Here is a 72,089-nt window from a genome sequence, read left to right as displayed (position 1 = left end):
GAGGCCAAGTAGTGCCACAGAAGCTGAGTTCTGGTTGAATACAGCAAACTATTCTTGTGCTTTAGAGGCTGTGTAGACTGAACTGGACTGAACAGAGCACTGCTGTGGTCATTGTCATGTGAGTTGTAGTCAGTGATCTCTGCATAAAGTCTAATAGGTTTTTCTACTTTTCCTACTTTCTTGCTAATGTACATGGAATAATAGGCAAGTATGGCCTTTCACACTCATATTTTAACAGAGCCTGCATGGCCAAAGTTATTTACCAGTGACTAATGGAAACAGGTGTGATACTCAGCTTTTTTAAAAGACAGTTTAATTTGATGATTTTTGAAATGTTTTATTTATTTATTTATTTTTACCTAATTAAAGATTTTAATTCTTGAGTTGCAGCTAAGATGAGACAGATATATAGACTGTAATCGTATAAAAAAAAAAGTCAATATCTGAATTTAGTGTCAGAAATAAAAAAAAAAAAGGTATAAGATAAATGAGGAAAGAGCCAGGGATGGAATACAGTGTGAAGTATTTTGGCCTGCTGCCTGAACGTTTTTCAACTTCTGAAGGGGGGCATGGCAGAAAAACTTTAGGAAGCAGCTAAAATTTATGCCATATCATGATGTAATGAGATCCAGTATCTAAGATATAGAGTCTTATATCACGATATCATTATAATATTGATGTATTTCCCAGCCCTGCCCTATACCTCATTATATCCCATGTCATAGGGTGTTCTATGGGGCCTCACTCTGAATACACATAAGTTGTTTTTTAGGAGATACTGACAACTTGTGTTTAATGCTTGTTAAAAGCTTCTGTGCCTTTGTTCCAGACTGTAAAAGAGAACAAGCCAATGGCAGTTAGTTATAACCTTACCTGAAAAGCATTTTCAGACTAAGGGAAGGGGGTGTTATGAATTCAACAGAAGCACAGTCAGCACTTCAGCTTCTCTGAGGCATGGGTTTAATTAGACTTATGTCCATAAGGTAATGCTGTTTTTGAGCATCTTATGGATAATATTAGACATTTTATCACAATCCTGCAAGCTAAGCAACATGCTTCAGTGTGTGTTGGAGTAGTGGACTGTTTCTTGTTTGCACATAAAATGTATGTACCATACTTACACAGATAGGAGGTGAACCTTATTCAGGGTTGGGTGGGGGGTAAAAATGTGTTGATGCCATTCCATCTTCTCTCGCATCTTGCCACACTGCACCCATCATTCTGTGCAGATGTCTCGAGAGGACAAATGTTTATTGCTATTATGAAGCAGCCTTTGTTGTGATCGCGTGTGCTCTCTGTCCCCTTCTCCTTGTTTCTGCTCTCCTTTCATTTTGTGCTGGGCTGGGGGGATTGGTGCAGCCCGCCACCTCTGCGGCTCTGTGATTAGAAAGGGAGGGAGGGAGAGTGCTTCTCAGCAGGACTCTCTGTTTTATATTCATCAAAAGAGCTGCCTTTGATTTGCTCCCTCTTTGACGTGTGACAGCATGGACTGCAGCACCACACTGCTGCTAAGGAAATCGTGCACTTACCACCCCCTCTTCCACACCACCCTAACCCCCCCTCCCCATCCTTTCTCCCCTCTCTCCTTCCTGCCATCCTCCAACCATGGCCCCCTCCCAACCTGACGATTACAGCCTGCCACTGTCCCCCCACCACCTCCACCCCCTGTAGTCTAACCCTCAGGCCAATGCACCAGCTTATTAATTTCTCCATTATTATTGATATTGCTGCTCGCCTCAAATCATCAGACTTTTGCCAAGGTCATCCTCGCTGAGAGAATGCCCCGCCTCTTTCTTGCACCTCCCATCTTGAGAAACAGACAGATAGACAGGCTGAAAAAAACAGTAAGCTCACAGGCAGACCGACTGGCTGACAGTAACAAAGTAACAAAGAGAATAAAGACAGGCGATATAGGAGAACTAAAACCTGGTATAGGGCAGGATGATGATATGATGTTACTACTAGATGATTGTTAATTGCACTATAAATTCGAATTCTGTTTTCTCTTCCTGATTGCTGTATTTGAATTTTGTTTTTTACTGATGGATGCTGTTTGTGTGTACTGTGACTGCCTCCTCAAAGTCAAAGATTTGAGTCATCAGTCGGAGACCCTTCAGTCAACTGAGATTCTTTCAGTCAAGTGAAGTTGTTTTTTCCCTTTTGTTAGGCAGTGTGCATTATAACAAGACAAACAAATAGAAACTTAGAAAAATGCACAATGAGAACATGTCAACGAGGAACTATAAATAAAGGGAACCACAAATATAATTTTATATTAGCTGTCACACTTATTAAAAAAGTCTCTGAGACAATATGTGCCTGGGGTTACCTGGTTAGTTGGTAAACAAGTTTCAGTTCTTGTTTTTAAGCTGTCATCATTCACAGAGCGATGCAAGAGTATGACAGGCTGTAAACCTTACAAACTGAGTTTTAAAATCACCAAAAGAGTAATAGAAACTGAGTACAAGTGGCGCACTGTCAGTGCACCAGAGAGCTCGCAGGGCAGGTGATGCTTGCTTGTGCTTGTTTTTGGCACTGACCGGCTCAGATTGTTATTACGTATCTGACAATATTATAGATAGGAACCCTACAGTCAGAGACTTTTAAAAAAAAAATTAAGATATGTATTGTTCAACCAGAAACAGCTGTTTTATTGCTCTCGTCAAACTCACCAGACTCCATTTGCAAAGCTGTAAGTTAACATCATTTTTGTCAGCTTCATTCAGACTTGACAGGAACATCGTAAAACTCACAAAAACCTGTTGATTTGTCTTTCCATTGTTCCCACAATCACCAACTCTGGTTAGGGCCAAATAACTTAATTGACCCTTCACTAAGCCCCGCCCTGCTTAGTTACTGCTGCTGCGTCTTTCAAGCTCTCCATTCACACACAAATCGTTACAGTGATAACGGTTTTAACAGATTTAACATTGTAACTGGGTGTAATTGTTGAAACCCTAGGCCATCAATTCCACAGTGAAACAAACAAAAGCAGCTTCTCATTCCTGGCTGATGACCGAGGATTGTGTCATCTAAAATGAAAACTCTTTCTAGCAGTTTTTATCAAGTTAGTGCGTGCAAGTGTTCAAGTGTAGCTAGCTAATGTAAGCTGATGCTAATGCTTAAACTGAGTCAACTGAGAAGGCAGTCTCCAGCTGACTTTTTAATATTTCCATTTGACACATTGTTTAAACTTGAACTGTGAAATTGTCTTAAATATGTATAGTTACTTAATGGCTGTGTACATGACATCTCAGCTATGCTAGAAGACTGAGGCTAAAGCTAGCTTACATCCAGCAAACATTGGTCCAATAGTGAAATACAACACATATATGTATATCATAGATGACAGAAATATGTTCAAACTCATTCATTTTGATGTTAACATAGAAAAATTAAGTGCAGGGATTATAACAGCAGCAGAGAGAATCGTGTTAGGAACTAAATTAACCTGTCTTAGAACTAGGAGGTGAGCTCCACAATCCCTCCACATAACTAATTCCAATGTGACCCCTGGGAATTAAGCCATGACTTTGGCAAATAGTATCTAACACAAGTTTGGCTGGAGCTAATGATACTGCAGTTAGTAAGTTAACATTAGTTAGCCAGACATGCTAACATTTGTAGCATACATGAGTATATAAAAACAAAGTTTAATCCGTTCTCCACGTGTGCTCTTGTGTGTCACAACGAAAAAAAGATGCCACCGTACAGACTGATGAAACACTGAGTATCGCTCCTTTTAGAACAACACGTCGCATCATCACCTAAAGCAATGCAATACTTGATGGGCCTGTGATGCCTTAGTTACAATTGCAGTTATGCCTGGACAGTTGCTGTTTGCAGGAGGGGCTTAGCTAAGGGTCAATTCTCGGTGTAAAGAAGTGTGGTGTGTACAGGGCAGGTGACGCACAACAGCAGCTGCTGCCCTGCCTGGGGACAAATGCTCCTCAGTGCACTGGGATTTTATAACTGATCTATAGAAGGACACACACTTTGACTTTCTCTGACTGTTTTAAAAATGTGTATTCACATAACAGATGATGAAGAAAGGCAGTAAAACACAACTTTACTAATAAAACATACTCATGTAGGCTGATAGAGGAATTTAGTGTGGTGCACTGAAATGTGGGGAAAAAAGATGATTGGATGAGTTGGCACAGGCCTAATGTGTAGATTGTTAGTCGGGATGTGTGAGTGTACAGTACTACACAGTAGATATTGTAGTGCTACAAAACTAAGCTTTAACACAGCATTCAGCTACAATATGCTTCAGTGTTCCCTTTAACTTCTGCTGACAGGAATACTTCAGTGTGTGACCTTCAGCTCCTACGCTGTGGGAAGAAATTTGTGGTTTCTCCAGTGTTGACACAGGAGCCCATCCTATAACAACCCTCAACTATCACACCAGTCAATTCTGCCTAGTCTGTGATAACTCACACTGCAATCACATACACATTCATACGTACACCTTCACCTCACTGTTCAAACACTGTCCCTTTTTCACTATGCTGTGCAGATGCACACACAGAGAGAGAGACACGCATGGCTGTGTTTGAACAGGACTGCTCTGTACCACAGGGACAGAGCTGGTTATTAACAGCATAAATTATTTAAGAAATTTCCAACTCTGCAAACACTGCTAGGAAGAGACAAGATGCAGGACGTTTTGTGTGTGTGTGTGTGTGTGTGTGTGTGTAAATGCACGTGTGTGTGTGTGTGTGTGTGTGTGTGTGTGTGTGTGTGTGTGTGTGTGTGTGTGTGTGTGTGTGTGTGTGTGTGCACGTGCATACATGTGTGTTTGACCCATGAGGGACAAACTAAGGCCATTTGCTGGCTGATTCTTTATCTCTGCACTGGTGCAGCTAACAAGGTTACACACTGCCAAGGTTAGCTTCCTGAGAAGGACAATATTTCACCTCACTCACATTTATTCCAGAAGCTATAGACAAACATGTTCACATACAGTACAGCTGACATTAAATGTATACACACAAGTAGTCGCATTTAGTGGTGTAGGGGTGCAGAAGCGAAGTGAAACACCTCTTTGAGCAACAGTTGTCTCTGTGTTAATACAATTCAAGTTGTATTTTCTAATTCTGTAGTACATACACTTACAGTATGTAAACACACAGCTTACATATTGTACATAGCTTATTATTTGTATAAAGATAAATGTCTTTCAGTAGTCTAGGCTTTGGTATACACGGCAACCACTAATCTATATACAAATACTGATATGGCATTTTTGGGGCTGATACTGATATTAGGGAGTAAAAAATATCAATATATTGGTCAATATTTTTTATTCTATATACTGACCATCAATATGTTGATATTCTAATATAATTTTCAGAATATAGAATATATATATAATATAAACTTTCACCAGTATTTTTAATAAATCTGATGAATAATTATAAATAAAAAAAAAACACAAATGGAGAAAAATAGATGTATATGTTAAACTTTAATTAAGAAAAAGCATCAAATATGCATAAAATGCTGCTTATAAAGCATACAGATTTAAAAAAATAAATAATAATCTGCATCGTGTTCTGTAAAAATGTTTTCTTATAGGCACATATATGTTTGGGTGGTACGCAGAGTTTGAAATGAGCAGTATCTATTTTCTCATACCCTCGTACCTTCCTGACATTGTACTGTGGTACAGTATTATGATGGTATTTGTCTGAAATGGCTCAACTTGACTCTACCCTACTGCAGATAGTACTCCCTCAATGTAAGCAGAACTGTTCCAGCAATTGGGAAACAACACACACATTCAGGAGCTTTGCTTCTAAAGGCTGTAGTCTTTATTCACTGACAAAGTCAAACCTAGTCTGTACATTTACAGTGCTGTCACTATGCATACACTGCCAAACCAACAACTTGACAGTTCACCTTTCGCTCTCTTCAATTAGCATTCACCACTACTTTTTGCCACATAGACAATAATTAGCTACACAATTCTGACCAATCAGTCTTTGCTAGTTTACCTTAAATTACTGAGACTGAATCCAGAATACTCTCCAACAAGGGCAGAGGAATTTTTGTTTTTTACTCAGTCCTTTAACTTTATCCCTCGATGCCATGTTTCTCTACCTTGTCCATCAGCACAGAGACTGACCTCTGGTGGCGCTTGCTGTGTACAACAATACATCATGTTAATACAGCATCTTCACATCTGATACAAAAAGGACTGCCTGTATTTATGATGGAATTAAGTTCAAATACCTTTAATACTGTCCAAGTCTTATATATGCTTATAAGTCAATATAGCTGTGATTTGCCAATATTGATAATATCAGTCGACCAATATATCGGACAGGTTGTGTGTACAAGACATACTGTACATACATGCATACATAGACACAGTTTTTATTTGATTATTTTTTCTGACTTTTACTTTAATAGTATAGTAGGCTGTATCGCATACCTGAACACTAAAATTATAAAAAAAATAAATAAATCCATGTTTAAGTGGCTCTGTCATCTAGTAAGAGACAGGTAACTATCAAGCAGTGCACCTGAGTTGTGAAGCTATGATGTTTTTGTTAGCTCATCACTATACGCCTCATCTCTCATGCTGTATCTTTACCTAAAGTGTCTGTCTTGACAAGAAGCCTTCAGTTCATCAGTGTTACTGTAGCTCTTGAAAGCTTTTTGCTTAGTTGACCAATACAAGAATGCCAGCCGAAGTGAGAAGGCATCAAAGTAATAGCCAGTCACTGCGCATGAATAATAACGGGGTGTGGAGGTCACAACACCTTTCGGCGTGTGTGTAGGCATCAGTTTGATTTTGCTGTCACCTGCTATGGAGTTTGATTGGAGTTTGATGCGGTGCTCTCACTGTGTGATAGCCCTCCGCAGCAGATGACACCAGACTGTTCAAGGTGAACACTCTGTAGCCCTGTCTACATGCATGCATCTTATCACCGTCTCCCTAATGGTCCTTCACTTAGCTCTGAGGCATCTTCTCCAGCACTCAAGCCAATGTCACCCTCTGTCATTTCAAATGTTCACTTGCCCCAGTAAGCAGACACAGACGTTCGGCTCTTTCTCCTCTGTGCCACTTGACAGAAAGGGACTGCAAAGGAGACAAGAGTAGATGAGAGGAAAAGAAATGAAGAGAAAGAGGGGTGTTAAAGTCTGCAACATTGCACTTTGTGTCAGAAATGGCACATCTAGCCCTCTGTAATCTCTGAAGCCATGGTGTGGTATGTCAGTGTTAAGTTGATACCGAGCTTTGGGCCTCTGTCTGTGGACTCGCACATCTGCAGCTCCACAGTAGCACCTAAACCCCGTAATCCTTCTCAAAAGGACAGCTAAGTGTGTATGTGCTAAAGATTCACTGTTCTTTTCTCTGAACAAAATATTCTTGCTTCTTTCTTATTCCCTTGTGTTGCCAGTCTGCTCCTTGGCCCCACAGGAACCCCTAAAGCCTATGGGTGATTCCAACATTTATCCTTTCCTTCAGAATGACTCTCGCTGGGAAGGAAGTACAGAGCTCGTTCTCTAAACTTGGCAGACTGCCTGTTCTGGAGGCCTGATGTCATACTGGCGACCTGTTAGTAATGCTGATTAGAAACCTATACTTTCAGTTGACCTTTGTGTGCCCGGCAGACACAATATTAATGAATGGACAAATGCTTTATACAGTAGCTCAAACCCTGTTTTTAGTGGCAAAGATCTGGTTGGAGAAACAGTTCCAGTGTTATCTTATGTCTCATTGATATGTAATCCATCTGCAATAGTGCCAAACTCCTAACACCCTACACAAACCTCCCACAAGATGTCTGTGTTTTTAACTGGGTTGACTTTTCTGCACTATCTGACACATCCACTTATCAGTATAACTACAGCAATGTAAATCATGTCGAGAGGAAGAGGCAGAGGGTGCATTTGTTTGCTTTCTTTTTTTAAGGGCATACTGTATTCTGTTTTATTTATGGAGTTTCTGTATTATAAAGTCAAGTTTGTTGTGCATCACTATCATGTCATCGGTTTATCTTTAGTGTGCTTCTCCATTGTCTGCTCTCCTGCAGCTGAAGTCAAGAGTATTTGATAGGGCTCTTGACACAGCTGAGCCTCGGCAACTCCCTTCCTTTGTTCTCTCAGGAAAGGGTGCCAAATTCAATGGAAGGTAGTAAATAGGAAAATGCTTCAAAGTCAGTACTTCTTCCCCAATGAAGCCGACATATTTGTGCACTTGGCACACAGTAAGATTCTTTGGCTCCTAGATAGAATGGAAAAATAAACATTCAATATTCGTGTTAAAGCTGGAGCATTATCACAAATACTGCACCAACCATAACAGACCTAATCTTATCAGTGACATCTACCCAAGAGAATCTCTTAGTTTAGCAGAACTGAACAAATCACAAGAGGGAAAAACACTCTTTTTACATTCAGACACCTGTTCCCACATTAGAGTGGCTTTGGCAGAGCCACCTGCAAGCAATTATTTGCTAGTGGTCAGCATTTGGCCTATCTGTGTGGATTAATGCTGAGAATGCTGACCTGGGAGCTGGTCAGCCGTGATGCCGTCACACCTGAGTGAGTGTACTCTGGGCGCGACTCGGGCTGCAGATAGACCGTCCAGGGGGCCGGGGCATTAGGGAGGAAGGGCTAAACTCAGTCAGAGAAGCATTTGAGCTGATCCCTATATGCAACCACAGTTCCTGTCTATGTCTTCCATACCAATAACCTCCAACAGAGGTGAAGCTTTTGAAATGTACCGCTGCATAATGGAGATAAACTCAAGTCACGGGTCATAGCAAGAGATAAGAGTCTGTATTTAACTGGGCAGTTTTATACATCATCTCTCCGCCTTGGAGCACTGGATAGTTTGAAATAGGCCGAAGTGTGATTGCATGGGACAGAATGTGTTTGCCCATGTGTGACTGCAAGTTAATGTTTTTCTGTGAGTGTGTACATGATTATGTGTACATTTGTTTAACAGTGTTTGTGTGAAAAAGAGAGGGAGCAACGATGAGTTTGCTTGGGTGTGAATGTGCGTGGAGAGAATGAGTGTATGGGTGCGGGCCCGTGTGCGTCTGTTCTGGCAGTGAACGTGATTGTGTTTTGATTAGGTCTCAGTGGTGCGCCAAGTTCAGGCCTTGTTGAGATTCTTGCCACTCTCACATCCCCATCGCTTTCCCAATTTGACAGCTGATGGGATCTCAGATGGAATGTGCGTGTTTGAATTGCCAGCAATATACATAACAACCTAATTTCTCTTCTCCATCCCTCACCCATTTTCCCTCCCTCTCGCTTTCATTCCACTCCTCTACCTCCTCTCTATTTATCTGCAGTCACTGCTCTGTCTCTTTACTTTCTTCCTGTCTCTCCATACACCCCTCATACAATTCACAGGGTTCAGGAGCAGTGCCAACCCCTGCCTTTTGGGCTGTAGTTTTTCATCTTGATGGTTCCATGCTGGCTCTTTGCTACAGGTCCCTTGATCCAAAGTAATTCAGGGATAGTAGGTTAGCTAGTGAGCAATGCCAATAGCACAACATTCTCTCATTACACAGTTCCTTATTGCTGTAAATGGCCACTTAGTTGCCATTTTCAGCTTAACTCCAGCACCAATTGCTGATCTCCTTACATACACTTGTTTTCACAATTAGATTTTTGCTATGAATCTTATTACTGACTAAAGTTACTACTGTGTTAAAAGACTTGCTGTCTGAAAGACAATTAAAATCAGCGTTATCATTATAACCTTTTTGGAACTAAACTCAATAATAGTTCCAAAAGTCTTGCAATAACACTTAATGCTTATTGTTGATGTGATCTTAATGTAACATGTAGCGATCAGAACAGTGGCTCTGTAGCCAGCACTGACTAAATTCCTCTGATTACACTGGATTTGGTTCTTGCAGACAAAGTATGCAGTTCAGCTTTAGTCCAGACTTAATAGATGTAAGTGTTCACAGCTTGCACTAAGGGGAATTTTGTGATGACACATTTATCTAGAAGTGTTTTGAACCAAACTAACTCAGTCTACTGTTGAAGGTAGATCCATCATATGCAGCTACTTCTGCCAGTCAGCTGTTTAACCCAGAAGTGTTTTGGATAAACTGTAATTCCAGTATGCTTGCATGCTCTGGACTTTGACTTTGAATTTTATCTGAGATTTTAAATGTGGCAGCAATTTAGGGACGGTCAAGAGGATCATGTGACCATTAAATGTTAAGAGTAGTGGGTGGATGTGGGACATTGTGGGACTTCATGCTGCAGCAGCTCAGCTGGTTTTGTTGTTAAATTAAAGCCCACTCTCTTGTGCAGATTGTGTGTGTATGCTGCTGCTGTGTGTACTGATAGACCTGCCCTGTGGCACACTGACATATATTTCTATACTTTGGGTTTTCTACCAAATAAATGCAGTTGACATGCCTAATCCAGCCCTTGTCTAACTCTGAGAATAAATCGCATTACATGTACTATTTAACCTATATTATGGTGCAGACTACTCCTCACAAAAGGACTAGACGTCATTTTCATCCCTAATTTGAGCCAGTAAACATTTTTTTATTAGGTAGAGTCATGTTTTTAGCATGTATCCTTTATTGTTTTGTAATACCATGATATAATGCCCTCACCGTGAAAAACAAAAGAAATACTGTGATATAAATTTTAGGTCATTTTTCCTACCCCTAAAAGGCACAACAGCTGTTAAGTATTGCTGTGTGGACAGAGCTCAAGGAATACTTTATCCTGTTTTCAGGAGCGCTTGATATTAGTCAAGTGACATGCAGTTAATTTTTAAGTGATTAGAATGTATTATTTGTGGTTCCCTTTTTGCGCATGTGTATGTTTGCAGATCATGTAGGCTACTGGGTTAGTCTGTGTACATATGATAACATGGGATGTAAAGGGCCATCTAAAGAGTGTGTTTGTGGTGTGGCGATGCGTTGGGACAGGGCTGTGGTAATGAGCCTTGGCAGCCTCTTGCTTTAGTATTAAATGCACATCTCCCTCCCTTTAAAGGCAGTAAAGCATGTTGGAATGCAGTGAAATGTTTACAGTGCTGTGGTTGGCTCCTGCAGCATGCCCGGCCACGGAGGATATTATTGCAGCTCACAGCTCTAATCACTTATCCTTGGCTATCAATCAAGGCCTCGCTTCCTCTTTTCCTCACACCCCCACAGAACTTCTCGAGTCTGCATTACAAGGACACTTTTAATGGCCTCCCAGAATGCTTATAATCATCAACCCCAGTTAAGTAGTTTTCTCATTATTCTTGTTGTGTGTTAGGAGGAATTCTATAAACATGCAGGTTCTGTTGTTTTGTGGCTGTCTGTAACCTCAAGGTTGCTGAGAAGTGTATAAGGTTAGAGATTTTACTGCAGGCTTTTGAGAGTCAAGCTCTTGGTATGGAAGTACAGCTATAAAGATGAGCTCAAAGAAAGATGGGGGATAATGGCAGAATAAGAACCCAGTTTTTTTTTATACTGCTGAAGGTCCATCATATAGTGAGTGACTTTTTGTGTCATCCTGCTTGTAATCCTGTATACTCCAAGTATTTAATATTTAACTCCAGCTTTATGTATATTTAAATATACTTAATATTGATTTGATTTTAAAATATTTAAATATCAGACAGTTGACCGTGTAGAGTGATGAGAATATTGGATTAAAAATAGACAGAACACATACAACAAGCGTCTTTTGGCTAATTCAAGGATGTCACAATCTCATTATATATTCCTGAACCAACTGAGCCACCAGGATGCCCCTTTATGCCCCCCTTTACTTTTACTTGCAGTATGTTAGGCGTCTCTCTCTGGTATGTGGCACTGTTATATACAGTTAGGAACAGCTGTTATCCAAATCATTTTAATGCTGTTGAGATTTTAAGTGCAGTCCTCAACTCCTTTTCCAGATTTAAATCAGGCAATAGTTATGGCCACTGCTGCATTCTTGCAACAAGGGATGTCCTGATCGAGTTTGACAGTCTTCAATATTGATATCTGAAGCTGATTTTTAATCACAGCATTGTAAAACATAATTAGTTTGTACAAGGTGCACAATGAAGAAAGAAATCAAAACTTGTGAGAGTTTTTTTTTCTTTTTAAAGATTATGTTTTGGGCATTTTTGCTTTTACCTGATGGGGACAACTGGAGATATAACAGGAAAGTGGGTAGAGAGAGAGGGGGGACGACACGCACCAAAGGCTGCAGGCGGGAGTCAAACTGGCGGCCACTGCAGAGGACTGATAGCCTAGGAACTTTGGACACCCACTCTACCAACTGAGCCACAGGGATGCCCCAAAATCTTGTAAGAATTTAGCAAATCTAGGGTTCCCTTCTAGATCAGCCATCTTTATACTAATTTTTTTAAGATTATGTTTATAAGCTTAAATCTCTGATATGAATAAAAGTTAAATGGGGACAAATTAGGCACAAACTGACATGACACAATCTGCTCGTAAAATGCATTACTCTGTTGGAATTGTGGGAACTACAATGCTTGGTGGAGTCACAGTGGTGTTACAGAGTGGATTAAACTGCTACATGAATATTTTCAGCACTGCTCTTTGATTTATAAGAAAGAGAGAGGAGAATTAACAGATTTGTTAGCTTTGGAATTTAGCAAATCCATCCAAACTCTGAGTCTGTCACCAGTGCACCCAAATAAATTTTCACATTTTCACAATCCAACTTTCACTTCATGTGCAACGAAATAGTGACACTAGGCTGTTGTAAAGGAGAGCAGTGCTGCAACCGTATAGACTTTGTTTTGTCTGATACAGATTAAATAAATAGGCTACCTGGATTGTCCACTGACACTGATCCCAACGATTGCCTTGGCTCTGCTTGCTACCCATTCTGCACTTGTCTGTGGCGTTGATCTCAGTAATGTTTGGTTAGGATGAAAAAATTAAAAATTAAAAAATAAATTCCAGATAGTTAGTATTACCCTTTAAAACTGTAATCATTAAAACAGTGTTTGATTAGCACTGCAAAAAAAGACTCACAGTAAATACTGTCCAGCTTCAACCAAAGTTAGTAAAAATCTCCCATCATTGTTGTACATGGTAGCTACACCTCACCTACTATTGTATGCAGTGCTGCATATCAAATCATGTTAATAACATGCATGAAACACCAAGTATGAAAAATAAATATTTTCTTCTTAATAGGAAGATCAATATTGTTACAGTCAGTAAAAGTAATAGTATTACTGAAAGTGTCAAGTCAGTCTTACCTATATAATCTCACAACAGGGACGTCCTGTTGAATTCACTGACTGGAACTACTATGCCACATTTTGGTGTAAACTCTACCTTCTTCAAATATTGGGCAGATTTTTTTTTTCAGACCCACTCTCGAAATCTGTCACAGATTTAATTTCCGCTTCTCTACAACATTTCTTTTATCATGCCATGCGAAACAAGATGCAGCAGATGAAACTAAGCAGAGAAAGAGTAGTTCTTCTTATCAGCATGAGCTGTGTGTGTTTAGTTCATGATGAAAAGAAGTCTGTCTTTGTTTATTTATTAGTAAGAAAGAAGTAGGTTGCTATGCTGTTGACTGAGCAGCACTAATTAAAATCCCTCTAGAGCTAGGACTTTTCTAGCTGCTGCTAAACTTTGCTGGTGCTTTTGAAATGCATTTCTATTTTTAGATGATCCAATTTGTGTCATCCCTGGCAAACTGTGTGTGTGTGAGTGTGTGTGTGTGTGTGTGTAATGGTTGTGTTGTAGATTTTTACAACTGTTTCCTGCAAAGCACTTGGAGAGAAAAATTTGATTAGTTTGTCTGAAATCAACATTTATTACGTTATTATTTGCTCACTTCCTCATGCATGGCGGAACAGTGATAGTACACATCCATCTGTATTGGTTCTAATAATATGGATTATTGTTGTATATTATGCTATTTGGGACTGTTGCTGTTATTTTCTACCTCAGGGGCATTGAAGGGAAAAGCCCATGTTTTGGTGATGCTTGCTGCATTGCTCTGTCAGTGCAGGCAAGCAACTACACATACATACACATGCACATGCACTCACTCACACACACACACACACACACACACACACACACACACACACACACACACACACACACGCACACACACACACACACACACACACACACACACACACACACACCTCATATACCACATGTGCGGATGTGGAGGAAGAAATAATCGGTGGTACTGCACAAGACAGGTGTCAGCGTGTCCTCTTCGCCGGCCATAAAAGTTAATTAAAGAAAAGGAATTTTTATTGTGCTCGGTTGCTCAAGCACAGGCACTGGGCTGCTGCTTAATAATAGCCTCTCCTGGAGCCCTCAGAGCAGCCTCTCCTGAAGCTGCTGTCAAGAGAGGTGTACAGCTGAATAATGGCTGACTGCAGATGTGTGTACAGCATGTAGGTGTGTACAGTACCTGGGTCTAATTGTTTGCATGTTTATTAGAATTCCAGTATAGATACTCATCCTTATTCTGTATCTACTACCATGTTTAGTGTTTGTTGTTCCCCATTAGTCCTCTGTTAATGACTCATCCATATATGGCATAAATTATTTGACAGTCACTGAGTTTTTTTAGCATTGTGAGGAAGATGAAATCCAGTATGGGCCTGTCCAGAAAACCACAAAACTGCTATTGGGATCATGTGACTACTGGCTTCGTTTTGAACGTGTAGAGTGTTTCACTCTTAAGATTTTGAAGATTGGCGGATCTGGATCAGTTTAGACAATTTTATTTTTTACAAGGAAGAGTTTTTGGCAGGTACTGTGGCAACACAAACCTACATGATAATTTGCTCATATACCAATGAATCTATATCAGGCAAACGTGAAAGGAACTTTTTCTGTTCACTTAACCAGACTGCACACTGATTTAGCACTTTAAGTGAATTAACAATATGGAGTAGCTTGCAGGCAGGATACACTGTTTAGTGACATGCATAAATTAAAGAAATATATTTATTGGTTTAAAGTGGACATCTCCTTCAGACTTGCCAGGTCTGAGTTACAAAACCAGCCCAGTGACAGATTGAAAACTGGATGTTGTATATATCTATAGCATCAAAACCTGTATGAACCTAATTCTAATTGATAAATGAAAGATGAAGCCCCATTTTTCTTAGAACTGTAATGATTTGGCTTGTTAGATATGTCAGTAGTAATAATCATATTACTTCATTTCATTTCATGTTTTACTTTAAATGGTTAATAAGTTAACATGACTAACCACCATGTTCCATCAGTGAATATATGTTGAAGATTTAAGTTTTGACAGGTTTAAGTTTTGTGGAAAGTTGGATCAAACTTGTTCTTATAATTTTGTCTGAATATTTTTGGAGGGAGCCTGAGAACAAAGAATTTCATTAACAATGACGCCTCCTATTGTAACTATTGTGCATATGACAATAAAGAACTTTACCTGATAAAGAACATGTATTTGTCATGCAGGTTAGTGACAACTGGCATTTTTTTTTCAGCCAGTGATTTTAAGATATTGCAGGGAGTAATGGAACAAGAAGAACCTGCCACAGTGAGCTGCAGGTGACTGGCCGGCTGCACACCTGCAACTCCACAGCAAGCTAGCTGACTTAATTGTGCCCTGCTGTTGTGTGTAAAACTACTTGTGTTATGCACAGCATGAAATCCATTTGTGGCATAATTGAAAAAGGCTGATTGACTTCTTTTCTTTTTTAGTTATATAAAGCTGGACTTTATATCACCAGGAACCATGGGTGTTGCTAAATTGAGCTGTACTGAAATTGTGGATATGATACAGTACATATCACAATGCAAGGATTACAACTCAGTATTGCAATTTTGTAAGCAAGGTGATATACTGATACCTTTTATACTTTTAAATCTAATTTTATGAAAACTGTAAATAACATATCCACCATATGCATATAATCTGAGAGTTAAGATGTACTTTTTTATGCAGTCAGAACAGTGAATATAGATAGCACAACATGAATCACTCCCATGAATCTTGGCATGTATCATGATAGTGTTTTTGAGAATCTTTACAGTATCACAGCATAATATTCCAATACTCATGTAACAATATTTTCTTACACCTCTAATGTACTTTAAGACATTTATTTTTGTCAGAGTACACTGGAATATTGTGGTGGCAGTGGTTTGAAATATTTAAAATAATAGTAGAAGTGGATCAGTCTTAAAGTCATGATCACCTAGACCAGTGTTAAGTTCTTCATGTTCTTTATGAATTACTCAAAACTAGTAGCAATGAGTTACATTACATATTACATTACATAGTGTGCACATCCCAACACTGCTCATGGCATCCTTCATAATGAATGTAGTACGTGTTGCAATTCATTCAGCAGTAATTTTACTCTACTTGGTGGTGTTTCTTATATGCTGTCTGTACAGTATATTACAGTAGTAGTGTAGTATAGAGACTGTTTATTTGTACAATATTTATATGCTGTCTTCCTGCCAGCTCTTTATTTTTTTGTCACCTCATTTTGTGTTAGCCATGTCCACAGGTTCTCAGGAAAGAGGAGGATATTTGCTTGCAATGTCAATGTGGCAGTCAAAATGTTCACAGAATATCTACAACACACCCACGTCAGCGCCAATGGTCATGCCATAGTGTTTGGGACTCCAGTCTCACACAGGTAATAACGGGATATCTTGTTAGAGTTAGCTAATGTGTAAAACTTAAAGAAAACACAGCGCCGGGAAGTTATTGGCTGATTGTGCCAATTTGCCACCCTCAGACTAGAGGCCTACATGTAGTTCAACTTTAATTACCGGGAAGAACTTGGTAGTAAATGAGGTGGCAGTGGAAGAGATGGGAAAGGGAGGAGGGGTGGGGAGGAATGATGAGATGGTGGGGGAAACCAAGATGAGTGGAGCGGTGCAGCAGTAAAGGATGCATTAAGCAATTAAAGTTGGGGAGCAGCAGAATGAAGTGATGCGATGATTTTTCCTGTAATTGTCATAGCTATCACGGATGATTACAAGGCAGAGAGGAGCAAACGGCAACAGTATGCTGTACATCAGCATGCTGCTTTGACAGTTTTTCATACATAATCACAGTCAACCGAATACACGCAAATAGTGTCGATATAACACACGTCACACGTTCCATGCTGTATTATGACAAGATAATTGTATGTATCCCCTAGGTAATTAAGTCTAATAAGATCCACCAGAATCAAATTTGCTTTCATAAAGCCTATACTAAAAATGGCTCTGCCACTGAAATGTATCTACATATTCTCACCATCTGCGCACTTTTGCTTAAATAATTATGTATGCATCAATATTTGATGAACAACAAAGACGTTAGCGCCCTGCAGTATTTTTGAGCTTGAGCCATGGGATTATGTTAACAGTGTTCACACAACCTCATCTATGATTCATTTATTGCCAGAACCCAAGCCACCACTGTTTTACTCCTCAGAGCTTTGTCGAGCCTGTCTGTGGGAGAGAGCCAGTGGAAAGAGCCAGGCTAGGCTGCAGAATGGAAAGATAGGTATAAAAAGGAAGACGGTGAGACGACTGAGAAATGTAACCTTTTGTGGGTGTTCAGTTTGAAGCTATAACTGCAGTTCTCTCTCCCCCATTCTCTGTTTTTTTGCTCCTTTCAGTCCTTCTCTCCCTCCTTTACTGCAGGTCTTTCCAGCCCTCATTAATGCTAATTTATGCAGCCTGGCTGGCACAAAACCAGCAGGGAGGGGTCCTCTCCCTTGATTACCAGCAGTGAGAGAGGGAGGGGGGGGGTGTGGGAGGCTGGGGCGAGGGTGACCTGGACAGACACCTCATTTAATTTAATACATTGGAGCATGCAGCAGCGGGGGAGTTGAGGCGAGGGAGGGAGATAATCAAGAGGCTGGGCCCTTATAAATGTGCTCTGAGATGACATGGAAGAGATTGGATTTGGAAACGAAGAGCAAAGAAGAGCAAAGCCAAGCGGAACACAATTGATTGATTCCATTCAAGTGATCGTAGTCACTGATGAGGAATGAGTTATTTTAATGTTTTCTGAGGGAGGAGGATCTGATGAGGTTTTTTAAAATTCAACATAAGTGTTTTCATTCCCTCTTCCTTATTCAGCAAAGTCTCCTCTTTACAGTCCCAGTTGGAGAAATAGATAGTCACCATAAATTCCTGTTATACAGCAAAATAATCTACAAACAGCTAACTCACTGCATGAAATATGGCTACCTGGTGGAATTCATAAATACAGTAAAATATAGAAACACGTCAAACTTTAGGTTGGGCTACATAATTAAATAGCATCAACATCATCTAAAATAATTAAATTCTGAATATGAATTCCTCCTTGTTAATTCAGGAAAAGCTACACCAAGGCTAAGTAGTCTATGCAGAGTATTTGGTAATATATATCAACAAGCAACTGTCATGCAGAATTCCAATTAGGTTCCAATCCGGGAAATGCACATTAATATTTTTTCTGTGTAATTACTTTAAACCAACTTAACGTTATGACTGGAAAAGCGGAAACTATGACTGCACTATTAATCGAAATGTTATCAAAATCGCAATGTGGCCAAGTGCAATACTCAAGTTGCAGAAAGTGCATTTTTTTATTGAAGGTAAAATATGTGACAAAACAGCATTTATATGAAGTACTGTAGTGCAGCAGAGATGCCCTGGCCCAGTGTAAATGAAAATTGTGATGCAAAAATGATCATTTCCACTAATTTTGAATTATATTACAATCGCAATATCTGTCAAAATATTTGCAATATTAAAGTCATGTACAATATAATATAATCCAGCAGAACAGCTATCAGTGTTAAATGAAACGTGTGTGTTTTTGTTGAGACTGCATTATAGAAGAAAACATACTCAGCTCTGCACTTGAATAAATATGGAGGAACAAATTATTAAAAAATACTTCTCAATATATCCATCCATTACCTATAAACATTTATCCTTCAGAGTGTTGCAGGATGGCTAGCGATGATCCCAACTGACATTTGGCGAGAGACAGGGTGCACCTTAGACAAGGCTGACAAATAAAGACAAACAACCATTCACGCTCACATTCACACCTATGGGGCATTTGGAGTAGTAGCCATGTTGCCTGATCTGCAGGTCTTTGGACTGGGAGGAGGCTGGAGCACCCGGAGGAAAGGTGCCAGCTGGCCGGCGGGTTTGAGTCCTGCACAGTTTAACAAACCCATATTTGCAAAGCCAAAACCGACCTGTTGCCTGCAATTGTCTCCAAGTCAAATCTGGACCCACCTGGAACTGTTGATATAAGTTCCAAGGCCCGACCCATGATTAAACACACATACACAGTCACTCACTAGTCACTTACTTGTGGTCTTGGAAAAGTATCTGTCAAGTGGTGCAGCACCTGTGCTCCTCCAGCTGTCAGTGTTATTCTTGCAGCTATCAAAAGCTAATAGCTTTGGCACTTTTTTTAAGCAGTTAAACCATTAATAATGTTATTCTGACAGTCTTTGACGACACCAAATTTCTTTCAAACATCCAACTTGGCCTTTGACAATGTGTTGTCCACAATGAGGTATTCTTCATTGTCTTTTTTGCCTTCATGTCATCCATTTTAACTATTGTATAAGTTGTTTACATGGTTGCCAGACTAAACACTGACATGCCATTGTTTAGACAGATGTGGGGTCAGCGGTTGTGTTGTAGGTTTTCACAATAAAAAAAAAAATCCTGGCAGATGACTTGATAGTATTAGCTGACTTAAATGTTAAAAATACTGGCCAACCATTTTCGTATCTGCTTTCTCCAGTAAGGAAAAAATATGTTGTATTGTATGTGTTATAATAGTGTTCCCACCTGCTGCCCACCTGCACTTTACTAGCCTGTGCCTATACTCATGAATTTACAGCATATAACTATATATAAGAATATGTATTATAATAAAAAATATCTTTTTTACTCATAACACAACTTGTTTGCAGGTTACCCAGTGGGTACCTGTGAGAACCCAGACTGATCTAGGACTCTAGAACCCTCTTGCTGTAAGAGAATAGTACTAACCACTGCACCGCCATGCCACTCTCTCAATATAATATTTCCAGTACAAACACAACCCTTGATTCAGCAACTCTCTGATGCAGGATCAACAATAAATAGAAACAAGTTCCACACAGATCGTGTTTAAACAGGCTGGTTCTACTGGATAGCATTACTGTATATTGGAATGGTTGTATATATTTTTGGGGTCAGTCGGTGTAGGATTTCACTGTCAACGGAAGATGGGAAACTGACATGACAGAACTTAACATTATACAGATGTTCCCTGATCTCTGGCACTGCCCCAAACTCTAAGAAGATTATTCTTTTAGCATCCAGGTCCCAGAATTCAGAGCTAATAGCCGTGTCTGTCAGTGGCCCGGGTTCAGCACTGCAACTCTTTAAGAAAGGTGATACCTGAACCCCCTCTTCGCCTCTCTTCTGAAGATGAGCAGTCCCATCCTGGGGCTAGTGTACCTCTCAAGACGTCAGCTGAGGGTTGACACACCACCCGCCTGTCCCTCCATCCGTACTGTGACGAATGGCAGGAAATCAGATGGTGTCCATGACAGGCAGATTATGAGATCCCTCTGTCTACATGACTTAGCCCCGTCTCTGCTTCTTAATCGTTAAATGTGATTAAAGCAAACAAACGAAGCATTATTAGATTAGTCAGAAGGACATGGAGTCTTTGTTGCTGATTATCTTTTCCTTTTTAATGAAATGCTGCTTGAAATTAACATTGCTTTCACTAATTTGATTTAGCATTGCCCCGAGAAGTACCAGACAGCTCTCATTTGCCTGCAGACAGTTTGAGATCCTTGTCAGGGGCTTGAGATCAAATGTTGGAGCAAGGCAAACATTTCTGTTCTTCTGCAAAGTTCACAGGAGCTGATTGAGTTACTGGTGCCGCACTATGTGTGTGTTACAGATACTTTTAGGTGAGACCAAAAAGAAATGGGCTACAGAAAAAGTCTGAGGCACTGAAAATGGTTTATTGTGTGGTTAAGACACAAAATATATAGACGTAGATAAACAGGAAACTTAATTAAATGTAAAAGTCATTGTCAGAGTGAAATGAATATTGCACAGGTCACTTCAATGGACACTCGACTATGCTTGTGCTGATAGGGTTCGTTAGAAAGCTGTTGTGTGCTTGAATTAAAGAGGGTTAGCGTTTGTATGAATAGCATGTGTGTGTGTCTGTAATTGGCTGCGGGTGCTGCATTGTTGTTGAAAATAATCCTGTCAGCATAATCCCCCTTTGTGAGGTTCATTAATTGCATTTAAGATGGGATGCAATGTAGCTGATTCAGGCCCTGCTTTTGAGCCTTCCTCGGCTTTTGCTGCACAAAGCCCCTGTCGCTTCAAAGGCTAAAGGTTTGGGTAAAGGGTGTTTTCAGATTTTCATTTAAATGTAGGCTACACTGCTTTTTCATCCCTTTAACTCATAATCGTGTGGCTGTGTTGTGGATGCAGTGGCAAAATGAATTTTCATCTTCAGAGTGCAGCTGCTACCTGTCACTGCTGCTTATGTTGTTGAGCTGAGGGCAAAAGATGATTATTTTAATGTTTGAACAACAAATATAATGAAATCATGTAATGTAGTATAGGGCTGGGTGATATGGGTGATCGCAGTACATGTAATTCTATATTGTAGTAATGGTATACATTTTACGATACAGTAATTGTTCTGCAGATTTACTTAAGAAAATTACTATGTACTTAATCACACTGGACTATTGTCTTTTTTAAAATGCTCATCACAGTTTCCCCAGAGTCCAAAGTGACTTCTTCAAATTGCGATCTAAAACCCAAAGACACTTTGTTAACTATCATAAATGATTGAAAAAAACCCAGCAAATCTTAACATTTAAGAAGCTGGAACCAGTATTTTTTAATATTTCTTCTTGAATTGACTGAAACAATTAATTGATAGTTAAGAAGAAGATAGTGTAGCATTTTACACTGTATATGAAAAACGTAGATTTTAAAATTTCTGACATGTTCAACGTATATACAGGACATGTTTTTCCATGCTTATTGTATTCCAAGTGCTGCAGGTAGTGCTGGAATATTTTCAGCGTTACTGTATGGCTGCAGTTAACAGTTATTTTCATTGCTGATTAATCTGTTGATTATTTTCTATATTAATTGATCACTCATTTACGATACGTTATGGTTACTCACACACATCGTGTACAGAATAAATCATTCCAGCTATGAAAGCTGCAATGATTAATTGATTATGAATCAATTATTAAATTGACCATCAACAATTTTGATAGATTATTTTTTTTAAAGAAAGAAAGCAAAAACAATCTCTAATTCCACCTCCTCAAATGTGAATATGTTCCATTTTCTTTACCCCTCTGACATTTTTCTCACCATCTTCTGGCATTTTATGGTCAAAACAACTAATTGATTAATAGAGAAAATATTCAACAGATTAATTGATAATGACAATAATTGTTAGCTACTGTAAATACATCAGTGCAATCAAAGCTGTAATATGTTTTTCTCAAATATATTTCCTAATTTTCTTTGGCTAAGGCTTGGTTTTGAGACATGTACACCAGCCAGCTCCTCCATAGAGAGAGAGTAGGAATTTGGAAGCACTCAAGCAGCCCAGTGTATGATCGAAAAACAGCTTTCTCTCACACAGCCTTGCCTCTGAATTACTTTCCATTTTTATTTTCCTGAATGAAACTTTAGGAAATCCATTTAGGATGGCCTTTGCAGCTTTGGCTGTCAGAGATACAGCCGCTTAAAACCAGAGGTCACCTCCACACTTGTTTAATAGCTACTCAGAGCACCTTAGTGAGTGTGTTTTTGCCCTGACTGGCAATAAATACTCACGGACGGTGCTGGGGTTTATCTTTTCTCAGTGTTTTAAAGGGATTCATTCTTTGTAAAGGAATATAACACATAAAAACACAAACACTCACCCTCTGTCAACTTGAATAGTGGCCTCAACGATGACAGGTACTGCATAGCCTAATTAGTTTGGATTAATAACAGTCAAAGTGGACTCCAACAGTCCAATGTCCCTGCAAACGCCTCAACCCACTCCTGCAGTATAATGCACTTCACTACTATTCCACCCATATTTATAACTATATGTTTCAAACACTGGTTAAATACACAGATTGTATTTGTTGCTATCACTGTTAGGTGTTATTCTTGTCAAAGGCAGCTATTTTATTTAATTTTCCCTTTGGTTTGTATATATTGGTTTTGAGTCACAAAAGCTCACTGTGCAACTGGAAGTATTTTTATCCTTATTTTGTCATATTTTGTTTGGACAATACAGCAAACATATTAATCTGCAGTAGTGGTTAAATAACTTGGAATCCAAGCTGACAGCAGTTACTGTCCTCTACAAACGCAGAGTGAGCAGATGCACCAAAAGAAGTCAACATGACTCTTCCCTCAAGTCTTTGACCAGCAGGGGCCTTGTTCCATGTGGCGTCTACCGAAGACCACCCGCATTCAACTAAAGAAAGTTCTTTTGAATTCACCATATGGACTGAAAAAACAGATGTGGATGTACCCAGGTTTCTGTGAGGATCTTTCCAAAGGGATCAGTAAAGTAGCACAGGACGTCAATATGGACTGATGGACCTGGAATCACTACATCTGCTGCTGTCCACTGTACATAAGGGTCTTATGTGGAACTGTTGATACTTTAAGACGTACATACGTACATACATACATAGATTCATCATGCAGTGTACGGTTAGCAGACACTGTTTTCCCTAATAGTTACCCTCAGCATTTATAAATAATTTTGTGAGATAATTAATTAAGGCACTGTTAGAGTCAGATGTCATTGATCTAAAAAGGAAAGCATCTCTCTCTCTCTCTCTGTCTCTCTCTCTCTCTCTCTCTCTCTCTCTCTGTATGTCACCAGCAGTACAGGAGAACAGTGGCAGAGAAAGCACCACTTCAGCTTTAACATACCATCTAAGTTCTGCTGCTAGGGGTCTCACTTACATCAAAACAATGGCAAAAGTCATAGATTGATGACATTGTGAAGGGGTGTGGTATCATGGGAGTTGTACCCATTGTAGAATGGTTGGAGCGGTTCATCTCCATCATTGATTACAAAAATACGTCCATTTCCATAATGTGTTGGTGCTTCGCAATGAACTTGCACCCCGTCAATGCATAGCTACACCCAGAGAAAAAAAAATGCAGCTAGTATACCTCATTTGCAATCATCTTAAGTGTGGGAGTATTTTAGGCAAACTTGAAATGGCTTTACAGAGCAGTACAACCTGGGCTGGGCGTTTAAAACGATACCAGTACTCTTAAAATGGTACTGATACCAGGGTAGTACTTCATTCAGTACCCTTTTTGGAAGTCATTTTTTGTACATCTGGGTACCAAAAGGTTTGAATGCAGGTATTGTTTGATTGAAGTTTTGATACTATTTGGTACTGGGTTATTTCAATCAATGTCTTAGAGGTATTGAGTAGTTATACCCAGCCATAAGTACACCTGCTCTGCATGAAGTGAAAGCATCCAATTGCTTTGTCAAGACCACAACAGCAAGACTTTTTGTCTGTACCCTAGTCTGATATATTAGGATTATCAACAGGCACTTTCTAATAATAGTAGTCACTTTAATTTATTTTCTAAATGTCTCTTCATGGCCCCATTTTAAAAGTAATTTATGCAATCCCCCATGATTAACACCATGCACAATCTAACAGTGTTATCTGGCCATTTTATAACAGCCATGCATGAGTGAGAAAATGGTTTTAACTAACATTACAGACTGTTGCTGCAGTCTGTAAATGTTTTAATTATTTTCCTTTCAATGCAAAGGTATGCAAAAATACATTTGACAGTGATTATCTCAGTTTCATATTACTGCAGTGATTAAATAAATCAGTGTCATAACCATTGTAAGTTTTAAGTCAAGAACTTTTTTTTTATCAGGTATATGGCAAACAAGGTCTATTGAAAGTGTGGGTATTAGACAAATTTTAAAATATGCCACTATCATCATTATAGTAATGTGTTTTATCTGTCTCTTTTTAATGATGGTGATTGGAAAAAATATTGAAATATTAATTGATAGTACTATGAGGCAAGATTTTTATATTTATTTTGTGCAAATTGTTGAGTAATAAAAAAAATATCTATAGAATTATCAATAGCTGTTGATTAATTTAAACAACTGTTTAGTCACGTTCACCAATTACCTTCTCTCTGAAGTATCCAAAGTATCCCATGTTATAGCAACTAGTGGCTAGCAGGAAATGTCACCTTGAATAAATTACAAATTTCTCTGTATTTGGACATTGTTGGAATCATTTGTACAAAACCTTAAAAATAAATAATATACGTCTAGTGTTTTTAGACAATTTAATGTTGAAATGTTACACATTATAGCTTTAATTACCTATATGTCAACATAAGCTTAGTGTATAGGCAGCACAGCTGGAAAACCTAAAAAATATTGTGTTGTAACCATGTATCTCTGCCACATGTAAGTCACACTAGCCTGAGGTTCTTTGTCTGCATTACATGTTAGTTGTCTCAGGCATATCTGTTATAGTTTGTACTGTGATTTGTTTGGCAATTGCCTCACACACACAATCATGTGATTGCTGATATGAGAATTTCTGTAGTGCATTGTTGTGTATTCTCAGCTCCACTTAATTTTAGTCTTTCAGGCATATCTGTCTCTTTTCTCCAGATTTTTTTCTCTGGCTGGTGGCAGGAGGGAACTTGCCATGCATTTCACGTTGTAGTCAGAGTATGTTGCTATGGTGGTTGCTAGGGATTTAGCCTAGAGTGACGTGGAAAGTCCAAATATTAAAGGTGTCCTTCTGATGCAGAGGCAATGGAAGCTGTGAGGAATGAGCAATCGCCTCAGTGAGAGTTTTTTTTTCTGTGTGCCCTTTCATTATCATGCTTCTCTCTTTCGAAATATCAGAATTGATTTTCAAAACACAAGAAAAGACTGCATAAAAAGGCACAAGCCACTGCAAAAGCAAAGACATCGCCTTTGCATACAATACTTATTTATTCATTTTCTCATTTTGGCATGTATGTACAGGACATTCTCTGCATCCTCACCATGATAAACCCTGTCATTTTATCCATCTGCTAAAATGGCAGTGGATAACAAAAAGTAATGTTTAATGTGACCAGCAGCTGCTGACAACTCTCTTTCTTTTACCTCTTTAAAGGGCCATTCTTAAAATTCAGTGGTCGATAATTTTGAATCAAAATTACGTCCTTGAAGGGAGAGGTTCTAGACTGGACAAAATCCTGTATGTTACACAAATATTTTATTTGTGGTTTCAAGAAAGAAACTGTTTAACCTCCCGTAAAGATCAAATTATGTTTAGTTCTTTTTATTAGATGGATCATGGAAGGCGTTTGTGCAAAACTGGTCACACATGGCTTACATAACAGGTGCACTATAGCATCTTCAACTGATAATAAAAGAGGTGTTCTTTCACAATGTTCTGCATGTGGATGTGTTGTGCTGGTCAATCGATGAGCTATTTCTTTCTTTGCATGCAACTGTACAACTCTTGAAGGTGTTAATTGTGCAGAAATTCAGTTTTGATGGATTTAGTGACTATTATTCACATCAAGTGCATCCTTTCATTCCCTGCACAATACTGTATTTATTGTATCTCAGAGTTCTTTTCAAAGTGAAACATGTGCCACTGCAGTGTGCCTTGTGGTTTCTAGTATGCCTGTATTTTAAAAGAAGAAAAGGCCAAACTCAGCTGAGCATCTTTATGCTGAACTCAACATGGTTATGGTTGACTTGGATATAGTGTGTTAAGTGCTCTCCATGGAAGATGATACAGCTCTAAGGGAAGGCTGGCTAGTGGCTTACTAAAAAAATGAAACCTCATCCTCTTTTTCAAAAGTGTGCTACATCTATAGGTAGTTATTAGCTGGATAACCTAGCCATTGGTAACAAAGCACAGTAAAGTACAGAAAGACCAAACAGAACCCAAAACAGTTGGATGCTTTGTTGTAATGTGTTTCTCTGCTGCTGTTGAACAAATGCAGCCGAGTTCGATAAAAAGATAAAAACAATTACAACTGTTTTGGAAAATCTGATTGTTTTCTTGCTTACAGTCAGATATGAATGAGTGATATCCTCTTTTGCACTGAGCACAGAGATGGCCTTGTAAGCTGCCTTTAGATTATAAGAAATGAGCTCTTGGCTCACCATGAGATAGGTTGCAGAGACTTGCAGAGGCAAAGTGCAACACAACAACAACAGCTAAGCTAACTTTAGCACTGGATTTACTTAAGTTTGTAAACTTTATGCATATTTACAAATCTGGTCGCCCCGTCTGACTGCTGACATTTTGTCAAGCATTACTTTTCCTGGCAAGACTGTGGTGGTGTTTTTAATGACTTATGGAGTTTCGGGAATTATGAATCACTTTTTTCCCATTACTCTCTTCCTCCTCTGCTTGAATTTGTATAGAAATGTTAGAACATATTAATATACTTGATCGAGATATTATACTTATCGAGATGTTATGTTTTTGATATTGTATTATTCCTCAAATACGCTTAATGTGAAATGACATGCCAAGATTGATGGCAGTGGGTCATGTGTTTTGTTTACACTTCTGACTGTTTAATGGCAGTTTTGTTATCCATCTTCACTGTTCTGATTGCATGAAAAGCAAATAATATCTATCCAATCCATATGGTGATTATTTACATCATAACAGGTGTTTCTTTATTCTATGACAGTTTAACTAAAATTTGATTGAAAAAACACAGCACTATATTACCTTACTTACAGAATTGCAAAATATTGCAATATATTGAATTGTAACCCCTGTATTGTGATTCTTGGCAATACACAACCTTATATGTGAACCTTCTGGCTCATATACAATTGTTATCTCATTGGATGCACTTTGAAAGGCCAACCAAGGTCAAAGTTGAAATAATATGAGCTTTGAGGGCAGTGCTCATGGCAACTTTGTACAGTGCATCATGCCAATGGTAGTGTTTCTGCCAATGCTGTTCCCATAGGAAAACAATTTGACCAGCAATCACAGAGCCATTTTACTGCTGATTATGTGTTGGCACCTTTAGCTTACACCTTGGAAGCAAAAGGCTAGCATTGAGGAAAACTGAAAGAATTGGCTTTTTAGCAACTCCAAAATTGTTAATTACTCTGTTAGCTAGTAAGCTGCTCACAAGAACCTGGAAAATGGATTTTGTACAAGTTTACATGAGTGCTTAATTTAAGTGGTGTAAACTATAACAGCAACACTGCCGAGATGCTGTATGTAGTCACTTGACCTATCTGTTGGTTAGACTAGAACAGTTCCATTGAGTAATTGTATGTGTAGATTTTCAAACGCATTTACATTTATGTGAGTCAAATTGCGGCATTATTCTTTGACATTAATCTTTCTGATTATCCTGTAAATTTGAAAACAAAAAACAGCCTTTCTTTCTGTGAGTGACTTCTTGATATGATATGAAGGCTTATTAAGCTTGTGGCAATCAATAGCAGCCTAAATGATATTGTCCAGTGCCCAACTCATGAGCTCAAGGCCTGAGGAGAAAGATCTGCCCCTGCCCTTCCTCCCACTTCCTCTTGTACTGCCTTTCCCTGTCTTGCAGTCCACAGCTGTAGCAGCCATCACACAACCTCAGGCAGGCTAGTTAGCCCTGAGAAAAGAGCCTGAACCCCCGATCAATAACTTTAGTCTTGTCTGCCTAATTGCTCATTGGTCGACATTGGCGCCAGACTATATGTAAGTGCATGTTCCCCCGAGTGATCGACTTTGGCTCTATTTCCACCACTTCCCGTCTAGTGTTGGGCTTACGGTCTGCCCCTCTCTCTTCTCTCTTTCCTCCTGTCCTCGCCTCGGTTCATCCATGTTCGGAATGGAGAAAACCTGACCTGATCGGCTTCTCCTCCTCCGTTATCTCAGCGGGATGGGACCATCCAGAGACTCCTACGAGATGCGTTGCTCTCTCACCAGGCCCGCGACTCTCAGGCTGCTCAGGTAAATATCCGGGTTTAATGACGAACAGGAAGATTAGCCAGTTGCTCTCGCTCGCAATTTCAATGAGCGCCAGGAAATTAGCAGGTCTCTTTTGGGGTTTTCTGAACGGCTTATTATATGATCTAATGCAGACGCACTTTATGAGCATGGTGCAGAGTATGGAGAGGGCAGTATTGATTGCGCTCTTTGTGAATTATGTGAATAGATAAAAGTGTGAGTGTGCATATATATTAGGCAATTATGCGCTCAGGTGCTAATGTAAAAATTCTGCTGAATAAATATGAAATATGCCTCTATCAGCATCCAACTTGTGTCCCCTCGACACTAGTCATTTGAGATGATAATTGGGATAGCATGTTTGCCTTTTTCTGATGAGACGAGATATTGTGATAGCTCTCCTCAGCCTGGATTTAAATGTGTATTGATCAGTGTGTGAGGCTCAGGAGCTCAAATCAGAACAGCAGTACAGCCCCCGCACACTTGCATATATCTCTGTCTTTGTTTTTCACATTATATTTTGAAGAAATCTCACAATCCTCGAACATTAAACATCAGTTTCTATGTCACTTAACATAAGAAGCTCATTTGTGTTTGCTCTCGCCCTCTTTTTCCAGTAGTAGTGTGCTAATGTCATGATTTAAATGAAGTATTGATCAGTTTAGGAGGGGAGAATAGAGAGAGAGGGAGCGATTGTGAGGGAAAGAAAGCAAGACCAGGGTTATCGGTGTGGATCGCATACAGAAAGAGAGTGCTAACGGATGAGACACGTTTTAAGCGATTCCGTGAAATGGATTTCTGCATAATCTGTGTTTTTTAATTCGGGAATAACCGCCAGGCTCTTTTGTTTGACTTATTCCGAGAAGAAAAAATGGACACGGAGATGAAACAGTGCTTTGAACAGGGCACGGATGGAAATAAATGCCTTTTTTCATCCTTGTTTTTTTGTTGATTTCATGGAGTATATGCCAGCCTGTATGCAGATGGTTAAATAATGGTTTGTCCCGGTTCCTGTCTGGGTCTCCATCTTGTCTGGCTATGATTCCTCCTGCAACGACGACACTGCAGCCGCATCAGACATGCTGGACTAAAGCCTCCATCCAAGTGAACCAGGAGCTAGGTCTGTTTATCTTCCTCTTACTGTCCTCCCTTCCTTTCTCCCAAGCTCCCTCCTCTTCCTCTCTCTCTCACAGTCTATGGCTCTCTCTCCCCCCCTCCATCCCTTCCCCTCTTGTGATTTAGCACGGCGAGGTAGTATTAATTAGTGGCCTGTTTATTATTGTTGCCGCACTTACTGGGCAGGCAACTGTTCATTGACAGTTTTACAAGAACCGTTTCTCTCACTGTTTGCCAGATACCGTAGCTTCATGGCTGTTTTCTATAGCTGCACTACTTCAGTATTACCTGGATTTTTCTGTAAAACATGAATATTTAACATTTGTAGTATTGTTTATCAAATAACGTACCAGTCTAGTGTTGTCTTTGAATAGAAAAATTGTTCAGGCTGTTTCTTTGTTATTTTTAGTTTTTAATTTTTATTAATTGATAATGTTTTGATAGTCAAATAAGATAATTTTGAAGATTTTTAAAGATTTTGTATAGTGATGTATTTGTAATTGCTTTTGTTAATATGAACTATGAAACTATCTGAACTGATTTTTCACATCACACTGATTTTAATTTTGTGCTTGTTGAATGTTCTAGTCTACATAGTTGCTGATCAATGGGTATTCTTTAGAATAAAGATTACATCCTAGCCATAAATAAGTGTATTGTTTGTTATTTCACTGATGCTTCAAATGAGTATTGGATTTGGTTTCAAGAAAATTCAGTTTTTATCTTCTGGAGTCCTCCTGGCACAGAATTAGCAGATGAAGACAGATATTAGGCCTGCCCTTGACGGGACAGGATTCTGGCTAGTTTTATTTCTGAGTATGTGTTCAGGAGGATGGGGAACCATTTTTGCATCATAGCCTCGGCTACAGAGTGAGCAGGTTGGCTGCGCAGAGAGGATAGGCTCTGTGTACTGGATTGATTTTTCTCCTCCTCTCGTTGCCCTGCCTCCTTTTGTGGTTCAATAGCTGGACATCCAGGAGCAAGGATCTTTCAGTCGCTGCCTGAACTGTAGGAGAGCCGTGTGGATCTCTGGAGGAACAGAGTCGCGAGCAGCAATACCAAAAGCGGCTTCAGAGCCAGACTCAGCAGGCCCAGGAGCTCCACAGTCAGGTATTGTGCTAACTGCTAGGCCCAGGGTTTCAAGCAGGCCTCAGACTCATCATGCTTCATGTGCTCATTCCTATCAGAGCATTGTGAGTGAGCACATTTTAAAAAAAATCCATTAGTGTCATATTTCATATTTATTGAATGTGGTTTTGCTCATGCTTTCTGATCTACATTAATGCCGCTTCAGGAGTCAGTAAAAATGTATATACAATATATGTACATTAAGGACTAACAGATCATCAAACATGCAAACATCATGGCATTTCCTTCAGTTTGTGATGCATTTAATCAAGTACACAAATGTTACACAGAAAGAAAACAAAAACTACCTTGCACTCAGGTAGGCAGGGGTGTTTGTCTGCTGCACAAGCAGTGGAGTCAACAGACAAGCATGTTCTGTATGACAAACAGGACAGGCAAAATGAACCCAGGATTCTGATGATTGATGACTAGGGTTTTTGACATGTATTCAAAGAAAAAAATGCTGCTTGCCACCTTCCCTCGAGAAAAAGCACTGACCAATCTGAATCACTGACTGTGCTGATTGATGGTGTCTGTGTCACCTGTTGCTAAGCCTCTGGGCAGACTCTGTGGCATTCAATCAGAGCCTGAGGTATCATCTTAGTCGCACTGTCTCAGTATTGTCGACTGGAACATTCACAGTGCTGCCTTGGCTACTCTGCGAATCTATGCTTATTTTCTCTGTTTCCCTACCACTCTTCCAGACTTCATTGATCGTAATGATCCCCCCCACCTCACTTTTACCCACTCTGATACTCAAACTCTCCAGGAGCTGCTGACTGTAAATTGTTTCTGAAACTTAATTTCCGGCCATTTCAAATTAAAGGTACCCTGCCGAGTTTTTGGCCATTTGTGGCTGTTCCCCATATTTTGTAACCTGTGTCTTACAGAGATGCACACGCACTGAAAGTATGAACATTCTACGATAAATATTCTATAGACTCCAGATGTAAGAGTTAGTGGGTGAAATGTGACATAGATAGGGAAAGTTTGTTAGGTATCAAGGATGTGTACACAATGTCTATTAGTGGGAAAAAAATCACATATAAAAGAAGACATGTTTGCTTAAAACTCCACTCGGCATATCCATCAAACTTACCTTGTGGTTGAAAATTCACTGTTATGGTTCTGTCTCTACATGACACTGTCTGTCACTACATTTTTTATACATCGTCTTGCAGTAGTAATACCCATGAGATGATTCTCTCCTGTGATTTTGCAGTGGTAAGGCACGAGTGAAAACAAAGTATTCATAAAACTTTTAAAGGCCCTAAAAACATGCTCAGAGGTCTTGTTGGTTTTGTGCAATGATTACTAAGTTAGATATCATGTTTTCCCCCAATGTAGTAGTGTTGGAACTTACAGTAGTTTTGAACATCATTTTCTCTGTAAAATTCTGCTGTAGCATTTCAGTTTTATAGAATTTTTGTTGTAAACTGTGGGCACTAACTTGCAAACTTACACTATGCAGATGAGTGCTTCCATGCAAATCATGATTGTTGCCTTTCAAATCGCGTACCAACTACAGATGCAAACTGTTCTGCTTGTCTTACATGTAAGTACTGTAATCACACAGCCAGGGATGATGTGCACTTGTTGTCTTTGCTCAGTCTAATAACAGAATGGCCAAGGCCAATACTGTGGATATTTAGGCCACAGTAGAGGTGTACCATTAGGTTGGGCAGGTTGGAGTTATCCAAATTTTAATCCATGATAAAATTTAAGTTCCAATACATCCAAAAATTAGTCCTCCAAAAGTCAGTGTTGAAAAAATATTTATCCTTTAAGCTTGTTGATAACAAGCTATTACAGGCTCAAATCAATTGCTGGGCACTAGACACCTGAAGATACCATCTGCCAAATTTAAAGAACTACAGTCTGGAGTATCTCAACTAATGTTTACTGCCAAGTTAGAATGCTTTTTTTCACCAAATCAGGAAGCTCAGCTGAAACTGTTAATTGTATAGAATTACAGCATTATAGTATGTAGTATGAATAAGAACTATCAGTAAAATTGTTTCCAAATCAGGTTGTATTTTAATAAATTATTTAAACACATACTGTTTTCAGTTTGGGCTTGGCAATATATCAATAATATATCTATCATCATATGGCATTAGATATCAGTGTTGTAGTCAAGACCACCAAATTGGTCAGTCATGATTTAGACCAAGACAAGACCAAGACTTTGATGGGTTGAGACCAAGTCAAGACCAAGTGCTGTTTACGTAAAAAAAAAAAAATATATATATACAAACTATAAACCATACATGCAAGAAACTACACATTAGATGCATAGTTTTACGTGGCTAGCCTCATCATTGTTAATCACAAGCAAAGAATATAATGTGGCTAGTTAGCTTTGCTAGCATCACTAACACTTATCTTTCTTAATGCTTCCTTTCTAAGTGCTGAATTTCCAAGTGCAAAAAAGTATGATATCATATCGACTCTTTGTGGTTTAGGTAGCCAAATTTTATAACAGAAGATTAGGCTGGTGTATGCCAGACAGCAAGGGCTTCAAGTAACAAAAATTTCAAATCAGAAATTAGTCAAATTATTGGTTGGTATTTGAAGCATAACGTTTTATATCCAATCACTGTAATGATTTTAACAAATAAATAAGACAATGCACAGACAATTTAGTTATGTCCCTGCACATGTGGGCTTGATTGATCTTGAAATAAAATCCAGAGTCATCTTTGTCCAAGGTCGAGGTAAGACCCAGGAACAATGCTATCAAGAGTGAAGCCTTCAAAAAAAAAAAGGTCTTTAGACCAAGTACTGCTGCTAACTACTATACTACATGTGTCTTTCTGATCATCAATTGTTAAAACCACTTAATATTTTTCAGGCAACTTCAACTGGTGCCTGTTTTTCTGGAGCATCTTTACTATATAGTTTACATACACAATGTCTTTTAAGAATCTATCAAATATATCAAAATTCATGTTAATAAAAACTAAATTTAAAAAATTTAAAAACTCAAGTGGACAAGCACTGACCTTCCACCTAGCGTACATTTGTGTGCACCCTGTGTGCCAGAACAGAGTTTTACAGAGAAGATGATATTAAAAAGAACTTTTTGTTCCACCATTACTACACAGGGGAAAACATGATATCTAACTTTATAGTCACAGCACAAACCCAACAGGACCTCTGAGGATGTTTTTAGGACCTTTAAAAGTTTTATGAATAATTTGTTTTCATTATTGCCTTACCACTGCAGAGTCACAGACAAAAAAGATCTCATGGGTATTACTTCTGCAATATAGTGTGTTTTTAAAAACAAATGTAGCTAAAACAACGCTGAATTTTGTTAGCTATAATGCATTTTAACAAATCAGATAGCTCAGCTGAAACTGAAAGTTACTGTAATATGTAGAATGAATAATAATAATAAAAAAAAATAGTTTCCTAATCAGACTGCATTTTATTAAATAATTAGACCACTTGAAGATGGAGTAAGCAGTCCTAGGGAAAGTTTATCGTTGAGTCTTATTCCCAAGTCATCAAACACTGACCCTTTGGGTTGGAGGCTCAGGCCGACCTGGGAATGAGTCTCAACAATCAGACCAAACCTGAAGAGTTGGTATTTTTTCCTTTAACACTTTCAATCACAAACAGTGGAACATAGCCATATAAAATTTCAGACTTGTACTCAGGTTTTGTGTATATAGGGTTTGAATTATAATGTGCCATGTCTGTCTTTTTATCCTCATCATGTCTTCCTCAGCTGCAGTTAAAGGGTGTCTCGTATAGATGGAGACAGAAAGCAAGGCACAAATCTGATCCGACTTAGTATATACAGTCTTATTGTACATGTCAAGGTAAACATTTTAATTGCGTATTCTAAGGCAGGCACATACAAGAAGCAAGACATGGATTCGGTTTCTGGCTGTAGTGCCTCTGTTTGACCAGGCCTTCCAGCTGACACAACAGGCAGTGTTTGCAAAACTATTGAAGAACAGTGTTAATATTGTTAGTGAAAGTGTACATGGACAAAGGAAAGATAACTAAAATAAAAAAGACAACTGGAATATGAGCTACAAAAGTAAAATTGAATTAAATTACAGAGAAAATAGATTCACCCTTGGCTAAACCTTTGCATAAGGACCTTGTAGAGGTGTCTGCAATCAAGGTGCCAGTTTATTCAAGAGGTATGGTGAGAGTCAGATTCAAACTTAAAAAGTTTTATTTTCTCCCTAGGTGTTATGCTAATGAAAAAGTTTGGACTGACTGTAGGTTCTGTGTCTGCATAATTGAAAATGTTGAAGAGAACCATTGTAGAATTAGAGTTAATTGATAAATGTTATGTATTTCTTTCATTCCTTTTTTACCGATTTGATTCTAAATCCCTTCATATTAAAAGTACGAAAAAATGTTAGGCATCACTTTGACACATTCAACACTGCATGTGTATTTTGTGGACAACCTGCTTTAATTTGTGGGTTCAGCAGCCTCAGCCATTGCTAATACTTTAGGAGCAGAAAATCAAGCATACAGCCATGCAACACCTATTGTTGACAAATAGTAGAATGCAATAAAACGGGCCACACTAAATCATTCAGTGCTTTTCTTGGACTTTTTAGACTTTTCCTTTTGAATGGTGCATTTTTACAATAAGCTATCTGCACAATAAGTTTCAAGTTTCTTCCCATCTAGATTTGTCTCAGTCAATTCTGCATCATTATGAAGGAAAGTGCTCAGGCCACTCCATTTTCACGTCCCTAGTTTTGGAATGAGATGTTTAACAATCACATATGCGTGTAATGTTCGCGCCAAATACTTTGACCATGTAGTGTGTGCTTGTGACTTCATGTATGCTGCTGTTTGTGGACTGGAACTCCAACTTTTGGCACTCTCACCCTTAATCTGGATGAACAGCAACAAGTCTGAGGACAATAAATGACAGATAATTAGTTAAACATAATGTAGATGTAAGTTATACATGAATGTATAGCACCAAGGTAGATATTAGGAAGCACACTGACCTTATTTCCATGTATTTCCAGAACCAGAACTAGAACTGGTCTCACTCTTAGGAGAAAAAAAGACTTTACTTTAACACGTCTTTCTGTTTGGATGATTATGTGTATGCCGTGATCATTTTATATATTTGTATTTAAGAGAATAGAGATTTTGAGAGAGGAAACTCCAGGAAGTTGCTATATCCTGCCAAGAAATAGTCCAGTACATAACCCGTAAAATCACAACTTGCTTTTACTTTCAAAGGGCAGGAGCATTATCTTTAAGGTGCTTTCATATAATTCTGTGGCTTCGCTGTAATATTTGCCATGTATTCAAATCTAAACATGAAAATGTTTCTCAAAGTATGTTTAAGCATCAAAATTCTATTTTCACAAGCCCCTCTACAAACGTCTTTCAAAGCAACCTGATGTAGGTTTCTGCATGATGATGCTACATACAGACCTCCAAGGTTGAGGGGAGAGCACTCTGACCTTTTTGATAACTGCAGAGTGAGAGTTTCTGTTTGAAAAAACTGAAGATGGAGTTGCCCTTTTAACAATAATTTGAATAACAGGCTATACGGTGTTAATAATTGTGCTCTAGAAGTGCTGCTAGGCAGATTTTCTTTACCTTTGGACAGAGGCATGTTAGCCGTTTCCCTTGTTTATGGTCTTTTTTTCAGGCTAAGCTAACCATCTCCTAACTGTAGCTTCCTATTTAAAGCTATAATAAGTAACATTTCCATAGCATTAAAATGCCTAAAAACAACTAGACATACATTATATATTTAATCGAGTGGTGATCTTACATTATCCCATATGTTTAATACAATGGATACATCAGAGAGTGAGGAAGGAAATCGCAATTATGCCTGATCCTGACATGCATAAAATCCATTTTACGTAACATTCTCAACATAAAACGACATGTGGGCTCATACTTTAAGGCATAGCATTGAATTTCCAAAACAAACTAATATCTGCTGATTTCACATTGTTAACTCAAGCTATTCCTCTGGATAGACTTCACACTGAGTAGCTACAACAACCACAAAGGTTCAAAACTCAAACTTAAAATACAGCTACTACTTCAAAGAGACATTACATGTAAGCAGAGGGCAGCACATATATTTATATTTTATATATTGTTCATTACTTTATGAGCGTGAACGGCTAAATGTAGCATTGCACTTAAGAAAGCATCTATTCATTCTGTTGTACGTTTTATTTACTACTTTTCTATGCAGTATAGCAAATGTTGCTGAAATAAAACTCAAAGGAAATATTGTAGTGTACAAATGAACTTTTTCCCATCATCTAGTGTACATATTGTGCTTCATGTATGCTGCTATTCGTATTTTCCCATTGTTTAGTGTTAAAGAAGCAAACAAAAATTGCAATAAATTGTAATTTCGAATGGCAGTAGTTTTAGAATTGCAATACAGTACATATGAAATAGGCACCCAAGTATTGTGATAGTATCGAATCAGGAGGTAAGTGTATCGTCCTTATTGATGACTGATGCTGTACTCAAGGGTATACACTGAATTTATGTCCAGTGAAACACTTTCTCACTTATGAAGCAGTGGTGTGTGGAATACTTCCATTCAGCGGAGTGGACTGACAGAGAATACGGTTTACAGAGTTTAGTGAATGAAAGCTTTACTTGCTGCTAAAGTAAGTTGGCTAACTGCCGTTAACTTGGTTAGCCTTGACTCAGCCAAACCCGGTAAGAAAACACCTCGACACGTAGGTCTTGGAGGCTGCTTGGCTCTCGGTCCAGGAAAAGTCAGCTAGTATGACCGTTCTCCTTCCAACTTCCATGGACCACTTTAGCTGCATGGCAGGGGGTGTAACATGCAGTGCTACTGAATACTGTAAACGTCAATCAATGTAAATCACATTGTTTTAATGTGAGAGAGACGTCTCGCGGCCGAACTTGCATATTGTGCCTTTAACGGACAGATGATTTTAATGACAATGGTTTTAATCTCCTCACATAACTGTCAGCAAGAAAGGGAATAAGCCTGTTTCCCAAAATGTCAAACTATTCCTTTAAGCATGTATGCTTGTCTGTGTTTATCTTTCAGGTGTAGCGGGAATGACAGAGAAATGCTCTTTGCGGAGGACAGCATGGGGCAGGTTGGCAGCAGAAGAACCCAGGTGGGGCACAGATGTAAAGAGCTGGAGGCACAGCTGGGGCAAAGACCTACCTCTGTTAGACAGTGCAAGGACACAGGACTCCAGGAGCAGGATGAGACAATCACAGCTTGTCCTGTGTGAGCTCACCTACATAGAGACACAGTCATAGGTAATCATTCCCTTCTAGGATATTATTTAATAAGTGATGTAAAGATGTATTAATTCATTTAAAAAAATCTCAATATTGCAACATATTGTGCTGCATCGTAATAGGAAATAGACATTAATTGATCCTGCATCTCTGGACACTAATCATTTATTTGATTGAAATACTCTATATAGACAACTATGTGGGTAACCTAATGCCTAGAAATGTAGATTTATTTGTATACAGTTGCTCTTTATCAGACAGTTTATAGGTTGCTAAAGTGATGCTATGGCTGCTGTGGTTTATAATTCAAAACCACAGTGGATTCATTGATAGGGAGAAACTGATATCTGCAGCATTGCAAACAAGCAGCAGCACCAACTTTACTTCACAAAGTATTCAGAGTTATTACTTGTGCTTTCTGTCTTCATAGTGTATATACGTTGTCTTGCATTAGTACCTTTGGTTTAATGCATTGCCTCTCTCTCAGACATCCATTACAGCAACACTACATTATTCTTATTCACAGGAGGTTTAGGAAATTGTATGTGAGAGAAAAGAGGATTTTATGTGTGTGCGCTGGTGCAGGCAGACGTGTGTATAGGTTTGCAGGCGTACAATAGAGGTTTTGTTTTTATTTTATTCATGCACATGTGAATGTATGCCTGTGTGTGCGTGTGGGCACATGTGGGTTTCTGGTATTTGTCTCCTCTGTCTCCGTGTCACCTTTTGTTGACTTTGTCTCTCTCCTTCTGCAACGCTGTGCTCTCCACTTTAATGACGCATATATCCTATCTCCAGTCGCTGCCTAATCCCAGCAGCGCTGGCTCAGGAACAGATTACTGCTTCCAGACACCAGAGGAGAGAAGAGCGGAGCAGGGTGGGGGTTGGAGGGTAGAAGAGATGCCTCAGTGATACAATATACAGAGGGAGTGTGGGGGCCAGCACATGCATGTCAACATATTTACAGCACATTCACCAAGATGCTTTTCCATAGTGAATTCAAATCTCTACCTGTCTTTGCCATATTCTTTAATACCACATCCTTATTTTCATTTATCCATTTAAATGAAAATGAGCACTGATTTTTTAAATTAAAAGCAAATTTGTCACATAAACAATCATACCAGTACAATGCAATGTTCAGTGAAAAGTCAGTGTATGGAGACATAATATTAAATATAAAGGAAAGCAAATTAAAATTATGTGCAAATAAAGCAATTTCAATCAATCAGTGAAGAGGGAAGTACCTTAAAATCTCAGTACAACATAAAACCTTGTAAGTGATAAATGGACTTGTATCTTTGTTGTAAAAGCGAGACACTGACAGGGTTGGTATGACTGCTAGAAAACTTTTTTAAAGGGTTATTGCGTTACTTTCATAGTTTGCTATCTGGGTCATGTTTTAGATAAATAAGTTGGAAAGAGTGTGAAACATTTTGAAATATATAACTTTCTTGTATTTTCCTTTAATTTGTCATCCCTCTGTAGAATGCCATCATGAAACATAATTTTGGTTGTTGATAGCAGTAACATCTGATTTAATGTAAGTGACCCATTAATGGCTTACAACTATATTTAGTACGTTAAGAAAAAGCCCCATATAATTTTTTCCTGTTGGTGGAAGCACAAAATTTGCGATGGAAACTGTCAACACGTGGCTGCATATGACAACATCAAAATGTATAGTTTCTTGTATTTATCATACCTTAATTGGTAGACAAAGTGGATTTTCTTTTAAAAATAGAAATATTAGGTTACCATTAATTTGACATGTGAAATATCATATTTAGACAGGATTAAAGCACTTTTATTTCATGTTATAAATCTAATGGTACCAATCGTGTGGTAAAACTAGTTTTGAGATACAGCCATTTTGGACATCTGAAATTGTTGTACTTCTAGAGGTGTTTTCATAGAAAAAAAAAAAATCGCAACCCCTTGTGACTACAAGGGATGTTAAGAAAATTGTCAATGGATTTGTGATAAGCTCAGCTAGAAATTATAAAATTCTACTGTGGATATTAAAGGTTTAAGAAGTTAATTGTTTTGAGTATATATACTCTTTGTATATAGATGTGTAATTAACCACAGCTGTAAGGAGCAGCTGGAAATGCACCTTCTGAAGTGCCTGAATTTGACTTTGGAAAAAGAGTAGAAACCCTGCACTGGACATCTTAATAATTGCTCTGCTCTCTTCTCTTTCTCCAGACTTAAGAGAAGATCCTGCCGCTACATGCAGAGTTATCCAACATGGCTGCTTCAATCAGAAGGTACAGTGCTCCCAACTGCTCAGCCAACAGAACCATACAGTGATTTTACGAGGTTGGATCAATAAAGTCTCATGTTATTATTGCATTTTGTTCCTATTATTATTCCCTTTGTAGGATCACAATGTTTTTATATTTACTCTTTGCTCAGCCAGTTCCAGACCCCCTCTGGCCTGCTGGCCTTTGTTACAAACTGGTAAACATGTTCTGTATAGTCAGCTGCTACTTAGCACTCAATCATGTGCTTTCTTATACAACAACACAATTTGAGGCTTATTGAAGATACAGTATATAAAAGCATGGATGTGATGGAAGCACAAGGTGTAGGTAAACATGGCCCTTTCTAAACATGATTATCTTGTGGTCAATTAGAGCTTCTTGCGGACCAGTAGCTCCCGGTGTAAATAATTGGGAACGGTAAGTGCTGGAGTGGTGTTGTCTGTCCAGCGGCATCACACCACCTGCCTGCCAAGAACATGACTTTTAGGACCAAATGATTGCTAATAAAACATTTGATTGAGAGGAGAAGATAGTGAGAACCATAAACAGGCTGGATTCTGCCCTTTAATTTCACCATCTTCAGAGAATTGGTTTTGCTGTGCTGCAGAGTAGGTCCCACACACAAGCAGTTTAGTTGTCTGCCCAAGGACTGAAATTTAATTTAGCCAGTGTGTTGTGAGTGTGCATGTGTGAGACTGTGTGTGCGCGCATGCGTCTGTCAGTCTGACTGTCTTTGTCTGTCTGCATGAGTCAGTTTCCAGTGCCTCTGTGTGCAAAAACTGGCTTTGCATGAACTGCATATGTAAGAGTTTGTGTGTGCATGCTGTATTTTGTGCTTTCTTATTCTCTAGTGACCTAATGGTTTTACACTGCCAGTTTGTTACAGCACCATTTTACATTCTCAGGTTGTACTGAGGCGTTTATTTGCTCTGCACACTACTCTGTTGTTTCTGGATTTGAATTCTTTCTTGTGTGGTTTTGCAGTTGATGTGTTATCACTGTGTTAACCTGTAATCCTAAAAAAAAAAATGCCCTTAGTTCCATTTGGCTTCATCAGTTTGTTGTGGAAAACTTTTTGGCAGTAATTTTCTGTTAAGAGAATGCTGATTGCATGTTTAGAAAGTACAGCAACTGATTTGTTTAACAATGGTTTCAGTGTGGCTACTTTGTAACCATTCTTTTGTGTGTATGTGCGTGTGTGTTTATGGTGCTGGTTCCTGATGAAAGCCTAGTGCAGACGCATATATCAGAGCTCCAGCACTAATAAAAGGCCAGCAAGCTGTGCTCCTCTCCTTCTGGGAACAGCACCGCTTTTTACTGCTTCTCTGACAGCAAGATAAAGTGCCCTTCCAATTAGAAAAATATTTGGCCACATACCTACCAACAGTAATCCTGGGTTTTTATTTTTCATGCCATTTGATCAGGAATTCTTGCTATTTTTACAGTGTGCTTTCTTATCATCGTGTCCTGGGTATGCACATGTTAATACGCACCCCACCACTGCACCATAATGCTGTATAATGAAATAACGCTGGTTTTATTTCAGTGTCTCTTCTCTCATTTTGGTCTTTTTTTTCATAAAGGTAGGGCTGCATACTGTTGTGCTTTGGTTTGGGAGGGAGACAGAATGTGTTTTTGCATTTTGCATGAGAGGATTCATGCTGCTGTGTATGTTTGGGTTGATGTCATTCTTGTTGCCCCTGTCATCCGTCTATGCCTCATACAGAGACGTGTGCATATATACTTAACCGCTGATGCTAGTCCCCATCTCTGTTTAAGAATACTGTAGATGTTTTTTCCCTTTTTTCCAGAGAGTGCATTAAAATTAAATTCTCTCTTGTTGTTGTGAAAAGAGGCACACGTAAAAAATAATTGGCTGTAGGAGAGAACAAAGGGCTGGCTCCTCTCTCCTCCCTGCACACCCCAGCCAGGCATTAATATCAAGCCTGCTGCATTGTTCTGCCGTCTGCAGCCATCCCCCTAGCCAGACACTCAGCTCTGGAGAAGTCACTTTTAATGTCTGATAATCAAGGTGAATTTTCAAAAAGCTGCCATTTTCAAATGATGGTGTATATATTATGTGTAGATGGGAGTTCAGGAGCAGAGGAGCTCCGCTTGGTGAGAGAGGGAGCTTCAGCCATGCGAAGTGAAAGAGAGACACCTAACGGCCACAGAGGGAACTGCAGGCTGATTTGAACTCTCAACAAAATTCTGTGAAGGACGAAAGCCAGCTGGAATATCAGTGTCATGGCTGAAATTTACCTGATAATTTTGCTTTTAGCTTTAAATAAACAGGCTTTTAGAAATATATTTCATTCTAACTAGCACTGTAATACCTAATGTAAACCGCATAGTCCAATATTGCAGCATCTGTATGTGTCTCCTGTGGCTGTGGCGTGTCAGGGGAATGTATTTGTCGAGTACAGATGCTGCCTGCTGTTGCCCCTTGCTGAAGGGAGCTCTTGTGCAGCGTTATTGGGGAATCAGGCAGCCAGCAGCAGAGCAGTGGAGCTCCATTTCCCTGCTACAGGGCACAGACTCATCTTCCTCTTGCTCCTCCCATCGCCCCTCATCCCCCACCACTAGGTATGATTATTTCTCCTCCGCTCCACCGCACCATTATATTCCAGGTCCGCAGTTACCCCTCCCTGCTGTCATTTTTCATGGCATGTTTTTGCCCGTGTGCAGCGCCGCACATTTGCACTATGCCTGTGCAATATGTTAAGGAGGTGAATATATGCAGTGTGCAGAATGTAATAAGTATATATTTATTTTCTTTGCTGGTGATTTACTGGTTTTTCCGGTGCTTGAGAAAAAAGGCCAGCTCTAGCCATGTATCTTAACAAACATGACTGCTGCGTATGCACTCGCCTCCAAGGCGTTTTACTCACCGGGGAAACAAAATTATACATCTGAGGCAGACTGGTTGTTTTACGTGCTATGACTGTTAAAAACCTGCTTGTTATTTTGGGTTATAAGCCTTGCTAACACCAGTCAGGTGATGTTTTGATTGTGTATGTGGCATGTGTTGCATTATAAAGGTGACAATTGTTGATACAGTTTTTGCAGGGATAGCAGTGTTGATAGCTGATCAGTTAATCAGACATGCTGGCTCATTGGATTAATGTTTGTTTCTAAAACGCCCCTGTAATAACTGAAATCAAGTGAGGCAGCCAGCCATCAACAGCACAGGTTGTCCTGTCTACCTCTCCATACTGCCCCCAGTAGTCCTGCAAAAAACACAGACATGATGGGAGTCTCCAAAATCAAAACGCAAATTCACAACACACACACAGCTGAAACTGACATTATACTCAGAGGGGAAGTAGATCTAACCCTGTGAAACAGTAGGATTTAAATGGATTCTGTGCTGGGAGCAGCACGGTGCACATGTCTCCCTCTGTGATTCTGTCACAGTAGGACACTTACAGACTTGCATAACAGACAATAAAAAACTTAATTCTTAAAGATACACTACATCATTTTGTTATTGTGCCCACTACCGGCCATAAACCCCAGAATTTCCTGCCAGCTCAATGTTGATGAGTTTAAAAACATTAAACAACAGAGAGCAGGAAAAAGGAAACAGGAACGGGGAATTTGGAGCCGATATCTGTAACTACAACAACTATAACAAAATCAGAGAGTGTACTGCAGAGATTATGTAAAATATGATCCAGTGTGTACGAGTGTCATTGATTACATGAGTTTTGAGCTGCTATAAAATACTAACTTAATACGATAAGCCGGTACCTTGTGAAGTGAAAAGACACTAGATAATTTACACCCATTTTGTAGATTCATTCTTTTCGATGGCTGTCTGTGTTATGTTTATCTTTGTTTTTTCTGTTAGTTTGAATAAACTACTGCAGAAATGAGTCCTAAAACCTGGAAATGAGTTAGCATATTAGCACTTCCTGTCATGTCAAAATCTTTTTTTTTAATGGTTTTCTTTTTATTTGCCTAATATAAGGTCTGTGGTTAGTACAAGCTTAAGAGATTTTTGTTTTGTTCTAATATATAAAAATATGTCAGTAAATACACTACTTGTAAATTTATAAGCTTTTAAGTGTCTTAAAAAGGGCAGTTGCTAACATGTGGCTAAATGAGACTACAGTGCTTGTTGTGTACATTAAATGTCATCACGTCGACACCAGTCACTTAGTGGCGGTGTTGTTCTTTTATAGCCTAACATTAGCTACAGTAGTCATAAAGGCATTGTTTGATTATATAGAGTATCCTCCTGAACAAAACTCAAAAGTATCAAAAACTTTTGTTTGGCACAGAGCTTATTTTTTGTACTTACCCACTGGCTTTTTATGTTGGAAACCAGAGCGAAGCTAACTTACGGGTTGGCCTACAAAGATACGTCATCCCTGCAGCACTCTGTAGTGTAGCATAAAGCGGATGACAGTGTACAAACATCTTTTATGTGACTACTTAATCATTTCGACATTCACATTTTAAAATATTTACTGTGATGGTTTTGTTTGTATTCAGTTTCTATATATAGAGTATCTGTCCCCTGGCAGTGGGCTGCAGTGCAGATCATATCGTACCATATCTTCTATCAAGAACAACTCTGAGTGTGCTGGCAGTCCCATATTGTATTGTCATATCTGTCAGTGTAACGACTGCCAACAAGGAAGCTCAAATTCCATCTTTTTGTGTTGATTCATAAAAATGTACAAAATTGAACACATCTCAGGGCTTCCAGTGCATGTTCATACTCCTGAACAATGCAGCTGATATCTGATACCTGGTGCCTTGATGTAACATTGTTTATAGGTAACTTGCCTTCAGTGTGATTGCATAATAACCAAGCATTCAAATGTGTGAGTGCTTTATTTGTTCCCCGGCAGTCGTGGTGGTAGCATTATTTTTCTCTCTGGTTGGAGGGCATACTTTCAAAGTGTGGATCTCAGCTGTGGTGCAGAATAAAGCCAGAGAAAGGAGGAGGAGAGGGCCACAGGCGTTCTGATGAAAGGATGCGCGGGGAATCTGGAGTGTGGAGAGAGAGCGAGCGTTTTGCCAGTCCAGTGTGGCAGAGCAGGTCTGGCTCGGTGCCAGTCTGGGCTCTGTGCCCACGAGGAGGCAGTGTGTGGCTACAGCGCTGACTGTAGCAGGGAGAGGGACGCAAGAGAGAGGCTGAGAGAGCATGTCTGTGGGGGGTGTCTGAGGCTGACTGGCAGAAGAGAGGTTTAGTCTGCATTTGCATGTGAAGTGGCCAGGTTGTGATACAGCAGGAGAGTGGAGCACAGTGGGGAAGAATGAGGGGAGGTTTCCTGGGCAGTGTTATTATGTCACCAGCTCTATTACTGATCACAGCCCCAGTGTGTACAAGCTGAAACTTGCAGTTAAACTTGTATCCTGTTTTCCCTGACGAGGAGTCAATGGAACAAGTGGCACAGTTCATTTAATCAAACATTTGTTGTTTCATTTAATCATGCACTTGATTGTTGCTGTTAATTGCTTTGTCTATTGTTTCTTAATGCACTGCCTGAGTAAATACTTTCTCCACGGGACGCAAATGTTATCTTTCTGCTTTGTATGCATTTACATATTGTTTGCCTTTCTACATATTATCTCCCTCTCTCTCCCTCTCCCTCTCTGTTCTCCTCTTTGTATCCTTAAAATATTCTGCACACCCCTCAGCAGTTCCGCATGGCAGACAGCCCTAATATAATCTGTGCGTCTGAATTCTAATTTATACCGTCAGGATAAAATAAATAGTCTGCAGTTAATTATGGGGAGCCAGCTCCTGGCTTTGCCCCGGTGATTTATGAAGTGCACGTAGGCATTCTGCAACGCATTTTTCTTAATTTATTTTTAATCTGTCTTTCAATTAATTTTACTGCAAACGTCTTAATGATGGCAGAGGGCTGCGTTAATGAGGCCGGTGAGGTGAAATGAACAGGCACTCACTCCTGTGGGGTGGAAGTGAGAGGCTTTGAGGATGGGGTCATTCAGAGGGTCTTGTGCAGTCATAGCGGTTCGGTCCCTGTTGTGTGTTTCCGTGCCATGTTTTTAGACTACTTTCCAGATCTGCTGAGTGCTTCACCCGTGTTAAAAGGAAACGGTTCTTCTGAGGAAAATTATCATTTTCCACTTCTTTTTGGGGCTGTTTGTTTCATGATGTAGCAGCAGCAGAGGGTTTTTTTGTGCCTCGTTTGACCTCCTCCAGTGAAAACAATACAATTCAACGTCAGTTGTTCTCAGTGATTGGCATCCTCACACCCACCATCACTTCTATTTAAGCTGGTTCATTCAGCTGTTGTAGAGGAAGTGTCACTCTATTCTTGAACTACGCCCATTTTTCCAGTGATTTTGACACTGCGTGATTGTCCAATTCACACGTCTCGTAGACTACTCACAAATTCAGCGCTTGAATAAAAGTTGTATTCACAGAGGAATTGAATGAGCTGTGTTTTTTGTTCTTTTTTTGTGACTAATGATTTCACAGTTAAGTTAAAATGTAGTGCAGCTTTCATAGTCTGGCTGTTTGCTGACTGACCGTCTTGAGTAAGTGGATTTCAGGTGTTGCTGCTTGCTTTTCTTTTTGTCTTCAAATTTGCGTGGTTTCACATATTCTTTGTCCCTGTGCATCTTGAATCGAGGCTCTCCAGAGGAGGGAGAGAAAGCTGCAGTCTCTGCTTCACAGACAAGAAAATGCCTCATATGATTAGAAGCATTTTATCCATCGTTTCACCCCCTCTAAATTTAGACCAATGTCTCTTCTGTACTTGTTATGCACCATCGTTTTCTGCCAATTAGCATGGAGCGCGGTTGTCTCAGCGCTGGAAGGGCCTGGTGTGGGGTAGGCAGGAAGGCTGTGTAACCGTGGTGGTCAGCTACCAGACAGCTCACATCAGCCTACCCCATTAGGGACATCCGCACACAGCTCTCTGCATCAGGATGCTCTCATTTACCGCCTCCACATCCAGCCATTTATCTCTCTTTACCCCACGCTCACTCGCTTCTCTCTCTCTCTTTTTAATTTTCCTCTCAAAAACAGATCCCACATTAAGCAGCCGAGCATGGCTGGCTGCAGTGCCTCTCCTGAAAGAGCAAAGGAATGATTTAATTTCTCCTCCTCTCCGTCTCTGTGGCCTCCTCTCCCTGCTCATACACAGATCATTACACACAGAGGCCTCATTTTCATCTCCCTGTGAGGGCACATGCAGGGCTTTAACTAGTCAGCCACGCCATGGCCATTGCTGACGATCAATACCTGTGGTCAGGACGGAGCACGCAGCGCTTCCTAAATAGGCCCTGCAGGTCCGACCATAAAACACCTTGGAGGCCATACATGCCACCCCATAAATTGCTATTTTTTTCTTTTTTGGCTTTTATTCGTATGGAGGAGTGAGGGGAGCCAAGACTATGTTGGATATGATACCCATTGAGCTGGGATAATGATGATTAAGAGGTCATGACACTATCCAGAAATACTGCGAAACTAAAGGTTCAGGGCAAGAGTTCACTCCAAATGAGTCTGCTTGGTATAAGAATGAGAGAGGGACAGGTTTGGAACTGTTATTTTGGTTTTCCAATATATACTAAAAGATAGAATATGGTTCCACTAGGGTTGGTTGATTTGGTAACATTTTCAACCAGCAACCATCATCCCAGCTATTGCCAATATTTTCACACAGCTGGAATTTCAATTTTGAGGTCAGAACTCTATAAAAATGCAGCAACCAATGGTTACATTGCATGCTGTTCCTCTTTCCTCTGCTGAAAGCTGAGAGCTATAGAGTTATACACACATGCATACACACAGGCAAGGGAGACTGAAGATTGTTTCAGCTGTATTCACGAAAAATCCAACACTGTGCAGAGGTGTGAGCCTGTTTATTTGTGCTTTAGGATACAACCATTGTGAGATAATCAGAAAAGAATGTTTTATTTCTTGGATTCAGTGCTTTGTTCTCACTACAGGCGTTCACTCTCCCAAGTCACAGTCTGTCCCTCAGCCTCTCTCTTGTTCACTGGGCTGGTAGGAGGGGTTAACTTTGAATGGTGCTTTACAAACAATGCTGCAGATTCTACCTTTAGGTAGAGTCTGCAACAGACATGGACAAATAACTACTGTACACTTTCTGAATCCAGATTTTTCTATTTTACTGAACTAAGATGGTCTTAACTGCCCTGTTAACTCCATGTAAAACACATTCGACAAAAGAACAAAATAAAACTCATCAAAACAATCTTGGTTCATTTTCCACTGTTCCAACAATCACCAACTCTGGTTTGGTTGAAATAAATCCATCCCACACCAGCGGCTCACTAAATTCGCAAAATAATGACATAAGTCACCCCCCAAAAAACCCGACTGACTCGACGATCACACATACATTCGACCAATCACCCAACTCTATCCACTAGTTTGTTGTGCAGTGCAAACTTTCCTTAAAAAGTCTTCAAAAACTCAAAAAAAATCTGAATTTTAGGCCTTAAAATGTCAGGTCATGAAAATCGACTGGTTTATGAAATTATAAGGTTTCATTAACATCAGTCTCACTTTTATTGTGTTTCGGAGAAAAAATTGTATTCGATTTGCTGTAACAAAACTACAAAACAATTCTTTGCAGCCCGGTCATAATTTATTGAAGTGCATCTAGCTAGTGTGTCATGATGTGGTGTGTGGGCTAACATGGCATCACCTAATAGCTTCTAGAAGTAGTAAGTTAAGATTGTTTCAGTTAATTAATGTTATTTTGATTTTAATATGGGTAAGTGCAAGTTCAGTGAGATCTAGCTTGAGAACACATTTACGCTGAAGCTGGTTGAAAATAACAAATTTGAAAGCAGCTGCACCTTGTGCAAGAAAATGCTCAAATAAGGAAATTTAGGTATTGAGGCGTTAGAGTCACATGGGGAGTCACAAAAAGATAAAGCTGCCATAATAAGCCATCACCCAATATTGATCTGAATTCACATCGGGAGATCACTCCAAGTCTGAACAATGTTCTGGTACTCCAGTTTTCCTTCATATGCTTCATACTTTTTTGTCAATATGGATGTGAAATAGGTCTTGCTGTCATAATTGACTGAAAAAAGTCTTTAAAAGTCTTGAATTTATCTTGTTGAAACCTGCAGAAATCCTGATTTAAGGCATACCCGTTTTTCTTAACTGGGAAACGATGAAAAGTTAAAGTGGGAGTGACAAATGTCTTGAGTGTATGCAACACACATCACTTAAAGTACATGGTATGTAATCTGTGAAAACATCAGGGCCTGCAGAGATGGTTTAATTTAAACAGTAGGCTACTCACAACTGAGAGCTGCTAATGAGATTTTACTCAGTTGGAACCTAAATGAAACTGAGATAAGCTCAGAGGAATAGTCAGTTCAAGTTCTTCTATATGGATAGTTCCCTGTTTAGTTTGTGGATTGCGCGACTGGAATAGGTGATATATGGACCAGATGAGAGTTAGCCCTGGGGCTGCTAGACAGAGACAGAAAAATGGATGTGTTTCTCATCTTGGTTTTGCCTCCAAGGCTCTCAGCTGGCCTGATCCCTACATTAACCAAACAGATAGCCAACAACTTTAATTACCTTTGCATCCATTCGCTCTCCCCATCCACCTCTCCCCACTTCGCTTGTGCAAATGAAAGAAAGAGAGGGATAGAAGGAAGAGAAGCATAATTACTTATTTTACTCGAGTGCAGCAGAATGCCTTTTGCCAAATGACTCTAATTCCAAATGGTTAACAAGATTTTTCTTTTTAATAGAGCCGAATCCATGTGACAGCAAATTGCTTTCCTATTTGGAGCCTTAATGGCTTTTCATACTTTGCACTTCCAATAAGCAGTAAACTCGGAAATTAATATTGCACACTGTGTTATGATGCAAATGGGAGCGAGATAGGAGAGCTGTACCTTCACGCACAAACCTCTGATTAGATCCATAATTGCTCTGGTGGGATGATTTTTCCCGTTTGTTTGAGTTTATTTATTTATTTGTATAATTTCCGTCCAAATGCTTCACTCCAGCGTCATTATCATTGGCACATCTGCATTGCTGTATGTTGAATTTCACTTTTGAATGACTTTTAATCAGCTGTAATAGAAGATTAACATATTCACAAGCTCTGAATGTGATAATAGAGACTGATTTTTGTAGCCCTACCATGCTGCCACTGAACTTCACTCTTTTGCTTTGTATTAAGTGATTCACTCAGAAAAAATATGTAAGTACATCCTCAAGTAGACTTTGTCTTCTGATTGAGGCAAATGCAAAGACTGAAAGACCACTGTCTTGCTCTTGTTTCCATGTAGATTTGTATTAGTCTGCCATCGACTGGCTCAGTTAGACCGGTTTGAACCCCTCTTGCTGTTGTACGAACAGCCACAATCTAAAAAGATATATTTGTGCAAGGTGTTTCTTAATTAACTTTTGATCCAAGTCATTTCATTTCCAATTCCATTTTACACATTCTCAAATATTAATCCTTGTCTGTGCATAAGGTATTGTATTCTTAATAAGGGGATCACAGAGTGGGACACAGTTCACACAGCACATGTAGGGTGCACTGCTCACAGCACACAGATCAGAAAATATGCATATCTCTAGAGATGTCACTACAAAATACTGTCCTTACAGCACCTTCGGGCAGGTGAGCCTTTCATATAGGTCACCCTACTGTACCTCCATCTGTCCATGATACTGACTGATATGCTTCAAGTATTCAAACGTCTCTAAGTTGTGGTTTATTTTCTATATTGTAGATCTGCTTTGAGTGGAAACATGCCAAGGTGCTGAAACATAGAACTAGAGTTAAAAAAAAAAGACAACATTAGTTGAACCAAAGTGTTGTAAATGTGACAGCACTTCATATTTTTATGTTAAAACACAGCTTTGAGAGTGTAAAATGGAGTTGAAAACGTAACTAAACCTTTGTGCTGTAATGTGTAATGTTATTTTAATTTTGGTAAAATGAATTTTATTAAATTGATATTAAAAAAAAGTACTGTTCGGGAACTGATATCGGAGTCGAGGTTTCACTGCTGGTATAGAACATGTTTGAACGATTCTCAGTCCTATCCAGAGGAATAAAGAAACCAGAACCATTTGAGAAGTTGAAATAAGAGATTTTTTTTCTCTTAAAAATTACTCAAAATAATTGAATATCAAAATATTTGGAGATTAATTAAATTCTTGAAAACTAATTGATTAATACAAACTAATAACTAATAATTTCACACAGGATATTAAGCACTGAACTGAACTGAGGTCTTGTACGAGCATTCAGATCTTTTTTTGTTGTTGTTGTTTTAACCATGAGGTATTGAGAAGGTATTGAAGTATAAATACTTTTCCCAAAGCCCACGGTGATGTCCTCAGATTTCTTGTTTTGTCCACAACCCAAAGATATTCAGTTTACTGTCAGAGATGACTAAAGAAACCAGAAAATATTTTATTGAGGAACTGAAATCAGAGATTTGAATTTTGGATTAAGATTTAAAAACAGTTGGCAATTAATCGATTAATTGTTGCATTTCTAATCAAGCCCCTTTTTTTTTTACATCTATGCATCTAAATGCATCTTTATGTGTCACAGTGATTTTTTTTGCTATATGTGACTTTGCATTGGCCTACTTTGTGTCTATTCTTTCTGGATGTTGTAAGAAGCCTCTTTTAATGCAGATTTTCTAAGTATTCTATGCAGGTCTCCCTTACCACTGTGCTCAGTTCTCCAGGGCTGTCATTAGGAAGAGAAGGGTTGAGAATGTCCTGGGTTTTTTGGCTGTAGCTGCACCAGACACGCAGCCAGCCTGACCCGCAGACAGAAATAGCAAATAAATTCAGCTGGATGGGCCTACGATCGCTGCCAGCGATTGAGGTTAAGTGTCCTTTGGTGTACGAGGCCTGAGCATAGCAGCAGTTCAGCCAGATATTGGTCACATGACCACACACATACAGTCTGACTCTTTGGCTATATCACCATGGCAACCCTTCATTTCTTCTCAGCACGCTCCCATTTCACCTGTCATTCTGGTAATTGGCTCTGAAATTTTCTGCATATCGTCATGATGATCATAATAAGACAATATTTATGAACCGAGCAGTGACAGGCAAGTGTGGGGAAATGGGGAAAAAATGAAGCTTTCATTAGGCTTGAATATTAATGCAGCAACAGGGCTTTTTAAGGACTAATAAAGCTTGTTCTCCTTGTTTTCACAGGTTCCCGCTCATTGTGTGCATGAGCCACACTGTAGAGTGAGTCTGAGTTTCGATTTGGTTTTAATTGGGTCACCCTCTCCTCTCCTCTCTCCTCTCATGCCGTCTTTCTGTTGAACTCAGCTTAATTAGACCTACAAGATTGTGACACTACCAGAAACATATTATATCTGCTCTGCCTCTATTTCCATTGATGTTCTGTTTTTAGAAGTATTGATAAGACAAGCTATGTAATGACATTTGCTATATCGCTGTAGTCATTAATGGCCCTCGGCCGGTGTGAGGCTGTATAGTGAGCGGCACAGAGATAGAAATGGATAAAAGGTTTTATGGAAATAAAAGATGGTTCCTGAAGGTAGAGATAGCTAGGCCTAATGACTGTTGTGCCAGCTGCTGCTCATTACCAAGGTCACTGCCATCAGGACCAGCTGAGATCTGCTAAGTGGTCTATAGCCTTTAAAATGGCCACGAGGCCTTTCCATCAGCACTGCACTCACTGACACCATAAACTCTGTGAAATGCATAACAAACTCGTTTTCTCTCATTATCCTCATTTAAACCGGTTTTCTACTGAAAAAAATGTATGCAGTCATACTGCATTTACATGACTGCTGCATGTTTATAGTACAGTAGGCCATAGAATGCATTTTCTTGCCTGGTCATGGTTGCCTGAGTGGTAATTATTATGAGAGATATGTCAAACCTCTCCTATTAATTTTATCACAAATGTTTCTCTTCTTATGCACCAGCAGTAAGGGATACACAACTTTATTTCTCTAATTTATGAGCTCCCCCCAGACCTCATTAGATTTTCAAATATCAAAATCTAAGTTATTTTACAGCACTCTGTAACGCTGTAAACTATTCAGTCCTGCTTTGGAGAGCAAAAACAAAAAAGCCGAGCACAATGTTGGATTTATATATGTGCTGTGGGGGGCGACGTCAGTGGAATTAATTGATTTGCCCATATTTATCAGAAGAGAGTAAGCGCCTAATCCCAGCTTGCATTATTAAAGATAATACCACAGTGGTTTCTGCAAGACCACCACACTGAATCAAAGTCTGACATGGACTGATGATGTATGGATATATTATTCAGAGCATTGCTTGGGCCTCAGAACAGTGCAGCCCCTTTATCTGCCCTCCCAGCTTACTGCCTCTCATACATGCACACACATGCACACAACCACCACTCATCAACCCCTGGAGGGCACCTGTGTTTTCAAAGTAAAGACCACTTAGAGAATAGCCCCAGGCGTCTGAATACTGAAGTGCCCTGTGTTACACATTAGAAGCCTCTGTACAAGCCAGGAACATAAACACTCTCAATAGCCGTCGTCTCCTCCCAAGAATACCCCAAATAACTCAAAACAAGGGGAAAACTGCCTCCACAGGCCAGAGTGTGGAACAGTTTAGTCTGTGAGGACTTCACCACATTAAGGACAACTCACTGAGATGTGCAGCTCTTTGGACAGTAACCTGGCCAAGAGCTTGAAGAAGCTGACAATCTGATTGGACATTTTTACCATTTTATCTTTGACAATTGTCAGTTAAAGTAAATGGCTTTCAATGACACTGCATTTACCTCCTGTGTGTTTTACAGGTTAGTGAATTTTTCAGTTTTTCTCTCGAGGATGTTGATGGAGATGGTGTTCAATATTGACATAAGTCATTCATCATTCATCAGGTATAACTGGCATATGCTTGGCAGGTGTTACTTATTTGTATACACGACACTAGGCAGTGCAAGTTAAGAGCTGAATAGTGCTTTTAGTTTCTACGCTGAATTTGCTTGTTTAAGTTCTTGTTGGAGGGTTTATATTTCAGCTCTGAAGTCAGCTAATGCAGCGTTTTGAGAAAGTATCAGTTTGGATAGTGTCTCACGCTCCACTGTAAAAATAAACCAGCACAAAAATAATTAACAACAAAACCACCATGGACTGACCAAACACATGACGAACACTAACATTTGCATTTTGGAATATAAAATAGAAAACTACAACTTTCACCAATGCATCATGGGATAATTATGCAAATGAGGGCCATCTCACAGCCAATCTGCTGCACTTGTGAATTTTACAAACTAAAATCCTACAGCGCCCCTCAATGGCTGAAGGACACCATTACAGAAGTTGCATTACACAAATTACACAAGCTTTCCAGACAGTAGTTCAGTATCAGCCTCATGTAATTTTGCTACTACTACTACAACTACTACTACTTTTACTGTAACTACTAATACTACTAATAGTAATGATTATAAATATCAAGAAAAAAGAGCACTGGTATCGGTAGACATCCAAAATACAGATATCAGATTGGGATCTGAACTAAAAAAAAAAAGTGGCTCGGTACATCTCTAGTTTCTGATGAATATGGCTGACTTCTCAAACATTCACAAAAGATAAAATGTGTAGGAGGTAAACAGCCCACCCCTCCTTCACAGGCAGACACAGGGGTTAATGATCAGACATTTCATTCAATCCCCCAGTCGAGTAAATGAGGTTTGATCAGATGCCAGGAACAGGAGAACAAGCAGCCTTCAGACTCAGCCTCACAATCTGTCATAATGAACACTTTAATATTAAAAGAAAAACAATCCCATTAACAAGCAGAGAAAGACAAGAGTTTTTCGGGAAAGCGAGGAAGCTGTAATCTAAATTTTTAATGACCGTTCCTGCATGATGACTTTGTATATGTATTTTGTCTGTTTGGTATGGGAAACGAGTCAGCGCTGTCACACTTAATTCAGGCTACCCTTTTGTGCTAGAGCAGTGGGTAAATAGCTGGGGGAGACATTTGAATGTCTTAATAGACGTTGTAACTGCTCCATCTCTAAATGTGTTGAAATGGAGGCGTGAGGAATGGCATCATTAAGGTAATGTGTTCAGGAAGCCAATGAGTTGTGCTCTAACCTCTTGCTGCTCAGCCTGAGATCCGGTAAGTGCACAATCTCGGGTCACCTTAATCAGGAAGAGGTGGCACTTACAAATACACACAAACACACACAGAGCCTCAATTACATTGTGAAATTGCTCTCAAATGAGTCGTACAACATGTCTAGCTGCTCTGTTTATGCATTCTTGTGAAGATTCTGTGTCTATTGTGTGACTGCAATTGTATGGAGATCTGTTTGTGCAGTTGCAATAATGCCACCAAACTGCCATTTTACTGGCCTAATGCAAAGAGAAGACAGTTATATATGACTTCCAGACAACAACAGACAGTGCAGGATGTTTAGGTAGGCCTAAATCTAGACCGAGGTAGTTCCTCTGTAAGTTACAATGGTCACCTTTCTGTAGCAGGAACCAGGATGCACATTTTTTCTCAGCCCCAGACAGTGTTTTCAAGCACAGCAAAGCTTTTGATTTCTCTCTCCCTTCTCTTTTTTCTTGTTAACCCTGCAGCGAGAGTCAACAACCATCCTTTTACACACACATGTCCTTTAAAGCGTCCTCTCGCCGAATTCGGAGGCAATCAGTAATGACCAGAGGTTCTTGTGTCGTCTGGTGCTCCAGTGTGTGTTTTGTTTTGGCTGTAGAGTTTTTAGTGATGAATTTCACCCATCACATTCTCCACTATGGTTGACCAATGAGTTTTGTGAAAGCATGGCCTGTGGTGTTTTTCTTTAATAAGTCCAGAGGTGAGGCAAAGCAAGCAGACCATCAATCATCCTGTCCGGATCTTAGCCTCTGATTAGCCCAGTATATTGGTGGAGATATTTAACCTGCCACAGTTGCCTGTGTCGACCAGTTTTACCCTTCATGTAATGATTTATTTTAGTCAGCAAAACAAAATATATTTCTGGCCTTTTGTCAATTTTGTGACAAGATAAGAATTATGTTTTGAGTCTTCTCTGTGTAAACCAGTATAGGAATGCATAGCCTATCATGATGACAATTTAGCCTCTGTGGGCAACAGCCGATGTTTTGGGGCTTCTGGTGTAGCCAGACAATATCCTGGTAATGGATATCAGGGCCAAGACTTCCATGCACCGGTAACTGTCTACAGTCTGATTAGCAACTTGAGACATGAGTATGGAGTTGGACGTGAATCTTTATCAACAGATATCTGTATATGAATTCAGATAAGTTAACAACAAGCTAAATAAAAAGCTAAATAATTGTCAGACACAAGCCAGTGTGTGTGGGGATTGCATTTGGCCCAGTGCGTTCTGCCTTTGTTGTTCTCCACATGGACTGTTTAACTGCATGCAACCAAAGTCCCCTCAAATGTGACTGGTCAAACTACAACTACAAATGGAAACCAAAATGTCTCAGATACCAAAATATTCTCTTCTTTGTCTACAAATTCTGCACTCTGACAATTCATATACAAGCACACAATCTTTTTCAAAAAGAGTGTGCTAGACCACCAAACAGCATGTGTATGTATCCAGTAATAAGAGTGCAAATTGGTGTGAGGCTGATTTTTTTTTAATATTAGTTGCAATTATTGTGACCAATATTATAATTGTGATATGACTTGTGATGTTTTTTTACATCATTATTCACATTTTCATTTAAAAACATATTCAAGTGATTGTGGTGTGATTTTTTCAGGGATCCGTACCAACAAAGACCTTTTCTTAAGTCTGTAGAATGTGATGTTTAGGCCTGGACATCTCTACAGCACAAAAATATGAAATTGGAAATGTTTTTGACACGCGTTTTATGCTTATACTAAATAACAACCAGTTTAAAATCCATTTAAATGAAGACATTAGGAACATTACTTTTGGTGCTGATGAAGGGATGCTGGAGCTCATCTGATAGGGCTGTGGGGTGAGGGAAGATAAAGAAAAGGTTGGGTACCTCCACTGAGCACTGTCAGCTTTCTCGTCTGCTCTCCGTCCCTCCTCGGTTGCTTTTCCCTTATTCACCCTCTCATCAGGACACTTGTGTGGTCCAGCGCAGCTCATGCAGAGCCAACCTGAAACAGTGGCACTCTCGCCTTTGGGCCTCAGTTACACACCTCAGAATGGATCTTTATTTACAACACAGAACTCGGAAACAGCTGGTCAATCCATTTAGCCTAAGGCCACTGATTTGTTCGTATTTACTACAACAGCCAAAGAAAAGCCAGGGTATTTTTTCCTCTCTCCTTCCTATTGATCCGGCGCTTAGAAAATCTGCCCTGCTGTCTAAACACTATTGATCCCTCCCTCTCAACGACAGGCTCTCGCACCAGTGTATAAAGGGACTGGATGAATTGAAATTTCATTTCCGACAACTTGTTCCTGTTATTTTTACCCTTTTTTCAATAGTGGGGAACATGGGCTGGCAGGCCGCCACTCACAGAGAGTCGATCAGTGTTTGGCTCAGAGGGGAGAGGAGGGATAGAGGTTACACTGTTTAGATTACCCTAAGCAGCTCTGAACACCACCATGGCATAGACAGGTCTTACTCTGTCGCTTAGATACCAGTGATCATTATTAATTTTTACAGCATGTTTGTAGCCAGAAAATAACTTTTTTGGGACTGACCATGTGCAGAAGGGCCCATAAAAGGTCATCGAGTTAGCCTGGAGTCAGGCAGTGGGCCATAATTTCAGTGAATGTCTTGAACATACTGGTTGCACATCTTTTATCTCATGAATGAAGAGTCATGTATACTTAACCTCTTTGCTGCATGACTAATTGTAAAAACATTGCAATCTCAGTTCATACATCTGCAATCTTGCTATGCAGTTTCATTTCTAAATGAGAACGATTCATTCACTCTAATTCCCTATGCATTCACATCACTCTACATTCCCGTATTGACTGATTTGCTTTGGAACAAGTTGAGATTTGAGGTATTTTACAAGAAACTTTACAGTTTAAGCCCAGTGCTTTGATATATGTCAGGTTTAAGTTGTGCACTTTGATATGTCATATGTTTATGTTGTCTGTTTGAAGCCCTGTCTAGACAGCAAGCATTTCATCTTTTTTTACTCAAGCATCTAAGAGTGAAGAATAAATATTTTTGTTGAAAAATAAGGATTGTATGAGAATCATATTCTTAATTCTTAGTGAGAAAAACCGATTCACATTATAGCAAGAATTGTGTAGCCCTACTTAACCTGACTACTGATCAGCTTGCTTTAGTCCATTACAGTGAGCATTTCATTTTATTACATTTTATTATCTCTAGCCTTGAGGGGATCATGCTGTCGCTTACGTGCATGACCAATGGACCTGGAGTGATCAGCCTATTTTTTTTTTTTTTTTTTTTTTTTTTTTGTACATTCAGGGCTGCAGCCTGAAGGACCTCTGTGATTCACAATTTTTGCGAAACTTTGAAAACTTTTTTTTTTTTTTTTTTTTTTTTTAACTTTTTATGCCTCCTTACTGGCAACAACTATAACTAAAGGCATTATGTCTTTGGGTTGTCCCATTTTTGGGAACACAATATCTCAAGAACACCTTGAGGGCGGACCACTTGAACTGAAGGATGAACTGATTGGATTTAGTGGTTAAAGGTCACTGTAACCTCACATCCACCCCACTCTCATGTATGTGATATCTCAGATATGCTCAGAGGGAATTTCTTCAAATTTTGTACAAACATCCACTTGGACTCAAGGATGATCTGCATTTGGTCAAGATCACTGTGACCTCACAAAGCACATTTTTGGCCATAACTCAAGAATTCTTACACTAATTATGACAAAGTTTCATACAGATGTCTAACAGGATGCTAGCAGTGCTGGAGACTATTGCCTACATAGAACTAGTTACATACAAAATAAATGTAATTGCAAGGTGTTACAATTACTGAGAAAATGTCTTTAATTAAATTAGTAACAAATTGAAATGTTGCAAAGTTTCATCAAAATATTCTTTTCCTATTCTATTCTATTCTACCTATTCTATTTCTTTTGGGTCAACTTAGCAGCTGCATGCTGGTACCATTGAAAATTTCATTCACATTAACTGTACAAGTAATGTCTGGTCAAGAGTTTTCTCTTGAAAGGAAGCTGTCAAAATAATCCCTTCTTGTATGTGCATTATAACATGATGATTAAAACATTTCAATAAATTAATTTAACATACTTTACAGTGATGTTCTCTGTAATAGATTGCCTATCTCAAGCAATGCATTTACAAATTGATTTTCTAAACCATAGTTATGTAAACTGGGATCAATTGGTGCCTAGAGCGTAAAGAAGGAAACCAATCAATTATTGTACTCTTTGAAAAAGGTCAGTTGTCGTTGTTTAAAGTTAATGTAATAAAACATGGTGAATCATCACCATGGTTATTTAAATCATCAATACCCAGATTTTGTTGAAATTTTGAGGATGCTGTTGACGTATGTCCCACACTGTCGTCTAAATGTGCAGTGTTATCCACTCTGTCATGGGTTTGGATAAGCTTTATGTTTGTCGTCCTTCACCATTCTCATAATGGTCAGAAATGGAAATGAAGCTGCAAGATTTGTGGGTCATTGAGGTGGGAGAGAAAGATGTTGACATCTTCTCCTTTTTAACTACTTTTCCTTGAATTAAAAAGTGACTCACAAGGTCAAGAAGAATACATAATGGAGTAAAGAAAGAATAAGAAGGAATGGGAACTGTGGCATTGAAAGAATCCAACTGAACTTTCAATGCTAAGTGGGCTTGAATTTGTATAGTGCTTTCCTAGAGTATCAAATACTCAAAACACTTTTACAACTGGGGTTCAGTATCTTGCCCAAGGACACTTAAACATATAGACTGGAGCCATAGATTGAACCGCCAATTTTATGGCTAGCAGACAGCCCTTCACCTACAGCTGCCCACTTTCTTTGGGCATTTAAACAAAATGGTCTTGACTTTTATTATTTTTTTAACTAAATATTCATTAAAAACTTAAAGTACAAAGTAAATACTTTTTTTTTTTTTTTTTTTTTAAAGATTATTTTTGTTATTTAGTGATTTACTCACTTTGAAATCAGATCTTAATGTATTATCATGATCAATGCAGAAATTGCCCCTTTTTATATCTTTCACGTTGTTTAGAAAGCTTAGCCAGCTCTTATCACAGCTGCCACTTACATCATAAACATCTGGATTAACACACTCATTTTGGAGGCTTCATTAGTCTGAAATACTATTTGTCCACACTCGCAGAGTTTGAGATGGAAAGAGCCAACCTGCAAGGCCCCTTGCACATCCAAAAGGAGTTCCACGGTGCCCCACATTGGGTAAACCAACCAGTAATGACTTCTGCTCCATCTGGCTCACCACTGTGTCCAACTCTTACATTACAAGAAGATAGAGTGTTACATAAAAAGGGAGGTTCTGTTTTAATTAACATCAATATTCATGTAATGGTCATAAAGCCAGCCCACATTCCATTTCAAGCTCTTAATGTTAATGCATATTTTAATACATTATCATTGCCACCATCATAATTCTTATTATGATAACTGTAATTATTAGATTTATGACAGAATTATGGTTTTGTTCCCTGAAGGCACATATTTTGCAGTGAATCCAATTTTTCCCTGGTGTATAACGCTCCCAGTCTTTCCCCTACAAAATACTGAGCAGACACTGATAAAGATAAACACACAAACACCCTAGTGTGTCTGCTGCTGTGCCTGTAAAACACTCAATCTGAATTGCATATCCGCCTTGCCACCGAGCTTGTCATAAGCTGTATTAAGAAAAATGGTCACACGGTTTGACATAAATTGGAAAATGACATTTGGAAAATGGGCGCTGCTGTGGAAATTAGAGATATTAAAATTATAAATCAGTGTCTGGAAGTGCAGGGGGGTGTGGTGGCTTGCCTTTTCTCTTTTTCTGGCTTGCCTCTCACTCTCTACGTTCATCTCCCGCTCTGTTTCTCTCTTTTTCTTCTTCTCACACACTTTGTCTTTTGCGCTTTCTCTGGAGGGAGTGAAGGGTCGGAGCCCAGAAGTCAGTCCAGTAAAAGTGGTTTTAAATGCAGCCACACACGAGTCTGCCCCACAGGGACAACCCCAACCTCTCATCTGGCAGTAAAAGTGGAGAATATTGGGTGCACGTGTATTTGCGTGCAGCGTGTTTGTCTTTGTGTGTCTGCTGCAGCCGTATCTCGTCAGCTTATTGCTCGGCTCTCTTGCTGTAACCTGCTAATGGATCATTTCTGAGGTGTGATATGTATTATGCAAAAGTAAGGTGTGCTGACACCTTTAAAAACAGACAGCTTCAATCCTCTGTACGCCTCACCTCTGCTCCCTCTTTCTCTGAGTGTTGAGCAGGAGGAGGCAAGGAGGCAGAGCAAGGAACAGCTTTCCAAGCTACAGGTTGAGATAGACGCTGTTGTAGGATAAGAGGCAAGAACTGCAAAGAAAGGTCAGTGGCTTTCCTATTGACTGAAGCCTCACTTTCTACACACACACACACACATATGAATACATATGTACCACATGACTCTTTTCCTTAGTAAAGAGTTGAGGGTTTGCCACAACATATAAGTGCTCATGTGCACCTTTGGCTTCAGTTCACCCTTTCTTCTGATTGAGCTCAAAGAAGAAAGGTAGAAAAGGCTAGGAGAGATGTGGGCCTTCATGCCTTGACCTGTTGACCTCATCCTTTTGGGAGAAAAAAAGTCCCTGCCTTAAGAGGAGCTGCTGCTTTGCCACATATGCTGCCTTAAGATGCGGGTCAAAGCTCTTTTTATTGGTCTTTAGGGAAGAAAACATTCAATCCTTGTGCCCTTGAAGGATCGAGTGCTGCATTCATATGTAGCTTAGACAGAAGATCAAAATAATGTATTTTTTTAGATGTGAAAGAGGAGGTCACCCATTTAAGAGCAATCATTTACTCAGACCTGCTTTGACCTGCTTCCACAACACATCTGCACACGTAATTTGACTTGCACGAGCAATTCAATATTATATGATGTTTACTGTTGCCTGCTTTTTCTTAAAGATAGAATATGCAGAATCTCTCAGCTGCTGTTTGTAAACTCTCTAGAAAGACAGTTGATTGTTGTGTCTCATTCCCAGGTTGTCAAATACCAACACTTTGGGCAGGCAAAGTGTCCTGAACGCTGCAAAACAATGAGATAGACAGAAAATACAGGCAGATGGCAGGGTCTCTGCAGAGTCTCTTCAGGTACAGACAGCACCACACACTTTTTACTTGGTCATAAGTGATGATTGATCATTTTAAGAGTAATATATGAATGATATTTAAGTAAAAGAGTTTTTCAATACCACATTTAAAAACAACATAACATAATCAAGTTACTGTGGCGACAATTGGGCAAATCAAGCCGCGTCCCCGCATTCCCAAACTTTTTCTGACTTGCCAACATTCAGAAGCAAAGACATTCACAAACGTAAAACATATATAATATTTTATATTATATATATATATATATATATATATATATATATATATATATATATATATATATATATATATATATATATTTTTTTTTTTTTTTTTTTTTTTTTTTGGACTAGCCCCTTCCATGATAGCAGCCTCATTTTTTGGCCTCTGCTGGTCTGCCTAGAAAAATGCAAATATTTAATTTAAAAAAAAGTAATTTCAAGTCATCTGTCTCAAGTCAGTGTCAAGTCATGAATACCAAATGAAAGTCAAGTCAAGTCTTTTATCAGTGTTAGTCAAGGAACTCTCAAGTCAGATTTGTGACTTACATCAGACTTGGGTCAAGTCGTGTGTGGCGAGTCCCCCATTTCTGGTGTTGAAAGTACCAAGGCTAAGGTTTAAGTGCTCATTCAAGACCTCAGTTCAGTTCAGTCTTTTACTGCCTGAGATCTGCCTATAGCACAACAAATCCAGACAGTGTTCAGTGCCTTAGGTTACCTTTTGGTCTTTTCTTGGTTGTTAATGAAAAATGTACAGCTATCCTTTTGAGTGCTTAGAACTTTTTTCTCTTGTTGTAGTATCGAAGGAGGCATTTTTTATACTACTGTATCAAATTTTAAAATTCTGGTATTGTGACAGCTCTACACATCCAGCTTTTAATTATCAGGAAAAAACAGGTGTAAATATTGTTCATTTGGCTAATGGATGCTGTAGATACTGAAAAAATATACACAGGCTTCATCTCAACACTCCATCCTGCACACCCAATGTGACTCTTCACATCGCCACTCCACTACAGCCCAGCCGACTGCCACCCTGCACTTCAATATTTCAGCACTTTTATTTACTTCTGCTTTAAATTTCACGTACACTCTGCCCTAATATTGAAATATTAAAGGAGGTATTCTTGAGGAGGTCAAGTAGCGAGAAGAGGCACTTTGTTTTGTTAAAGTTTTAGATGCCTCTCACTGTAGTCAAGAGGATGGAGTACGTAGGAGGGGTTGGTGTCCCTGGCCATGCCACTCATGAAACAAGGGAAAAAAATCTTGTCAAGTTTATTTGGAGGGAAATGGCAACAAATTAATTGCTGAAAAGGCAAGGAGTGTGCCACAGTCGTGAACCACATTCTCCCACTGATAGGCTCAACCCAGTGATAATAAAAACTCTTAATGGAAATTTGTGCATCTGTGTCTTTCTATGTTTGGCCCACCTTTGCAATGCATATAAAGAAATGAAGAGATTTAAAGATCTCCAGCTGAAGGCCAAGGTCTGGTGCACGCACAGCAATACATTCACTTGACTTTTCTCATTTTGATACTCTCAAAGAAGTCAGTTAAAAAGAAATCTGTTTAATAAGACCTCACCCTTCTCGAGTGGAATGGGTGATAAGCTCAAGCTGACCTTTCCATAATACAGCTTCTCTAAGCAACCATCTTATATTCACCTCAGTAGCTGATCCTTAGACATCCATAGAGTGAGTTTTCAGAAGTGTCTAACTTTTGATGTTGAGCTGCTTCACTGCTGTTTGTAACTTCTCATTTGTGTGTGCATGGAGTTACAAAAGGACATGACTATGATTGTTGTCATTTATGAGAAGTGAGCTTCTTATCTTTTCATGACCTAGCATTAGAAAGGGAGAGGCTAAGAAGGAGGACTGTCCAGTTCCATGGACAAAGGACTTGAATAGAGGCTGATACTGTGTCTAACTGATAACTAAGTGTAAGCTGGGACTGGTTAGGGAGTTCTTCAGACCCGTGCTAGATCGCCATGTGTGAGGTGTGTAACTGGAGGCAAGTGTTGAGCACTGAGATGATGTGTTTTTACAGCGCAGTCTTGCTGTGCTTTGGGATGGCAATAAACCATGGCCTTCAAAGCACAGCCAAGCGCCACTTACTGCTGAGTGCTTCTCTGGTGGTTGGACGAGATTACTCTCAAAACAAAGTGCAGACAGGTTGATTAATAGAAGGGTCTGCAGAGGTGCGTGCCGCAGTATATTTTCACACCCGGCGAACACTCGTTCATTTCATTCGCATGGACTTTTATGGGGTGATCCTGTCACTGTATGAGTTTGTCACTTCATAAAAATGGTCCCCCTCTTTGAGTGTCTTCTAGTGAAAACTTATCAGAGCTGTTACAGGCGTGTTGTTTTAATGTTGAGGGAGCGCGCTGTGAGTTGAAAGTGCAACACAGACCATATTAGTCCATAGGAGGATTTGGGTTGAAGAGACCTGGTTGTGCCTCATAAAATCAGCACCATATTCTACAAACATCTTTATACAAACTGATATGAATGCAAATGAGATTCATGAATAATACTCTATTTTATCATCTGACTGCCCAAAAGGATCTTTGACTGATGCTTAAAGGGATAGTTCGGATTATTTAATGTTGGGTTGTACATGCCACTTAAAACAGGTTCACCTAAAAATGGTCAATACCAGTTTAAGTGTACGCTATATTTAAAACATTTTTACCACTTTACTTAGCCTTCAGACAGACTCGAACTCCCTGTTATGTAAGCCACATATCGCTCTCTCCAAACTCAAGAGGCAATATCAGTAATTTTACCTCACAGAGCACAGGAGTCACTGTTCTACTGCTGCCTCGACCGAGTTTTTGTTATTGTGTGACACAGATGAAGTTTGGTTAGTCTGGAGAGAGCATTTTGTGGCTTATATAATGATAGTTCCCCATCTGAAAAAGCTGTCTGACAGCAAATTTAAACAGAAAAAATATTCTGAATATAGCGTACACTTAACCTGATATTGGTTGTTTTTTGGTGGCTAAAATACCTTTTGTTTCTGACCCTGTCCACAGCAGTTCATTGCTTAGCTTCTGTGTCTGTGCCCCCCTCTCTGCTTCTCCAAACTGGGGGAATGCTGACCAGCAGCTACTGTAGGTAATATAATAAGCATCAATACATCAATAAGCACCTCATACAACCCAACATTAAATGATTCGAACTATCCCTTTAACTCTTACTGTCACTGATGCTGTACCATAGTGACTCTGGTCATCTGTGTGCTGTCAGGTTGCTTTGCCCATCTCCAGAGCTCGGCTGAGAAAGGTGAACATGAAGGTGGATCTTGGATGCTGCAGGGGTACAAAACACAATTTATGGTTTTTGGTATTGCTGAAGTAAAGAATCTGTTGTCTTCTGGATCATCTGTAGGAGAAGTGAAGCCTCAAACTGGTGGCCCAGAACTGCAGGACATGGCAAGACAGAGATGAAGGTTGTGAGAGGCAAAGACGAAAAGGGAGATAGTAGCAGGCTGGGACCTTCAATCTTGGATGAAATGGCCCAGTGTACGGCAGTAATGATGAGTAGGCTCGGGGTGACTGCAGTCATGGAGGGGAGGGAGGGGAGCTGGTGGCAGCGTGCCGTGCGGTCACCCCCTCATCACATCAGATCACAGGGTTCTAATTAACTTCAGCACCGCATCAGACTGCAATCAGCAGAACCACAGAGGAAATGAGATTTTTTTTTCCATGGCGTTCAAAAGCATGGCGTAAAAATGCATATTAGCCTTGTGTTTTTAATTAACATTTTGTGCTTAGGAAGCATGTTAACAGTATCCCTTAATGAGCTTTGTGGAAAACGAGCCACGCAGAGGACAAAGGGCAACTTCCCCCCATGTTTGCTGATGTGCTGTTCTTTATTCTAATACAATGAGATTAGTAATCATTGTTTAACTCCTCATCCAATATTGCCTCCACATAATCCCCACCTCTACCACTGTTTCTGTAGAACAGGACATTAGCTGTGATAAAACAAGGCCTTTATTTATAAGGATGTTGAGTAGTGGAATGGAGATCTGTCTAGATTTGGACTTAGTTTACTGAGCGCATTTGTTGTTGTTGGACACATTGGCCTAGACCCGAGGTTTCAAAGAGGGAGGTGGGGCTCCCCAGGGGTGCTCCAAACAGTTTTAGGAGAGGCAGTGAATGGAAGTGGAAAAAATATTAGTTATTGCATTAGTTATCAAAAGGAGATCATCTAGAATGACCTAAATTTGTGTGAACTAGTTAAAGGAATTTTACAATTTTTTCCACTTTCCCGGAGTCAAATGTATAAATGCATTTGGACACATGTTTTTATGTATTTTATAAACAGCAACATTAGACATCTTGACTCAATTGTTGAGTGGCTACAGGGTCAAATAACAAGTTCACATAGACACCCAGGAATTGATTGCAACTAAGCAAGTAAATTCACGGAGGCCCCTTTTTTCAAGCTTTGTCTGAGTGGAGGGCCACAATCTTAAACTTGTGTTTTTAAGTCCATTTGTCAACTGGCATTTTCAAAACAGACATGCACCTTTGTAGCTGTCTTAACAGAAAATACCAAGGAACTTTACTTGTAACTTTAACAAGATTAAAGATTTGTCATGACCTGTAGAGGTGCTCCCTTATATGCCCTCATTATCTGCTTAACAAAAATATCTAATCACAAGGTCCACTTATGTCATTTTTCTGGTGCTCGAGGGCCACAAAATGTGCCTGAGAGCTCACAAAAAACACATGAGTGTTTTTTTTTTCCAGTTCCAAGGTCCCTGATGAACCTTCAAGCAAGTGTTGCCTTATTTCAGTAGTTCCCAAACTTTTTGTGGCATGCTCCCCTTCAGAAATTGTTCACACCTCACACCACACATTTTTTTTTGTCATCAATCATTAATAGTGATGAAGCAACTAACAAACAAAGAATCCAAGTTGAATTTTAGTGAAAAAAAAGTCAGCACAGTAGCATAAACAAACTCTTGTGTTATATATTCCATACATAAATCACATTCATTCAGCTTATTTCACTTCATATTTTTCTGCTGGTCATCCACGCCCCACCCATAGTGGCTCAATGCCAAACCAGTTGGCCCCACCCCACAGTTTGGGACCACTTGCTGATTTACAACGAAAACTGTAGTTGTGCTGATTATCAACTGACAATGATTTTCATCCTCACATTAAAACAAGTGACCAATAACTTTGATGAAAACACAAAATGGCTTCTTAAAATTTAACAACTTGTTTCATAATGCAGCTGCTTCTGGTTACACTTTGCTTCAACCTGCATCACTACACTGCTTCTACTGTCTGCCTTGATTGATATCTCATTCTATGACCTCAGCCTTCACACATCCTTATTACCATACCTGGTTATGGCATCTTTGCATTTTGTATATCTCATATCTCAGTGAAATGCGTCTGCTCTGTATCACACTTAGGAGTTTCTTACAGTCTCCAGGGAATCCTGTGGTGCTGTTCAGATTCACTGGGGAATGCCCTCATGAACAAAGCCTTTTCCAACCAATTGTAAACCCATTTATGCTAGAAATCATCAGCCTGCCTTCTCTGACGCTCCTGACTCCTTTCTAGCTGAACTGTCAATCTCTTCATTGATATAAAATGCAAACTTTGAGCCACAAAGACTCCTTTTTTGAAATGCCTTTGTTGTCATGGCATGGGCATTTAAGGGTGGGGTCATACCTTAAGGTCTGGTTTTCCAATCAAACCAATGCAAGGATGTTACATTGTTTAAATTTTCATGTTGGTCCAGTTTGGTTCAAAAAGACAAAACCCAAACAGTCCAGAACTTGTAAACTTAAGTCATGTGGTGGAAATGTCGTTCTGTTATTGGTCATACAGTTGGTGGGTAACTGTCAGGTTCTGTTCATGTTGGTTTTGATTTGGAGCACATATTAACAGACTTAAAAAAGACTACGCATATGAACATCTTGTAAGACAGCAGGTATTAAATGATTTTCTGTTGCAGGTATTTCTCACTTGAGTCCAGGTCTGTTCCCTGCCAGTAGGAGTGCACCAGATCATAAAACTCAGTTCAGATCGTACCACAGTTTTGAGTCACAGATTGGACTTTTTGGATCAACAAAAACAGTAGGATAGGATCAGATTAGTTTAAGAAAGCACTTGGATTAGTAATGTAATGGTTAGTACAGTAACACCAACAACAATGATACCAACACTACAAACAACACCAATACTGCAGTATAATACAGTACAACACTCTGTAGTCTGGCTCAGTGTCAAACCATGGGGGATGATCTGTATGGACCAACAACGATCTACCAGTCAACATTTTGGTGACTAATATGCTACTAGTTCACAAGTTACCAAAACAGGAAGAGAAAATGTTAATTAATTAATAAAGTGCAATGCCACACTTCTGTGATTAATTCAGAGGCTTTCCACACTAGAAATGAACCGCTCCAAAATTCATTTGACCCTAAACCATTCCACCCATTCAAGACGGACGAGGGTTTGACTCTGCCGTTCACACCAGCCCAAACAAAACAGACCAAGGGGGTAAACGCTAGAGGGTTCAGTTCAACCTGACAAAACAAGGTCAGTGTGAACCCATCCATAGACATTACAGCTAAGTTTGTCATGTTTTGGCATCAGTCCTTCGTCAGGGAGTTAGAAGACTTTGTGCCGTCCCAGAGTAAACTTTGGTATCAATAATGGAAAATGACAGTTTTCTTGTAGTCCAGTGATTCCAATAATTGTTCAGTATGAGAATTCAACTTGTCACCATGCATCCTGCAGGAGTTAGAAAATATTGTTTCTTTGCTACCACTTGGAAGTATTTATTTTCCCTTCTAACGACTTGCTGAAATTTTGGAGATCCTGTCAATGGCTGCCAGCTCCTTGCTGGTTTATTTATTTTCTCTTGCATCTGACTGGTCAGTTATTTGTTTTCCACAGTGTCCTTGTGTGTTATAAATGGGACAGGCCTGTCACTTCAATGCTGAGAGGATGTTTTGAGTTCCTTGAGAGATTTTTATTTATTTAATTTTGGTTAGAGCAGAGCAGTGAATAATGCATCTCAACCTGCTACATGTACTGTTTTTATCATTAGCATGCAGCCCGAGTTATCTGTAGAATACTTATGAGTACCGGCGAAATGTTTGTGATGTTATTTATTTATGTTGCTCCTTTCAATTATTCATTTGTTTATTTATTCATGGAAGAACTAACTGAAATTGGAAAATTCATTTTTGCTGAAGGGCACTTGGCCCCACTCTATCCCCTCCCTACACAAAGGGAAGGGAGGGGGTGGCACATCAGGCTTGTTAGTAATTGCTTTATGTGGTGTTTCTTTAAACTCACCAAAGGACGTCATTTTCATCCAACGGCGACGGGTCAGCTGACAGAAAGAGACAGACGGGATGAGAGACGAGTGAGTGGAAGCTAGGTGGTGGAAAGAACAACAGAAATAAGGTGGAGATGAGACTAATTCTGCGTTTTTATTTCCAAAACTTATAATGTAGCTTGTTCAGAGGGCTGAGCTCAGGTAACATGTGGTAATAGGTGAGGAAATCAGAGTTTCTGAACTCGCAGACAGGACTCCACAGGTTGGACCGGAGGCAGAGGTTCAGATAGAGAAAGAACATAATAAGCTGTGGTTGCCTTCAGTTGTATCCATGCCTTCACGCTCTCCTGGCACCTCAGAGTTATTGTGTGCTCACTGTGTTTTCTTTAATTATATGGAGTGGGATTTTGTTCAATTTCACACTTGCACAAACATGCAGCAATTATCCCCGATAAGTGATAACAATTCACTGAACTTTAAATGAATGTTTGTGTGTGTGGGCAAGCATGCATGTGTGTTGGTGTCTCAGTGGCACCAACTTCAGCCTTGTGATAAAAACTCCTTATGGACACAGAATGCCAAATAACATCAAACATAAAAAGAAGCATAGATTTGCGTGTCTGCATCCATAATAATCACTTACCACTTGTTCGTTTTGACAATCTTGTGTCCTTCAATTTTCTGTTTCTGTGTCTTTGTGTTTGCATGTGTAGATGGCAGTACAGGAGTCTGCGCTGAAGCTGGATGTGCTGATCCTGCAGAAGGATGTGAAGAATGAAAGGTACAGTGATGTCTCACAGGTCTCACATGCATATACATAAACTCATATCTGGAAACGTTCAGGACACATACAGTAAACATACATCTACTTGTAGGTCACCACACTATGTACCAAAGAGCTTTCTTCCTCAGTTCCTGGGTTCTCTGTGAAACATGGCTCTGAAAAACAAACTGTGAAGTAAGAAGTCATTAGAATAGAACTGAATAAAAAAGGAACGTATTTGCTTGTATCAAAACTGCCTGTATTTCTTCATGGCCCACTCTAGTTTAATAAAATTGTCCCATTGGAAAGATTAGCGGCATCAAATGAAAAGAGGTTACCAAGATCTTGGATGTTCTCCAGTTCTTATTCCTCATTTTTGGTTGATTCCTTTATCTGATCTCATCTTCAGGCTTCTTCTTCTGTAAAATGCTAAAAATGTCACAAAGCCAAAATATCCTGCAGGTACTCTTTACACTTTTTAAAAAAATTCTCAAGTAGTAATAGGAAAAAATAGTATAATTACCACTAGACTGAAACTTTTTTAATAATGTGAGAAATTCTGCATAAGTTATGTTATGTTATGTGGCCTGTAAATTCATGGAGCCATCTATAGGTGACACAAGTTCATGAAAAACCACGTTACCCTCATTGAAATGACTGGAGGCAGCAAGTTACCATGCTGTGGTGTGAAAAGGCCCTCAGACTTCAGCAAAAGACCCTTTCCAAAATGGATTCTTGTCTTATCTTGGATACTAAGTCTTCATATATTCTTGGACCTGCAAGAAGGTTCCCTGAGGAGTTTTCTTGTAAACAAAGTTATGCTTGCATTCAGTGTTACTCACTAAAATACATGATGTGTATCCTTGAGGCTTGACAAACATGTTGAATACATTTCCTTTCTCATAAAACATTTTCAGAGTGTATTTTTGAAATATTTAAAGTCCTGCATTGTTTACATTCATATT

The 72,089-nt window shown here is 39.3% G+C and overlaps 2 long non-coding RNA genes across 2 annotated transcripts in view; both read left to right on the top strand.

Annotated features, from left to right (window-relative positions):
- The window catches only part of LOC146332923 (uncharacterized), an 89,738-nt gene extending 60,730 nt beyond the window's left edge, over positions 1-29,008 (top strand). Inside the window, exon 3 of the long non-coding RNA XR_014771288.1 lies at positions 28,893-29,008. This is a non-coding gene — a long non-coding RNA (uncharacterized LOC146332923). The remainder of the gene's footprint in view (positions 1-28,892) is intronic.
- A 715-nt stretch (positions 29,009-29,723) lies between these two features.
- LOC146332922 (uncharacterized) lies at positions 29,724-71,144 on the top strand. The gene is made up of 5 exons (XR_014771287.1): positions 29,724-30,125; positions 31,087-31,231; positions 38,310-38,530; positions 40,721-40,834; positions 71,075-71,144. It is a non-coding gene; the product is annotated as an uncharacterized LOC146332922 (long non-coding RNA).
- The last annotated feature ends 945 nt before the right edge of the window (positions 71,145-72,089 follow it).

The sequence above is a fragment of the Lutjanus erythropterus genome, chromosome 1 (assembly GCF_056507025.1).
Source record: "Lutjanus erythropterus isolate fLutEry1 chromosome 1, fLutEry1.hap2, whole genome shotgun sequence".
NCBI classification, from domain to species: Eukaryota; Metazoa; Chordata; class Actinopteri; order Lutjaniformes; family Lutjanidae; genus Lutjanus; species Lutjanus erythropterus.
Note: the sequence above shows the minus strand (reverse complement) of the source record. Positions and strands in the feature narration are given on the sequence as shown.